Source organism: Ixodes scapularis, unplaced genomic scaffold, assembly GCF_016920785.2.
Source record: "Ixodes scapularis isolate PalLabHiFi unplaced genomic scaffold, ASM1692078v2 PGA_scaffold5__190_contigs__length_132052651, whole genome shotgun sequence".
NCBI classification, from domain to species: domain Eukaryota; kingdom Metazoa; phylum Arthropoda; class Arachnida; order Ixodida; family Ixodidae; genus Ixodes; species Ixodes scapularis.
The window spans coordinates 24,733,511-24,805,223 of NW_024609880.1; the positions used below are offsets into that span (position 1 = coordinate 24,733,511).

Sequence of the window (71,713 nt, forward strand, 5' to 3'; positions counted from 1 at the left end):
CCAATAGGGGTTTACGATTCCAAAATACTCAGCGTATTATGGATATTGGAATCCAATATATTATACCGGCTACCAATAAAACTATATACGAGTTGGAATATCATGTTTATCGCAACATTTCTCTGCAACGCAGTCTCTTCTTGTGTGTATTTCTGAGTGATAAATTAAAAAAAAATGTTGCTGTTGTCAAATTGTGAATAAAGAAGCAAAACACTGAACTTATCCATACCAAATATATTTAACATATTCCTGAACTGGAGGATCTGGCATTTACTGCAAAAGAAAGTTAATTGTTTAGGACTCTCATTCAAAAACTTGATGTTTGAAAACAGAATGTGAAATCCTCACCTTAATGAAAACAGCACCTGCTAGCTGTAGCCATATAGAAACTGCAAAATAAAAATGTGTGATTAGTTTGCGACAAGTAGCAATCCTTCACCAAGCCGGATAGATTCAAAATTATGTCTGCGTTTGATTGTGGAAAAATAAGCTTCAATGCCACTGCCACAGGTCATTCTGAGCTCGGTCAATTAAATATTCGTATCCGCTCGTCTGGCTTCACTATTCCTGCTTCGCACCTAACTAGAGTATCTGGAATGCTCACCTTTGAGGAAAAACGAACTGGTGCTTGCTTTCTTGTAGGCCGTGGAAACTGGAAGAGAGATTTGCGGTTTGTTGCGTCCAAGTAGCAGTTACTTTGAGTAGCCACGTAAAGTACACCAAGTCTGAAAGATTCAAAATTACATGCGCGGGACATTGATATCCTCTTGCGACGTAACTGGGCACGTGTCAATGTCGCCCGCTTGTATTACAGAAAAATAAGCTTCAATGCAAGAGCTCCCAGTCGTTCTGAGCTCCGTCAATTAAAAATGCTGTACCGGTCGTATGGCTTCAGTATTCCTGCTTCGGGAATCTGGAATTCTCACCTTTAAAGAAAAGCAAACTGGGACCTGCTGGCTCTTAGGCTGTGGAAACTGCCAGAAAGATTTGCGATCAGCTGCGTCCAAGTATCAATTTCTTTGACCAGCCACCTACAGCACACTAAGCCGGATAAATTCAAAATTACATGTGCGTGACATAATATGCCTCTTGTGACAAAACTGGGCACACGTTTTGTCGCCTACAGCAACACTGAAGCCAGACAGACAAGCGGTACGGCACCTTTAATTGACGGAGCTCAGAACGAGTAGGGACGCTTTCACTGAAGCTTGTTTTGCTGCAATACACACGTGTATTGCAGCAAAACAAGCTTCAGTGAAAGCGTCCCCAGTCGTTCTGTCAATTAAATATGCCGTACCGCTTGTCTGGCTTCAGTATTGCTGCTTCAGAGCAATCTAGAAAATCTAGAATCCTCACCTTTGAACGAGAACGAACTGGCGCCGGCTGGCTTGTGGGCCATGGAAACTGCAAGAGAGATTTGCGATTAGTTACGTCCAAGTAACAATTTTTTTGGGTAGCCACCTACAGCACACTCAAAATTACATGCACGGGACACAGATGCCTCATGCGACGGAACTCCCTTCGTCCTTGTTTTCTGTTAACTCTGCTCACCTTCACCACTCGCCTCCAATGTCTGCGCTACTTCTTTAATCTCGATTCCCTGGTTCCCAAAGGCCATGCCATGGCTTGCGCCAGTCACGGATCTGTCAGCTCTGCGACTGGCGCTATTGTGACAAAGACGCCACAGCACCTGGCGCTTGATGTGCCCTTTCAATATTTTGAGCACGGCTCAAAACAGGTGGATGGGTGTCTGGTATGCCCTCTGCTTATTTACGGATCGTTCCGAATCAGAGGGTAGGCGCTTCTGCGACCTGGGCGCATGCTCGGTATTTTACAATAGTTGAAACCGAACTCTGCAGGAATCTTGAAACATAACAAACATAATGTGCACGCCAAAAGGCATAGCAAATGAAACACCCACCATCTATCTATTTTCGTTTCTTGTCCGCAAGAAGCTGTCGTATATGTAGCCTCCCTTGCTTAAGCCATTCCTCCCTAGTGTCCCGGTTGGCTCCCGTCCTGATGAATCGTCGGTGGAGACCTGAGGAGCGGTCAACATCAGATTAGACCCTTTTGAGACAGAACCATATACTTGCTGAGAGGAAGTACACCCAAACGAATCTCAGGCATGTCATTTATAGTGCGTTTCAAATTGAGACGCATGATGTAAAATGAGACGTCAATACTGACGCACCCCTTTTGCGAACCCAAAATTTTGAAGGCCTTGTTCCCCTCGCTAGGGGGACAAGGCACATGAATCCCGGCATGTGGATGAAATTTTTACCTTAACATCCCGACTCAATGCCCATCCCTGAATATTCGACCACCACACTTTTAGAAAAAAAATATTTTTTTTAGAAAACATTGAGTCATCTACCACCCCTACAAACGCCTGAACCAAGCATACTCGTACCGTGGCTTGTTTGCTCCGTGCCGGCCCCGAGTTAAATCAGGCTGACAATGTTTTTTTTTTTTTTCAAATGGAACCCACATTCTTAGTTTTGGTTTGTCTTGTAGAAGCAGGTGGATACTTTTATAAAGCTTCCTCCCTATGCGCTTCCGAGTCAACATTTTTGCAATGGCCAACCCCCGGGCTTTGATTTTGCGCTCCTTGATGAATGCTGAAACTCATATAGGCGGGCAATAGCTCGCCTTGAAAATACTTGCTTTTGGTGGCCGAGAACAAACTCGTGTTCCTGATTGGCAGCCACTTGCTGCCAAGAATTGCTGCACATATCCTAAAGATTAGTCTAACACAGATGCTTTGGCCGGACAGAGACACAAAAGCCTGAAACAAGACCACTATACAGACAGGAAATAGAGTGTCTGTGAGGAATGAAACAAACAACTCAGATAGACATCAATCACTCACCTTGAAAACACTTGCCATGCGCGGCAAAAAACAAACTTCTGGCCTTGATTGGCTGGTTCTTGCCACCAAGACCTGCATGTATAAGAAAGAACCCGGTCTTAATTAAACTTGGGTGCTTTTGCAGAAGAGAGACAACAAAATACTAGTGCAAGACCACTACACATAGGAAATGACATCCAAAAGGAATGAAACACAAAACTGATATAGGTGGGCAATAGCTCACCTTGAAAATACTTGCTCTTAGTGGCCGAGAACAAACACGTGTTCCTGATTGGCAGCCATTTGCTGCAAAAAATACCTGCAGATATCCTAAAGAACCGAGTCTTAGTCTAACACAGATGCTTTGACCGGACAGAGACACAAAAGCCTGACACAAAACCACTATAAAGACAGGACATAGAGTGTCTGTGAGGAATGAAACGCACAACTCAGATAGGCGTCAATCACTCACCTTGAAAACACTTGCCATGAGCGGCAAAGAGCAAACTTCTGGCCTTGATTGGCTGGTGCTTGCCACCAAGACCTGCATGTACAAGAAAGAACCCGGTCTTAGTCAAACTTGGGTGTTTTTGCAGAAGAGAGACAACAAAATACTAATGCAAGACCACTACACATAGGTTATGGTATTCAAGAGGAATGAAATACAAAACTCATATAGGCGGGCAATAGCTCACCTTGAAAATACTTGCTCTCGGTGGCCGAGAACAAACTCGTATTCCTGATTGGAAGCCATTTGCTGCGAAGAATACCTGTAGATATCCTAAAGAACCCGGACTTAGTGTAACACAGATGCTTTGGCCGGACAGAATACAAAAGTCTGAAACAAACCACAAAAAGCAGGAAATAGTGTCTGCGATAGATGAAAAAAGACCCAAGTGGAGAGGCTCGTTCTGTTTCACGTTAGTCAAATAGTGTAGCTCATTTTGCTAAAACAATGCATATTTGCTAAAAAAAGTATCTATATTTTGCCCCATTTAGCAGAGTTTACTGCCAAGGGTACCTGCACACCAGAATAAGTCAGAATTAGTCAGTTTTTTTTTTCTTCTTTTGATGAGCGACAACAGAATCCTAAACAGGTGATGAAACAAAATATGAACCCAGCAAGACAGGCTAGTTTGCTTGATGCAAGCACAGTGCCTCAGCCAACCAAATGAGGTTCTATTCTTTATCACTTGTCATATTTGGTGGGAATAGTAAAGTAAATGAAAATAAGGCAATCTCTCTTGCAGCCGACAGCTGCAAACAAAATTCATATACCTCGATGAACGACCTGGAAATAAGATTGGGTGATGGCCAAGTGGTTTAAGGTGTCAAATTTCAAACTTACAGACTGTAGTTTTGGTTTAAGTCCTCCTGGTGTATAGTTTTATCCTTATAACTATATTTACATTGTTCTTTTGTATTTTTGAGGCACAAGTACTTAATTTATATGCTAATTCACCTTTAGAAGCGTTTTAATTACACTCCATGCCTTTCTAGTGCTCGTAATTGATTCTTGGTGAAAGCGGTCTTAAATTTTTCTTTTCTTGCTGTCGCTGCTGCTTGCGTTCTCACCTTTAGAATGCTGACAACTCGACACAAAAGTAATAAAAAATGTGTTTAAAATGTCATGAAGATCAGCACTTCTAAGCTGTACCCCTGCTTCATGCCCCGACCATGCCACCATACCATAGCTGAGTGCAGTGACAAATGGTCCCAGGTTTGTCACCTGACCGTATATGGGCTTACGGTGTGGCGCGACTCATGCAGCACCTATGCTTCGCGATGGAGCCAGTGAGCGAGGTGTGACACACGAGAGCTGTGCAAGCCACAGCTTTACAGCCTGCAAAGCGTGGGAAGATCCCTCTCCCTTTGCAGAGCTGGCATCAGCTCACCGAGAAGCTGTTGCAAGCACTAGAAAGCCACAGAGTGTGAATAAAAGCGCTTCTGAAAATGAATTAGTGTGTAAATTATGCATCTATATGTTAAAACTTAAAAAAAGTATATATGTATATATATATATATATATATATTTAAATACTAAAAAAGACAAAAAAGAAAAAAAAAATGTTTCCAGGTGGGCTTGCACCCGAAGCTCCACGGCCCTTGAATTCAGTTCCCTAAAGCCCGCTTCAGACGGAACAATTTCGCCCAGCAACTTCATGTCGCAACACCAGCAACACGGGCCGCCCGCGTTCACATGCAGCAACCGAATTGCTACAACTTGCCATCATCATCATGAAATTTTATTTTTCTTACAGTATTTAGACGCACAGTTATATCCTAAAAACATGTTTTTATATCTTTAAATTGCGCTGAGAATACTAACTCATCTTTTTGAAACAGTTTATTTTCAAAAATGATCCATTTGAACCCAGAACTAAGTCCTCAGTTCTCATCATCACGACCACAGGGGTGTCACGTGAAAATATTGCATTCCTGATTGGCTGCTGCCGCTTCAAACATCTCCGAGTAGTCAGAGTTGCTCGTCCGCTTCGAGCCGGACTCGATATCAGCAATTCATGTCGATCTAGGGAAACTAGGAAACAACCCACCAGCAGCCCCGAAATTGCTGGAAAGGTTGCCCCGTCTGAAGCGATCCTATACTCTGTTTCATACATAGAGTGCAACGCAGTCAAAGCTAGCGCACCGGTTTGCATTGCTGACCGTGCCTACGTTCGCCCCATAAGATAGTGCGTCCCCTGCAAAAACTTTTTTAAAAGTCGAAAAATGTGCCTCCTCGGGGCTAGCAACTGATAGTGGCGTTATGATTTCAACGGAGCACAAATGTTTTTCAAGAAAAAGGAAAAGATAACGTAAACCACCTTAAATTGTTTTCGTGTTCATCCGTGTGGCAGCCGCTATGGGTTTTCAGGTTGTGTGGCACTGGCTGGTTTTGAGAAGATGGCGTCTTACGCAGCAAGCTCAAGTACCTCTCCCGCTCGGATGTTTTCGAAGATTCGTTGTGCGAAAATCTTGAAAGAGTGCAAGCAGATGGTCGCCAATGTGTACGGGAGTATAAGAACACATTCCCCGGAGAATTCGGTCATGAAGTCCTGGAGACGGCCAGTAACGACACTGGAGTGTGCCCTGTACTGTCGCGAAGTGCAATTCGCAGTGCCTATCTGGCAAGGTGGCGTCCCCGAAGCAAAGACCTCGCAACGTGTAAGTTTCGAGCACGGGGACCGTTAAGCATGACGAGTTCAGACAGAACGCCATTCACCTGAAGGTGCATCGCAGGTGCTCCGAGAGGGAGATTCCTACCCTTGACAGCTATTTCAAAATAAACTGCACAGGCCACAACTATTGTCGATTAACGTCTTATTATAAGTTTTGGGACAAGGCCGCTATCAGGGCGATTCCTCATTCCACGCTGCACGAAAGAAAAATATAACTCGGTGCTGGAGGCAAATAGCACTTGCATAGCGGCAGACCAGATGGTAGAAATCTGGCCTCTCGGCGACTTATAAATAAAAATCAAGGAGGAGGAACTGAAATATGCACATCGTCAATGCGCACAATCTTGCACGAAAAGTATGTCTAAAAAAGAAAAAAAAAAAAAAAACTTTGCGCTTAAAATGGGTTTAAACCACGGCCACCGAGACGTCACTATCACCAGAGCAGCGCCTTCTACCACTCGTCCACGAAACGCGCGGAGTAACACTTTTTCTATTTTTTCATGTGCACCACATTAGTACCTTTGACAGCGTTGCACGCTAAGTATGAAACAGAGTATAAGACACCCTATTGTCTGGTACAGAGACCATTTATGAACGCTTGGGTGTTTAAACGATGTACTACATATTTTACAAAAAGAAAAAAAAAAAAACATTGGGTGTTTAAACGTTGTACTACCCTTTTTTCAATAGAAAAAAGCAACAATAAAAAAAACACATTTCAGAAGAAAAAGTTAAGGAAAGGGAATGTACCATTATGTTCAGTGAAGTTTGGTGACAAGACTCGGGACTCGAGCAGGAATGCAGTTATCCTTGGTGTGACCCCATGAGACTGTCTTGCTGCCTTTGCTGGGGTTTATCTAACTGAAGTACCTGTACGAAAAGTAGAACACATGTGCATAACACTCATTATTCACAAGAAAATTTGTCAATGTCCAAAATGACCCATGAAGAAAATTATGCGAGGAATTTTCAGGCTGCGTTGGCCGAGTCACCTCTCATGGCCAATGTTTCATAGCAACTTTAATTGTAGTGAACAGTTATAGGCTATATTACGAACAAAGTGGAATTTGGTTTTGTAGGAAACTATAACACACAAAACGACACTTGAATACAGTATGTTGAGGTACCTCTAAACAAACTCCAGGGTTTCATGGCGCCTCCTTCAGATACCTGATGTTGAACATGAAATATGTGCACCAAGGAGTGAGCAAACAGCGACTTCAGATTTGTCTCTAACACCAGCGACATGTCGACAAGGAGTGCAACGTGTAGAAGGTCGTCTAGAAGTGTGCCAAGATGAAAAAGCAAGATGTAACGATATCAGAATAAGATCACACCAACGGGCACCATTGTGGTGAGACAATCTACGATGTAGAGACAGTAATCGTGAGTCAACCGATGTACGGCCGCGATTTACTTTGCGGCGACTGAAATAAAACATGGCAAAAAAAAAAAAATTGAAAAATATAAAACGCTTTTTTTTTTCTATTATTTGTTGAGCGCAGCCGGTAGCAGAGCAGTTGGGCGGCGTCACGAAAATCTGACAGACTCGCTAGCTTTTCTCAACTTCGTACGGCGCCAGTCGGCACCACAGATGAATGGTCGGCACTCTTAGTCTACCAGGGAAGAAAAAAGTACGAGCTCAGAGCCCAGCGTCGATCGCGACTTTCGTAAAGAGAAGCTCCGGTAACACTTCGGCGACTCGTGAGCGTTAAACAACGCCTCTTCGAACGAGCCCAAGAAATCCAACACGTCGAACGGTTTGTGCCGGTAAGCACGCTGGGAGCCAGGGGGCTGGAGGTTGAATATCCGAAAGAGACGAGGCGCTGGTTTCTACGTCTATTTCGCACATGAGATAACAAGATAGCGAAGCTAGCCGAGTGTAAACACTGACTGACGTTACATCAGAGTACACGCAGTCGAAATGACGTCTGCAACAGAGCACAGCCAGACGCTTTCAGCAGGGGACGCATGCGTTCAAATAAGCTGCGATTTCAAAACATCATGTCTCCCTTCTGTCCTTCAGTGTTCACTTTGATCTGTGTATACCAAAGCACTCAATGCTGCAAGTAATAAAGTCGTCTATACGTACCTTTCGAAGCGATTGAAAGTGCGTTGGTTTCACTTGGAACCCACAAGCAAAGTGCGCGACGAACTTGACGAGCTGTCATCCGTCGGCCCCGCCATCGCCGCCGTGTCGCCGGGTTGGCGCGGTCGCGGTCGCTGCGCAATGGCGCAATCGCGCAATCTCGGCGGCTGGGCTAGGCTTGGCTGGATCGGCGGATTCGGCCACTCGGCGGCTCGCTCAGGCTCGCTCATCAGCCGCCCGTCTGGCTCGATCTCGCTCGGCTCGCCTCCTGGCCTCCCGGCCTCCCTTCGGAGTTCGAACTGCCTCCGAAGCTCGAGCGCTCGAGCTTTCGCGCGCGCGAGTTGACGATGGAAATTCTTCTCATAAAACGAGTCTGTAACGTATCGTTTGATGGCGCAAATGCACGTATTTTTCCCGTCGTTTTTTTACAGTGCGTGAATCTTGCGAAACAGGCGACGAAGAGTGTTGGGTGAAATGTGCTCGTGTGTGGTTGTGGATTTTGTGTACGACGTAGGATTACCCAGAAAGGTGGGTCAATATCGATAAATGTGCGGGTAAGAAGCACGTGACCTGTCAAGCCCATTAATCCTAATTATTTTATCGTGCGACTGACATTGTCACGTATCGCGTTCGATTTGGGTTCCAACATCGGTAACCTAACTTTTGTTGCATTAAAACTGCAATAAACATTTGTTTGAAAACGATCACTCCAATGAGCACGTCGTTATTGGGCTTTCTCATTGAAAGGTAGGTCGCGGGTGTCCTAGCTATTTATTCTGAATGGTTTGGTGGTTGTCTAGCATACCAAGCGCTCGAGGCTGTGTGTACTGTGTGCCGTACGTACACTTCGATCAATGTGAATGTGTTCGCAACGCGGAACGTTTTTGTTCTATGTGTATCCACCTCCAATATCGTTCTCTCTCGTATTGCCGTATGGTAACTCCTGCTGTTCTACGATATCATTCACGCGATGTCGTATATGTGGGCGTACCGATATCCACATGTTGCTTCACGGGCGATCAATACTGTGTTACGTATCCTCTTAGTCCGCGGTATATGCCGACGTAATTCATGTTGGTAACTTGGAATTCGTTCTGAGATTTATCCACGCGATATTGTACTCTCCTTTGGGCCCGTGATCGACGACCGATATTTATATATCGTGTGGCCGCACAGTATGTCCATGTCGGTCACCAATATGCACGCGGTGTCATATTCTATTCCAATAACCGTAAGTTCTGTCGGGATATTGTGCTTCGATATCGTGTTGTATACCAATAACCGCAAGTTATATCGGGATATTGTGCTCCAATATCCTGTTGTATACCAATAACCGTATACTATATCGCGATATTGTGCTCCGATATGAATTCCCGTCGTGCGTATTGGGTTAATCGGATAACAATAAGTTTTTATTGGTTTCCATCAACTTTATTGGAATACAATATTTCCAATAAGCCGAGTTCATATTGGCCTTTTTCAATAGGGTTGTCAAGTGAATTTTTTTAGATTGGACGTTATTATTCCGTGAGCAGCTTTATGGTGATGTTTTCAATCTTAAAACTGTGTAGACGAAACCAAAAACTAGACAATATATAATTTTCATAGTATAAATACCGGTTTACAACATTTTTTTTAACTTCATTACGATAAAAAAAAACGGTCGCGAAAAAGAAAAGTTTAAAGATTATCGTTTACGCCGCGTCTGTACTGAAGGTCTTTCCGGAGACATGGACCTTTCCAGCGCATCAAAACCCAGGGGAAAGATGAGTAGTGACTGGACTTGCGCAATGTGCCCTTAGGAAAGAAGGCCAGTACATTACGCCATCGTTGGTGGACCCCCAACCCACCCGAAACGACAAACGTGCGTGTGCGTATTGGCGGCACCGCGTGCAGGCGTTGCGCTGGTGGCGGTGCTGACGCTTTCCTTCAGTTTCACTGCGCGTTTGTACGTAAGCGATCCTTGATTTGCATCGTCTTTGGTGTTAGTAAAACGCTGGAGCGAGAGGACGATTACATTAATGCACGAGGATAAAACCCAGGACCATGCGGTTCACAGCCAGACACTATGTACCGACTGAGCGAAGCACAGCTTGCGCATGGAGAAATCTAAATTTTAACTTAGAAAACAAACCTACACGATATAATGTCATAGATAGCCTCTCCTGACGTCAATCTGCTTGATGTATGACACAATACCCGTTGAAGTCGAGGCGATCTCTTCCATCGGGTACGCCCGGAGCAGGTTCGCCTTGATTCGGGTCATTGTCATGGTGCCATCGCAGACTGCCGAGCGCAAGCAAAGCATATCCCCAGCTTATAAAGGAGTGGAGGCAACACCGGGAAGACAGGGAGCCCGCTTCCACCCCAGACTCGTAAACCACCGCGGAACGCCCCAGTGTGTACCGTTTAGTGCTTAACATAGTTTGTGCCTTCCCGTATTTGTCAGGATGACAAATACCGTATCTTAACCTCAAATAACTAGACAGGTACGTGTATAAAATGGTATACAAAACGACGTACCTTAATGTTCTCGACAAGCTGGATTGTCGCAGTTGATCACGACGCGAAAGAACTCGTCCGATCTGGAAATCACCCCCACCGCGGTTTCGGCACATGGAAACAAATAAGACGAAAGGAGACGAAAGATGCACCGACATTCATTCCGGAAGGGGATTTCCAACCGGAAGTAGCGTTGCATCATGGTCTCGCGCAAGCACCCTGTTGTGTACCAGCACACCGCTCTGTCGTCACGGCGCTGAGGTGGCGCTGCTGTGGGCGCAGCGCATGCAGAAACGCTTCCCTTCGCGAGGTTGTGGTTTCTCTGCATGCGCGAAGCCCACATCTTATGTGGGTAAACGCAGAGATGCTTGTAAACAAAGACGCCGATGAAGCAGCTTCCTCTAGAGCTCTCACGCTGCGTTGGCCGTATTACGCGAAGTCGCGTAAAAGACCCCGAGCTGGTGAATCGAAACTTGAGTTGGTGGAGGGCACGCTGTCATAGCGGCGTCTCTCATACTTAATGACGAATTTGATTCTTCTCATCTTACGCAGAGCAAGCGCTTGAATCCCCTTTTTCATTAGAAAGAGTATAAGTTCCATGCTAAAAGACAATACATGTTTATAGAAAGAAAACTGTGCTGTGCTAGAACTAAGTAAAACGTAAGGAAAAGTTAAAAAAAAAAAAGAAAAAAAAAGAAACTGATACACGCGGTTTAGGCCACGTCGATCTACTTTGCTTTTTGGGGAGGTAATTGAAAAAAATATATTATAGAAGAGAACCTACGTTAAGGGTTTAAAAAGAAAAATGGGAGGCACCTTCATCTCCAAAGTCCTTCTATCCACAGAATGTTGTATTTAAGGAACAATTGTTTCACTTAGTTTAGAAGATAATAAGTAGTCATTTCGGGAATGAAGAATCGTTTTTTTTTGTTGTTTTTTAAAGTACAAAAACTATATTGAAGGATGTCGTGTCTACAAGACTTGATATGTATAATATTAATGCAGTTTATTTTTGCAATTCTCTTCTCGTCGGCAATGTTTTGCGACTATCTATTGTTTGGTGTTATCAACTATTTAACATTCACTCCTTCTGTTGTCAAAATTAATAGAGAACGTATTTCGAACCATCGCTTTAGTATGTCTCTTTCTAGCACGTCTTCAATTTATGTTTCTTTTCTCGATTACTGTAATGAATGTTAATTTTGTTTTTGGAAGTACAGTTGCTGAAGTGCAACAGACAGAAAGTACTGGTCAGGCAGAAATGCTTGTTTCTCCTCCTCCCTGCAGGCCTTGGCAGGCAGAATCAAAAGAAATACAATACGATGCCAAACAATCGATTTACCAATATACCCCTTAAATTTCATACAGAGACTAAATTATGATATTGTTCACGTGACGTCCATGTCTCTCTAAATATAACGCCAAAACTGAGTGTGTAGGTGTAGAGACCACGTGACGCCAAGTCACGTAAGGTAAATTTTCTCGCTAAAAGTACGGAGTAAAGGTACGGATGGACACACGAACGGGCAAAAGTTTGGGAGAAGGGGGGGGGGGGGGGAGGGGTTCAGTTGAGAAGCATTTCATGCTTTAAAATAAAAACCGACAAAGATGCACAATCTAGCCGAACAGAACGATAGGGCAAATGTAAGCCGGTGTATACTAATCATTTTGAAGAAACTCCAGACTAAGAAAACACGGAAGTTGACACCAAAAGAAGAGAAGGAAAACGTCTCAAATACAGCTAAGATTTTTTTTTGGGGGGGGGGGGAGGGGGGGGGGCAGAATTGTTTATATAAGGGTTTATATAAGGAAAGTGGAAAAGTGGAAGACCATTCTCCATTCACACCACTCTCGTTTGACACGTAGGAATGAAACGACATCGGACCCTCCACAATGAGGCTCCCTTAGAGGACTGTAACAAAGAGCACATTGAGAGAGAAAGCGAACAAGGCCTGCGGGGGCAGATTTGTTATGAAAATACGCCGTGTCATCACCCATCTAAATCCTCAAGTCATTATGTAAAAAAACGCACACACAGCACAGACAATCAGAATTATAGATTAAAAAAAAAACTTCCATTCCGCTTCGAAATAAAATGGCGGCTTATTTACAGCTTGGAATGAAGAGCGTGCTGGTAGGAGTAAAATATAAATATAAATTAGGGAAGGACATAGAAATACTTGACATCCTTCAAGTTGTCCTCGGCAACTGAGGCTTTTCTCTCACAAGGACCAAAGTTTTCGCCGCTGCTTTCAATGTCAAGAGTGGACCACCTGGCTGCTGTTCATGAGGTCGCAGCGCAGGATCCCGAGGCCCGTCGCTAAGAGTTTATCGGTGTCGGTTCAATATCTGTGCATTTTCATGGTAGAAGCTCGACTGGAAGGAATGATGTGCGCAATGCTGTTCAGGAGCTTCCCTACGCAGATTTGAGAGTCCTCGAGGCGGACAAGTCAGGACAGTTCATGATTCTCGACGAACAGCTACTGGATGAGAAGGTATCAGCTACCCTCAACAAGAACTTCCTCGCGGTTGGCAGGCGACCTTCAGGGTCCCTTCCCACGGAGGCAAAACGTGTTTGAGATGCCCTAAACCTTACTTCCCTAAAAAACTCCATTGGGTTTTCCTCTCTACAGTATTTTTCTATATTGTTTTTTTGCAAAAACACATAAACCTAGCATCCTGATTCGCAGCATCATCTCCGAACGCGGTTGCTGGCAAAAACACTTGGCCCTATACCAACAGAAAAGCCTCGCAGTATTAGACCTACCTTATCCCTTCCGAATTCAGAACTCTCTCGACCTGCTAAAAGCTCTTGAACCCTTTCATTCCACATCCGAGGCAATCGGAATTTTCTCTTAGATGCAGAGGATCCGTATTACAGTCTCGACGTTACCAACTTACTTAGGTTCGTATCTGAGGCAGTTCACCTTCACGGAGTATTAAAATTTCAGAACTCGTCCGGAATTCTTCAGTCGGGATTCACGACTTAATGGAGCTGTACCTTGTGGGATTTCCCTTGCTGCTACCCGTCTCGGAGAATGACACAGCACACCGGTTCAACAACACGTAAACATTTAATGACCGCTATCGCCTGCGCCGCGATTACAACAGCCCCCGCGCATCCGCTGCGACGGCCTTTTATCAGCGGCGGAGCGCCGCTCGCGTGGCCAGTTGCCCTTGGCCCCCTCGTGGCCAAGATGACCACTTATGATTGTCGGAGGGGCAGCCTGGGCCAACCGCTTGGAATCGCCAGGTTGCCCACAACCTTCGATCAGCTGTTGTAGAGCCCGAGGGAAAAGTGTTTAAGCAAAAGTCAGGCATATGCATAGGTTCTTGCCTCGCTCTCGCCCTGAGCGAGATATACCTATTTTTCGTCGACCAAGCTATTCCCACGACCCTCTCCCCGAAGACATCAGTTTATCGGTATGTGGACGACTACCTGATCATTCACACCTCGGATCTCACAAAAAATCGAGCAGGCGTTCTCGAACAATTCGTTCGGCCTCAAATTCACGAAAGACGACCCAACCTCTGAGGAACTCTAATTTCTGGACCAGCTTCGGCCTACAGGATCCGGCCTTTGCTGGTCGTTTCAGCAGAAGTCGTGCAAGCCCCTGCTCAAGTTTAATAGCAACCACTCCAAAACCGTAAAAAATGGGATACTAGAGGCCCTTTCGACGTCCTCTAGGACAAAGTTCTGCCTCCATTGGGTAGCTAAAAGTTGCTCTTTGCAAAGCTCTCGCTTGATCAAGGCGGTTACCCCCAGGATCTGCTGGAAATGACACTAAAGCTCATAATGATTGGACAGGCACCAATTGAAAGAGGGCAGGGTTCACCTGCGTCATCGCAGTACGCGTGCATGCGATACGTCCACAACACGGGACACCGCCTCCAGTCGTTGGCTGCGGGGTTTGGCACGAAATTGTTACTTTCTTGCCGCTTCAGGCTATCGTCCATAAGCCGAACAGTCAATTCTTACGACCCCCAAACGCCTGCTCAAAAAAACAAACAAAGCCACAGTCTATTTCCCGTGCAAGAAACATAGTGTTTACTCAATCCCCCTCAGCTGCGGCTCCGAATACATCGGCCAGTCCGGCCGATGTATTCGCGAGATGGGCACCAATGTGCCGTGTACCGAACCGACCGTGTCGAGTGGGACTGCCATCCAATCTAAAGAATCTGTGAAGGGAAAGCGATCCGCTCGTACGATGCTCACGACGCTCTCAGATGGCTAAACCACCGAGAATACGGAAAAAAAAAGGACAAGACGGCTGCCTTGCAGCAAAAACTCAGACAGGAAGGGTGTGGTCACCATCGACAAGATCGTTATCCGGGTCTGGGATTGATGTCGCCTTCAAAATTCTAGGGGTCATTTTTTTCGGATAATGTGTCCTATGATCACCATGTTAACTACCTTATAACGAAGTTGGCTCGACTTGTTGATAGGTCCAACCGTTATCATTATACTTTACCGTCAAGCGTCAAGTTACTAATTTATAATTCCTTGTTCTACTTTCACTTAAAATATTGTCACGTAGTTTTGGGTATTAACATTTTGAAAAATCTTAAAAAGATACATATGTAAAAAAAAAAAAAAAAAAAACTAAGGGCCATAGCCGATGTTCCTTCTCAGTCGTATACATACGACATACTAAAAAAAAAACACGCTGCATTATCAATGTTCACACTTTGCATCCTTCGAGACTGAGCCCCAGCCTTAAGATAGAGCTAATGAGGAACGCAAGATTTCTATTAACCCTTGGTTGCCTTTCAAAATATAATAATGTGTATGCTCCTCTTGGCGCTGAATATTGGGGGTTCTCACGCCACGAACAAATTATGCCACTCAAATGATGATGCACAATATTCCTGATTTACTAAAATCCTTACAAATGCAAAAACTTGGGCTGGTATGAGATGTCAATATGTCAAATCCAATCATTATATTTTAGGGGTGGTTATGATAACTAGTTACAACCTCCGTCTTCGTATTTGATTATATTGCTTTATTATCCGTGGTGAAGTTTCTGTGTTGCGTCTTCTGTTATCTTTTTTTTTAATTTTTCTCCTTTTATTTTTGCTGTGTCCCGGTACCACGCACTGTAGGCGGTGAAGGAGGCGTCAGGTTGCGCATCCACTTTTTTAACCTCGAATACCAATATCTAGTCTCATGAAAAAAAAAAAAAAATTACAGTAAGGTTAACTCGGAATACCGCGGAAGGCAGGTAGCAACGCCAATTTAGATTTTTTCTTTCAGTTTCTTTTTATCTGTTTTTACCGGGCATGTGCTGCGAACAGAGATCATCAATAATAGTAATAAAACTTGGTGGAGTCTTAAGCTTCGCCTTTAAGAGTTGAACGCGATAGCGTAATCGTGCCCCGTTCGCATCGCATCGCATCGCGTGTCTGGCTCACAGACGAAGGGTCGTGGTTTCGAATATCGCCTAAAATAATTTTATATTTTTTTCGAGGCCAATCTATTACTTAATAAAGTGAAATCATTTGAGACATGTTGCGGCCTTCAATTCGCGTTACATGACATGCTTTTTAACCGCTTTCATTCCACGCGTGACGTTACGTTTCACGTGAGCGTTGTGGGTTGCTTGAAATTCCCGCGCGAGGACAGGTGGCTGTGACGTCGTAACCCCATCAACCAATCGGGATTTTTCTGTCACAACGCCAGCGACCCCAACGCCGGCTTTTCTGCGACACGAGCTCCCTAACACTCCGGCGTTAAAAATGATTGTGACTGTAAGCTTGAAAGTCCAAGTGGCTGTGACTCGCATGGCAAAACTCCATTTCACATTAAGCCCGAACGCAGCCTACGCTGCGCTTTAAAGGAGCATATCAAGCAACACCGAAAGCGCATCGTGGGCCACGGCCTCGTCGATTTTGCGTGTTTGCAATCACCAACTACACTAATCACGTAATCCCGAGAATAATTTATGCTCGTTTTAGCTTCTCTGGTGATAGGGCACCAACAATGACAACCAGAGCCGTGACGATGCTGTCTTGGAGCTGATCGAATAAAGGCATCGGATTGTTACGTAGGTCGCTGTCAGATTCAAAGTGAAACAAAATATACAGGATAAGTCGACGACGCCTAGTCTGCCGGATAATTTTTTTTTTCTTGAGGTACGTACCATCCAGCAACATCCACAAGCTCGGGTACGCGCTCGCCTCATTTCATCGGGGTTTATGAGGCTGGCACACTTTTGGTTCGGGGTTTCTTCGGTCTTCGGAGCACCAGCTCAAGCCATGATAAAAAAGTAAGCGAAGGTAGCACGCAACAAGATTCCAAATAAAACGCGCCTTATGAGAAGCACAAAGCAGGATTGGGTAGTTTCTTCTTAAACAACAGACGCACCGGCGTGCGCTCTTTAGCCACTACGGGTTTTCAAACCGAAAACCCAGATATTCCCCAGAGTGAGCTTAGGAGTTTTCCAGAGTTCCCAAAGTTCTTAAACCGTCTCTCCCACCTGGTCAAGCATTTTTGAGGTTGCACTAGTATAGCACATCTCATCCACCCAGTAATGCATAACTATAGGCCAAACACTCTGCACTATAACCCTACTTTATTTAACCACTTATCTTATATCGCCCCTTTACGTCTTCTTGGCCTTCAGTGTTGTCTTAAGGTTAAAATTCCTACCGCCAGTTTCTTATTTTATGCATTCTGGACCGGTAAAAACGCCTTCTAAGCTTTGTTTTATCCGGATATTTACCAAACATAAGAGTACATGGCTTCTCTCTCAGCCCGTTTATTTGAAACATGTAAACAAAATTTATTTTAAAAGGTTTAAGATTCCGGTTTGAGGTATGGTGACTTCCATCTTGGTGTATAAGGTTTCAGGTCTCTTCACAACTTTATTGCATTAATGTAACGGCTTGCTTGGATTTCGTGGCTGCAGTTCAGGAGATAGAGGCGTTCACCGAGATAAAAACATTTGATAACACGTGCAGTAGTGCTTTGACTTAACGTTTTTGGAACTCAATCCGCTGAATGAAGAAATTTGGAAAAACTATTGAAATGTAAAAAATAAATCTATTCAATAACAAAAAATGAAAAAAAAAAAAAACTTTGTTCTGAATATTTACAAATTAAGAGCCGTAGATTTGCGGTAATTCGACATGCAGTCGAGGCTGATGCCTACGAATGTGTTGCAGTCGGCATTCTCGGGTGCCTCTGCATCTTCGCCTCTTTGTACGGCAGCTTACCGTGTAAATTGTGATTAGGGGCCTATCGGTCCGAAGATACATTCAATTTCGCCATGGCGTATGAAGTCGTTCTTGATCGGGACGCCACCCAGCTCTTGATCTCGGGATTGGAGACGTATTTGAGTGATGCACCGCAGAACCCGTCGTTTCCGTTGGCCTGGTGCTGCCTTGGGACGTCACCACCGTAAATCCAGCCATCCCAGGACCCAGCCGAATGTGTTAACGGGTGACTGCGACCGTAAGTTCAGAAAACCGTCGAACCCGTAGCTGGGTCTCGTCAGGTGCTGCTCGAGACTTCGGCGAACGCATGTTTGGTAGTGTTGAGGTATACTAAACTGGTATTCAAGATGGTTTTCGTTAGTTGCGTTTAGAAATTAAGCAAAGGATACTTGCGTTGAGGACTTTTGTGTCGCGTGGCTAAGTTGGAGTCCATTGGGGCCAATGGAAAGATACACATTTTGTTAACTTTTCGGATAAGTAACTGAAAGTTTCATATCTTTGTTTTAATTTTTCTTTAAATTCTTGGGAGTTTAATATTGTTGTAAAATTGTTGCTCGACCTGATTGTATTCTAGCCGCGATGTGAACTTCAATAAAATATACGTGCATTAGGGCGAGAAACGAAGCGCGCAAAGAGTGTCCGGGACGTTGATTCGGCAGCTCTGCCCTTGTGTGCCTACTGCACTATATGCTACTGTGTGCTTGCTCGCGTCGCCTGCAACTGCAGTGAGAACAGACGGGTTGCGGAGCCGGCGCAGGGTGGAGGGTTACGACGTCACGGGCAATCTTTGCTTGCTTAGTTTCGGTTCGGAGCTGTGTACAGGGTGAAATTTCTTGCCCCGTAGCGCGCACTAAAATATTTAGGAGAACTGAAGAGCTGACGCTCTTTCATATTGAGGTATAAGATTAATACTCCATTACCCCCCCCCCCTTTTCCCAGCAAAAGAACAAAACACAAATTCAAATAAGAAAGCAATTAAAAACCTTTTAGGAAATTAGGAAGCTGACTAATTAGCAAAATAATTATCTTAACTCGCCTTTTTTATAGTTGTCATCGCGGTCATTAATGTATTCCCAAGGCTAAAATTACTAGAGCAACTTAATTAATTTTAAGCATTTGGGACACATAAGCTTGGAAATATTTGATACGGTGCTTCATTCCGAGGTGTACCAGGGCTTCTTTCACAACGCGTTTAGCTGCAACACTTAAAAAAATAATAAAAGCGTGCGATTCTTCCTTGAGGCTTGGATGCTTTATCTACGGGTAGTTTGCACCAAGGGGCAACGAATGTGCGTTTCCCAGGTTTCAAAAGCGCCCTACATGCAAACTCAATGCCGCTCCTTCGAAACCCACTTACGGGAATGATAGTTTGATTTGTTTTATGCTTGTATTTTGTGTTACGGGTTCCAGAGATTTTGAGAATGGCGTTACGCGGGCACTTTAGGGAGTACACTCGAAGGAATCGCGTCCGGTTCGCTTAGCTTCTCCGCGTTTTCGCCCCGTTCGAGGCAAATCGAATGAGCGCCTCTGGAAGCCTAATTTATTTATTGCGTCGTAGTTTTAATCCGCCGCTTTGTTTTTGTGTTGTTTCCCCTTTGTTTCCCTTCGTAGGCGTCTACACTTCGTTATATCTTACGATGAACTGCGATGGCTACTACGAGCCATCCCAGCCAATTCCAGCTTTGTGCTCAGATCACGTGACTCTGCGTTCTGTGCGTCGCTGCGTCCCTCCAGGAGGTCATGTGACGCTCATAGGCTATTTAATTGGATGCAGTGACGGGTACCGTCTGCCGTGGTCCACCGTGAGGTGAAACTGAATTGAGGCGCAGTCGTGCCAGGATTCCGAGGACCCGGATGGAGTGCGGAATTTTAAAGTATGATGTTTTGGTTCCGCGCACAAATGGGGCATTGTCAACACGCACACCCGTCGGGAGTTAGACTAAAAATGGCGAAAATTCGATCGTAGCCATTCTGCCACTTTAAATACGCGTTGCATCAAATGTAGAGTTTCTAGAATCCCTTGTACTTGGCAATGCAAATTTCAGCGACAATTCATTACGGAATCTCTTACTCCCTTCAATATCACAGTAGGATCGAAGGCGGGACTACGCGGCCAAGCTCACAGCTTTAGTCGACATCCTTGTTTGTGCAGTTCAGGCGCATTCCCGGCAAAAATATTTGTTTCGAAACCATCAAACATATGAGGGATTATTCGAGTCATAATAAGAATACACCCAGGTAGCACGCCAGAGGAATGCCCAACTTGGGCAAAGCTCTGGCAATCATAAGGGCCCAACTTTGGCTCAGTTAGGTTTTTGCACCATGGCACTCATCAGTGCCAAAGTACGGTGCCTAACTATTGCCAAAGTTGGGCGATCCTACGGCATGCCAAAGTTTGGCTCTTCTCTGGTACGCCAGAGGAGTGCCAAAGCTGGTGCCATACTTCAGCCATATCTGCCATAGTAAATCCTAATCTCGGAATTCGGGGCATGCCGAGGTTTGGCGTTTCTCTGGTCCGCCAGAGGAGCGCCAAATTTGGTGCCATACTTCAGCCATAACTGCCAGAGCAACGCCTAATTTCGGTATTTGGGACGGGCCAAAGTTTGCGCGGCATGCCAAAGTTTGGCTCTTCTCTGGTACGCCAGAGGAGTGCCAAAGCTGGTGCCATACTTCAGCCATACCTACCATAGTAAATCCTAATCTGGGAATTCGGGGCATGCCAAGGTTTGGCGTTTCTCTGGTCCGCCAGAGTAGCGCCAAATTTGGTGCCATACTTCAGCCATAACTGCCAGAGCAGCGCCAAATTTGGTGCCATACTTCAGCCATAACTGCCAGAGCAGCGCCAAATTTGGTGCCATACTTCAGCCATAACTGCCAGAGGAGCGCCAAATTTGGTGCCATACTTCAGCCATAACTGCCAGAGCAACGCCTAATTTCGGTATTTGGGACGGGCCAAAGTTTGACTTTTCTCTGGTCTGCCACAGAAGTGCCGAAGTAGTGCGATACTTGAGCCATAACTGCCAGATCAACGCCTAATTTGGGTATTTTGGACATGCCAATGTTTGGCTTTTCTCTGGTCCGCCAAAGTAGTCAATTGGCGAGGAGATCGAACGATCGAACTATAGGGTGCGCTGCGTTCACCAAAACAAACACATCTCCGATGTTCCAGTGTGCTGCCGTTGGCTGCCGTGTTGTTTCCGCGTTCCCTGCGGGTTTGTTAGAATATGGTACACGCTTGGGTTGCGTACCGGAGTGCTCAGCGCATGCTTTAAAGTCTGGAGGTAGCTTTCATAGCTTTCCTGCCGAAAAAGAAACTGAAATCGCAGTGGAAAGGTTAAGAGTAGAGAAGAAGTTGACTGCGCACGACGTGTATTCTCACGCGATGCCTTCCAAGCAAACTACGCTACTGGACGAGGTATGTACGCGCGTAAATCACGCTTCCATCGACATCCGTTCAAACCGTACATTGTATTTCATAGGTAGTGGATATTCTTCCGGCAGCCGGTAGAACTAACCGGGTGAAAAACAACAAAGCTGCTGATAGTTGTTGCCATTGGGTTTCGTATAAAAGGAATAGTCAAAGCGTGCATTTGAAGGTGCGTGAGTAGCTCAGTGGAAAGTTGTCCGCGTCATATGCGTTGGGTCGCGGGTTCAAATCCCCAGGAAACCAAACTTTTTTTTTTTTTTTTTTTTTTTTTAAACGTTTGGCAATATTTTTTTTTTTTTTTTTTACAATAATTATTGCCCTTTGAAACTCTCGGCAGTTCTTTTCCCGAGTGTTGTGCCCGGCTGCCGGCACAACCACTTTCATAACAGGGCCCAAGAGGAGGTTCTTGAAAACGCCGTTCCGTCGGAGAACCTTCCGAAGGGATCACACGACAGGGTCGTGAGGCTTCGGAAGCCACCGAGAGGTACTGCTATCATTTCATCTCTATTTTATTCCAGGCTAGCTTTGCAAATGAGCGTATGACTAAGGCCTCATCGTGCAGAACGCATTGATATTTCATTGTGAACCTTCGAATAACCGATAAATTTAACTGAAAAAGACAACTTGTACGTTTAATGCCAATATGCAGTCTAATTAGCAACATTCTACATTATAACGCTCGCCGTCGTGTTCTGTATTTTGGCATTTCAAGGAAAACATAATGTAATGACTATTTTGGTTGATGTTTTGGTGAAACTTCCACAGGTAACAGGGCAGCATCCGACACGAGCTGCTTGCCTCCTGGTGCTGCAGCATCAACACAGCACCTCCTGACTGCTTTCGAGAATGTGCAACAGACTGTGAGTTTATTACTAGGTCACCTCCTCACACTCAATGACGGCTTGCCAAGTTACTGTCTCTTTGTATGTCAGAGGCTGTTCTTGTGTAATACAGAAGTGTTGGAAAGCTAGGCTAAATGCCACCTTGCCCATTTGAATGGGTTGAATCTGAGAATAACAACCTGCATTTTTATCTGGTACATTCCTTGTTTGAGATAGTGTAGTAGTTTTGTAACTATCCCTTGCAAATTACACTAGGTGAGAGCGATGAGACCGTTTCCTGTGATGGGGACAGCGAGGCCACTCTCACCTGTGACGAGCACTGCGCGGAGACCAGCAGTCACTGCAGTGACAGTGAAATACAATGCAAGTTTTGTGACCACCGCATGCCAATTTATTGTGATTTCGGCATTACAAAACATTTCATTTCCAGCGACTGCCTGAAAAAAAGATTGGTTATACTTGCGGTGTCCAACTCCTAAATTTCCTTCGAAGTATGCTCCTCGCGCATTTGAACACTTAACCCAGCAGTCTTCCATTGCTGGAAACATTTATGGAAGTTATGCTTTGGTATAGTTGCCACCTATGCTGTTGTATTCATTTTGTGCGTGTTCTGCCGTTTTCACCTTTAGGGTCATAACATTTTGGCGGAACTTGATGAAAAAGCAGTGTTGGTCAAGCAGAAAGATTCACACTTGGGCAGGAGGACAAATCTTTATTAAAATAAAGAGCCCCTTACTCGAGAGCCAGGTGAAAAAATAAGTGTTAGGCGTCTGGAGAAGCTTGGTGAATATCGGCCATGGGGGCCTAGCACCATGGTACCGCATCAGCGGCGTCCGGGGGGGGAGGGGCGAGCCTCTCCTGAGGTGAACAAAGAGGGCTGATAATTAGGACTGAAGGCATCAAGGTGATGGTGAGATGCGAGGGCGTGTGGAAAATTCCTGAGCATCTGAGGGCTGTCAGTGTACTCCGAGCAGTTATCGGATCGGGGACGATGCGGGGAATCGGATGGGGTAGAGGAGGACGGGGAGCATGGGATAGTTTCAGCTTTCCAAAAAAGAAATTCTACAGTTTCCGGGATAGTGGCAAATACTTTGGTTGCACTGTGGGCCGCAAAAAGCTGCTTACAGGCACCATATGACACGGCTGTATTTTGTGTAGCCTCGCTGCAGTCATGGTACATATGAAGGTGAACATAAGACCATCAATCACTCCGCACCTGCAGCATCATGAAGCGATGGCCATGGTAGCTTGTTCGCCTTTTGACGCTTCTGGAACTGAGCTGCAGGGCACTATGGCCACTGCTCCATGGCACTGCCAGTACGGAGTGGTTGGTGATCCGACGTTCACATCCATGTGGGTCATGACTGCACACACACTGTAAGGAAATGCTGAAAATGTAAATTTCTGTTACATTCTTTTTTTTTTTTTTTTTGTAGGGCCCCACGACTCCCTTTCGAACATCCAAAAGGAATTGCCTGCCCAGGATGCCTGCGTTCAAGTAGACAGCATGTTGCAGGCGAAGCTAGGGCCCCACGTTCGCTTGGCGAAAGCTAAAAGTGACAGCGAGCTTGCCTCACTAACTGGGGTTGGATCTCTACAACTAATGAGAAACATTGTAACAGAGTTCGATAGTGTGCGAGCAAAGCTTTCTTCGAGGAGCTTCCTGCTTTCTTCAGGTGACACTGTGCTCATCACATTGATGAAGCTCTATCATGATGTCATTATCAGTTTCCTAGCGTTCCTTTTCAGGATACATAGAACAACGGCGTCTGAGAACGTGAAGATGTCCCTTTGTGTCCTGAGTTCGGTTTTAGGGTCAGCCCTGTATGTTCCCTGCGACCAGTCTATTGAGAACAACCTCACAGTTTACTTTAAAAGTTTCCTCGCACGAAAGTTATTCTGGACTGCACTGAGATCCCCATCCAGCGACCACTTGACCTTGCATCCAGGATACTGATGTACAGTCATTATAAGAAAACCTACACCCTAAAAGTGCTGATTGGGTACGCACCAACTGGCATGTTTACGTTCGTGAGCCGTGCTTTTGGGGGACGGACTTCGCATTCTTTTATCACAAAGGAATCGAGTTCTGGAGAGGTGCTCACCGTACGAGCAGGTAATGGTCGACAAGGGCTTCCTTATTGACAAGTTTTGCGACGAGGCTCTTGTCGAGCTTGTGCAGCCTCCATTTCTGAGGAACAAGCAACAGATGACTCAACATGACGCACTCGGGAACCAAGATATCGCACTTGCACGTGTCCACGTGGAACGTGCCATTCAACGACTAAAAGTGTTCAAGATTCTGCAGCATCATTTTCCTAAGCACCTGCTTCCTGTTTGACGATGTAATGCAGCTCCTTGCAGGTATCGTAAACCTTTCACTGCCAATTTTTGCAGAAGATAAGTTTCTGTAGCTGGCAAGGAAGCCACATGTAAATAGAGTAAATATGCGTATTAGCGGCTTGTATCATCATTTATGCGGGTTCAAACATCGGGAAAAGTGCTCGCAATGTGATGAAGGCTTTGTGCGGAAAAGGTGCTAGTCTATAAAATGTGTAACAGAAAACTCGGTATGCTGGATGGGATCAGTGCAACTTCAGACCAGTTTTGTGCGAGGCTTATGAAATTTTTCTAAAAGCCGGTTAACTTTAACCGCAGTAAAAATTTAATCGCATTTCCTTACGAGGGGAAATTTTGGGTCACGTGACTGGAAGATTAAGGCAGCAGGGAAACATGGCGGTGCCTTTGTGAGCGAGCACTGCTCGCTTTGGAACTAATATGTCATGTAGCTGCAATATTGGGCACGGTAGTCAGCAGTGAATATTGCAGGAGGCTTTTGCTTGGCCTTACGTCATTTACGCGCTGTCATCAAGAGATGAAAATGATGGGACAGTATCTCAACTAGATTGCACGTATGCTAAATAAATGAGTAAATAGTTAAAAAAATAAGCCTCTAGTTATTATGAATTGGCTCACGACAAATACACTTGACATCAGTGCGCCTAGTCTTGATGGGTGCATGGGTAGTCTTGATGACGGCGTGTCAGTTATGATGCGAAGCTATATCCATGCTAAGCGTGTGCTAAAAAATGAGAAATAAAGAAGTTCATTTCAATTGTGCCTCATTGTTTCTATGCCTGATTTGCCCAAGAGGGTTGCACAGTAGTCGTTTTGCACGGCTTCCATAGCGCACAGTACTGCAGCACACCTTGGATAAAAACAAAAAAGGAAGCTAGTTAAATGCCCCCCTTAGCTCAGCGAAAAGATAGTCCACATATATTGACCGTACAGCATGCACACATTCCTCGAAGTGAGCATGATCATACTTCACTTCAACTAGCTTGTAGTCTGTTTCTGAGACAAGCAAAAAAGTCGCAACTTGCGAGTGCAGTGATACCCATGCAAACCTGCATCTGCATGTAGTAGACGGACTGGGGCTCTCTAGTTTTTTTACAGAACGAATTCTAGACGACCTCTGGGCATTCGACTTCCAGAAGCACCCGCTTTCCCTGACAACATTCACACTCAAACACCACGATCCCATCGGGCGAACTCTCCATAATGGGCATTTGGCCCCATATTATCAGCCCTCCGTTCTCAATCCTAGGACAATGTCCTTCCTTCACCAGCTTTGATAGGTATTTCTCTTTCGCAGTTCCCTCCTTCTGCTGTCCCCTCTTCATTGACGCTGACTGAAATGTGCTGACTTGCAACACTTTGTCAAGGAGACCTCTCAAGTTGTGCGGCCGTGGTTGAGCCTTTAGTGACAGCGCGGGTAAAGAACCCACGGCATATGGATGCAGTGGCCATACCCCTCCTGTACAGCATCCAATCAGATGATGAGGCCTGTGCCCTTGTCATGCGCTCAACTTCCGCAATAGCCTCTCGTGTCATTATGCGCTTGAGTTGCTCCAGCAGGTTTTCGGTCTCCTCCTCAGGCAGGTCCTGAAGCGCTTCAAGCAGGCTTCAGGGTCGAGGCACAGCTGCTGAAGTGCTGGCTCCACCTGTCTCTGAAATAGGGGACGTAACTTATGGCACAGGAGTTATAATAGTATACTGGTGGGCATTAGCCTACCTCAGAGCCGTATATGTAGAGAGTTTGGCCATTTGTTGGGAAGTATAGGAGACCAATGAGGAGGCGCCATTGGCCGAAAGCGGGCTGGGCGTGTTCCAGGGCGTCTTCAGAAATTCGAATGTGACCAACCAAAAGCCGGAAATAATACCCTGGCGGTGGTCGCGGGAACAAACCTGATAACTGCATTGGAGTAACTCTGGATGGCTGAAAATATGGTACACGTGATGTACCAATCACGCTCATCAAAAATGATGGTGGAAGAGTGCAAGTAGCGGAACGATCGACATAATCCGTACGTCAAACGCCAAGGGCCGAGAATCTGCCATTTGAGCGGTCACACACTGTCCGCGCAAAACAGAGTTGAGCGGCGCATTCGTTTCTTACATCGTTCTCGATAATCATGATCAAAACAACACGTGAGCCTATTTTCAACCACCAAGAGTTACTACACTTCACTCTTACGCACTTATTAAAACCATATACGAACACAGACTTTCGATCAGAACTGTTTCTCGCTATCACCGCTAGGGGATTCTTTTCGGCTTCTGGTTGGTGAAGAGAGCATGGCAAGCCCTCTTTCCGAGTCTGCCGCACGCCCTGGCTCTGCCTGCGCCTCCCATTGACCAAACTCTCTACATATACGGCTCTGGCCTACCTTAGCCCCATTGTGGAACAGTGCCTAGAGTCACAAGATCACAACTGGGATAACTTTCACATGTTACGGCATTGCACTTTACTAGTTTCGCCATAGAAAAAGGCATGACTGCACCTTGTAATGAGTTAGGTATGTTTAAACAAGAGATTGGGAGAAAAGTCTTTGCAAAAAAAAACGAGATTTACCTTTTCGTGTTCTCTTCCTTTTGTGAATAGCGACAGGACAGATGTGCGGAAGGCCTTCCATAAGTCTGTCCACGACACAACGCTCGACGGCTGGCAAGGCAGGTCGCTTGAACTGTAATAGTTTGCAGGTACATTCAATTAAATGTGTTGTTCACCTTCGTGACTCTTGAGATCCAGAGAACAATTAGTAATTCACCAAGTCTTAGATAGAGCATCATGTTTTAATTTCCACGAGCCACAAACACCCCTTATCTAGGTTAATGTTAAACTCATATAGCTGATGGCATCAAAGATTGTGATTGGTCAGAGATGTAGGAAATCTCTTTTAAAAACAAAAAAAACAATGGCAACGCTTTGTCGCCATGACTGCCACTCAGCAGCGGAATACACTGTAGAGGCGCAGGGCGCAGTGGCTAGCAGACGACAGCCGCTTGCGGCCACAGTTTAAGGGTAAACATGTAGCCAATTGGCCAGCCACTTTTCTACCACCAATTGGCCACGCCAAGCTGGCATCTTTCATCAGGAAGGGATCCTGTTTGCTTGGTTTAGTAAATTTCATTACGCCGAACAATTTGTTTCCAAGCAATGCACGTTTCAAGAAACTTTTTTTGCTATGTTTCGCTACGTTCACCGCAGTTGAAGCTCAGCACAAAAATTTAAACCAGTCTAAACATAATTGGCACGAAAATATTTAAAACAGACTATCCACTAATACCCTAATGCGCCTGGCTATCTGTGATGTGTCTGTATGGAACACTGAGAGACCAGCAGCCAGGACAAGGCTCTTGGAGAGAGGCCCATACCAGAACTGGGCACCGGCTTCCAAGACAACGGAAGTTGCTCACCAGTGTTTCTGGAGACAAGTCAATGGTGTCCAAAGGGGTCTTTGTTTGGTTAGGGTACCTAGAGGCGTCTCTGAGCAACCGCACCCCACATTCTACCCTCAACTTAAATGCGGCTTGGACACAACCACCCTGGCTGGAATAACGGTCAGGGTAGCTGCCTGGTTCATTATTCGGAGTCGGACTGGCATTGTTGCCTTTGTCTAGCCCTGATGTTGTCCGAGACAGGCTTGCAATAAAGGTAGACAATGGAGTATCGGGAAGCGATCTGCAGGGCCATTTTTCTGCCTTTAGTATGGTTGGAGGTCCCTTTTGTTGTGAGCGACTTGTCTCCAGCTACTCGAGCATTTTCCAGGAACTTCAGCAGCTAGCTCCAGCTGTTTGCATATTCTTTAACATGGCAGCCAAGTTCTAGTTTCAGGCGTACTTTCCAAGTGCCAGCCCAGGCTGTCGCCAGCTGGCTGGGCGCATTCTGGCCCCGAGCTAAACGTAACTGAACTCTGCACGGCGATCATGCGCTGTCAATCCGACCAGCAATGCACTTGTTATAAAAGCATGCATACACTATTGAAGGCTACCATTATTTTTAAACAAGCATTATATCTACCTACATGCAGGGTACAGATGTTATAAATCTGCACTGGCATTTCAAGATAGCGGGACTTCAAAAAAAATATGCACATATTCGCTGTGCACAGCACTCACCTTTGGGCAGAAGGGGATCTCCATGAGAGACCTCACTGCATACTTGGTCTTGACGACATCCTTCGCATGCTGGCCCCAAGCCTGCGGCAAGTCTGTGCTTGACAACTGGAAGCTCTTGCATCCTGTTGGTTTTCAGCAGGACAGCAGTGCAGTGCTTGCATTCGCTTGACTTTCTGGGGGCAGCACAAACACACATCTGTTATATCTCTTGCATTCTACACCACTTCTACAACACCTCGTAGATTTCCTCACTTAAATCAGTTCTTAACTACGGAATGCCTAGGCAGTGCAACATTTCATAACAAAACTACCTTGCAGATTAAGAGAACGATGAAGGAACTGATGTCGTCTAATAAAACGTGGTTTATCGCCTAACCCCTCTCGTTAAAAAAAAACGCAGTGGAAACGTGCATTCTTGCCCTGCAGGGCACGTGCAGCACAGAGAGACAATCTCCCCTTTGTTCAGAGTGAGATGCACTGTATGCGGATCGCTGTGCAGAGCGCAGGACTGGAGGACGTATCCGACGATGCGGACGCTGTCAGCCGTCAGCTCCGGGGCGACGCTGCACTCTATCACATGATCGGACTTCGATACGTCTTCGCCTTCAACGAGGCATCTCTTGCTCTCGCCGATATGGCTGATTGTTGTTGCAAGTGACAAGGACACTGAAAAGCAATGCGCGAGTTCCGCGAGTACGGTTTCTCCAACCTAGGAAGCGCACAAACATCGCCACACCGCGTCAATCACGCACGACCTGGCACGCGCAGCCGGAGCGACGCGGCCAATCGCTAGCGGCTAGACGTGGGTTGGTTTTTGCTTCGAACGAGATAGCGGCGACATTTAAAGCAAAGCGAGACAAGCAGGGACTAATGCTACCCCCCCTGCAGATGCTTTTCGAGCAGATAACTATTCCACATACCTTTCACGAGCCTCAAGTCTTCGTCCTCCATGGCTGAACGAATACTAGCGGCGGAATTGTTATTCCCGCAAAATAGTTGCGACGGCGGCCGCTAGCCAGCGCCACCATTCGATCTCCTCCCCAATACTTGAGCCATAGCTGCCAGAGCAACTCCTAATTTGGGTATTTCAGACACGCCAAAGTTTGGCGTTTCTCTGGTTCGCCACAGGAGTGCCGAAGTAGTGCTATACTTAGGCCAGAACTGCCAGAGCAACGCCCATTTTGGGTATTTCGGACATGCCAAAGTTCGGTGTTGCTCTGGTTCGCCAAAGGAGCGCAAAAGTTGGTGCCATACTTCAGCCATAACTACCATAGTAAATTCTAATTTGGGAATTCGGGGCATACAAAAGTTTGGCATTGCTCTGGTCCGGCAGAGGAGCGCAAAAGTTGGTGCCATACTTTATCCACAATTGCCATAGTAAATTTTAATTTGGGAATTCGGGGCATATCAAAGTTTAGCATTGCTGGTCCGGCAGAAGAACACCAAAGTTGGTGCCATACTTGAGCCATTATAAATCCCAATTTGGGAATTCGGGGACAAAAAGTAGGCTTCTCTCTGGTCCGCCATAAAGTGCCAAAGCAAGCCCAGAGGCATGCCAAAGTTTGGTATTTCTACGGTTTGCCCCAGGAGTGCCAAAAGAGCCATACCTGAGCCAAAGCTGCCAGTCAATCCTAATTTGGGGGTTCAGGAGCATAAGAGTTAGCTCCTCTCTGGCTCCCCACTGGATTGTCTAACATGTGCCAAAAATGCCACAGAAAGCCCAGAGGCATGCCAAAGTTTTGTTTTTCTCTGTTTAGCCACTGGAGTGCATAAAAAAGTGACATGGATGAGCCAAGGCAAGATTGCTGAAAATGCCAGACTTCTGCCGCATAAACCTGAAATAGCACCCACACACCATACCAAAATATGATTTTTGGAATACTAGACCCAAGCCAAAGTTGGTAAAGTAGGCATCTCTGAAAATTACTTAAAACTACCAATTTATGCCAATTTAACAATTTTGGCTGCATCAATTGGATTGTTATTACATATAGACTGTTTCACCTTACAATAATGTGAAGTTGATGGACTGCATTGACATGGGTGTGGGGGGGAGGGGGGCATAATCATGCAATAACTTCACCATGCTGGTCTGCCTGGGATAGCTCACAGCATCCACTGCAGATCATTGTAAAGTTAGAAGGAGTATAGCTTTTATTCCTGCATTAAACGATACATCACCACTAGTTAAAACCCATTGAAATAAGAACACCTCCACCAGTGGTGCTAAAAAAGGGCAAAAACGAAAGACTGTGGTCACGGGTTTTATTCTTAGAAATCTTCGTCGCTCCAGCCACCGGATGCGGCAACCTCGAAGAGGTCCACAACATCGAACGAGGCTGCAGCTTCGCCCGAGGCTACAGCGTTGTTCGAAGCTGGAGCCTCGCTCAATGCTGCAATCCTCCTCGAAGCTGCAGCATCTACAGCTTCCAAAAAGCGGGAACGCCGCCCGCCCTCCCGGTCCTTCACACCGTAGAGGTACACCCGGATGGCCGCCTCTACCTCCGTGTCAGCCGCCTTCGTTTTTTTTTGGACAGCAGCTAGAACACCAAATACAAAACACAGTAATACACAAGTTAGACTAAAATTGTTGTCTCCACCATTACGCCATCCCATTAACAAAATATGCTGTATGTTATCTGACAAAATGATGTAATAATGTGCTTGAATAACTGGAAGATGGTTTCGTACAAAATATGTTTGTGCTATTATTTTCTATCTGTGACAGCTATATTCAGACAATTATAGACACGCTTCGTCCAAGGACGTGCAATCACGAGGATTACAGCAAAACAAAAGATGCTCATACACACTGTACTGCAATGCTTTTGCTTGCTTTTGTGCACTGCAATTTGCTTTGCTATATGAATGCCTCATAAATGTTTGTGCTAGTAAAAAAATTAATTGTGCATTTTTACCCATTTTTTTACACAATTTTTAGTTAAACACAAGATTAGCCATCTATAAACAAAAGCTATTGAGTGCATTTTAACACATAAAATATTAGATTTGTTTCTGAGCTTACCAAAGGGCTTGCATTTGTATCATAAAAAATGTACATGAACAAAAATGATATGGAGTAAAAGCTGTGGGTATTCCTGTGATCTCTCTTCCCCGATGGCTCTGATAATAGCCGCGGGTCGGAATGCTCGACCTTCTTCACCATGACCTCCCAACTCGTTCGTGAAACAGAGGGTCCCCTGTCTTGGAGGGCCCTCCCCTCACTCTCTCCCGGTGGTTCCCCTTTCCTTTCCCCCGCTCAGATGCAAACCACTGCTGACAGGCAAGGAGGTTTTGCCTCCTCTTTTCCCACTTTCACGAAGGTGACTCGTCCGGTGACCGCGAAATAGAAGGATATGTCGGTGACTTCTCAGATGCTTCCCCAATGTTGGCTCTCCGGAACCCTGCATCTCAGGTAAGGACCTTTTCTTACATTGCAGGCAAGGGGGGGGGGGGGGGGGGGGGGGGGGGCATTTTGGATGGGAACATAGTAGTTTGTACAGGAGAGTATTCTAACAAATACTCTTGGACTCCATCCTTACTCTGGTTTGTGTGTCCGCTATATTCGACAATCAAACAAAGATTCAATCATTAGCACAGACAGAAGAAATTTATTGAACCAATCCTCAGCAATGATGTGGGACCGTGCTACTAAGCTTGGTGTCTCCTTCGAGATTGCCGCCGCTGTTGAAACGGCCCTCTGGTTACTCTATCGGTACTTCTGCTCGAGATAACCAAAGGGTTATCTTAACAGTGGTGGCGATCTCAATGGAGATGTCAACCTAGTAGCACAGTCCCACACCTCTGCGGCAATGTAGACAACATTTAAGGCCACGTTACATTGGGTCGGTTTGATAAGTTATTTCTGCCGTCGGTGCCTATGATTGACTATTTTGTCTCACTCTCTTGAATATAGCGGAAAAGAAGACACTCATACCAGAGTAAGGACAGTGTCCAAGAGAATTTATGAAAACACTCTCCTATACGATCTACTATGTCCCCACCTGGAATGCTTCCCACGCCGGCAAAATAAGAAAAGGTCCTTACCTGCCATACGCGGGGTTCTAGAGAACCAAGATCTAAGAAGCATCAAAGAAGGAGCTGAGACATGTCCTATTTCTTTTGCGAACACTGGGCAAGTCCCCGTTTTCGAAAGCGGAAAAAGGAGGCGAAACCTCGCTTGTCTTTCGTGAGCCGCATTCGAGCGTGGGGCCAGGAAGAGGTCCACCCGGGGGAGTGAGAGGAGCGTCCACCAAGACCAAGGACCTTCCGCTTCACGAGCAGGCCAGGGCTCACGGCGAAAGAGGCCGAGCGTTCCAACCTGCGGCCAGTATCACAGCCATCAAGGAAAGGAGACCACAGGAATCCCCACAAAGCCCATAGAGAGACATGCTTTCCTACCTTTACCAACCCACTCCTTGTTCTTTTACCAATTTCGATCAATTAATAAGAAGTATAAAAAGTAACACTGTTGATACTGTAACTTTTTTTTATTTGTTATGCCAAGCAATTAAGATAACTTACCATTTTACTCTACTAATTGATTTTTTTAATTCTTATTATTTATTTTATTTGACAATAGTATTAGTCCTTACAATGGGGACCGTAATAGGGGTGAGCAACATAAGTGAACATAAAATAGTTACCCAGAACATGGTGTAAAACGTAACATTACCAGCATACTTTATGGTTATATTATCAGACACAATGGAAACACACTCAAGAAAGAAATACACAAAGCACTGTGAGCAACAGATTTAGATACATAATTTTTACAATAACTTCTGCAGACCTTAGTTCTTAGTTTTTCCTCAAACAATTATAAAATTCAATGGAATTTCTTATGACAGTATTAACCACTATTCTGTAAGTGCATTTGTTTAAATTTTGTGCTCTAAATGGGTAACTCATATTTTGATGCTTTGACTTGTAATACTTAGCCTTGCCACGACCCCGCAGATAAGATCAGTGTTGTTTGTAAATAAAAAAATACTAGATCAGCAAAGAAATAAACAAAATATCCAACTCTATGCCTACGGACCTTGAGTACTCAAGCTGAAGCTAAAGATTAAGCAATTACAGATCCAAATACATCCTTGGCACAATATGGCCTAAGTTGCTCTTGCGCCATAAAACCCCAAACCATCATCATCATCCAAATACATCCCCGAGACCAAAGTATGGTGCAAAATAAAAGCATTTTTTTACATGAAAAAATGGGGCACACTCTGCATGTTTTCAAGTAGAAGCTTCTTCTAAATGTTTGCTTTGTGTCGAAACATCAAGTTCATTGGGTATTTAAAAAATTACTAGATATCCATGTTCAATAAATAAAGCTGTAAATGACAGAAGTCATACCCTTGATGACGGAAAACAGCTTCGTTCCTTTAAATGGCTGCTTCCCCTGCCGCCCCACGAAAGTAAAATGTGCCTGAACTTCTTTCTTCAGGGTTCGCTCCATGATGCAGCGAACCGCATCCTTCACACTTGTTCCACCCATTAGAACAAACCGAGCTCTCTGCAATACGAACAAAACACAAAATTAGTCATGAGTGCTATATTTTCTATATCAGTTTAGGGAGCTTCACGTGCACAGTATAGCAGTAGCGTAATGTAAAATCTTGCTAACAGAGTCCTAGACAAATACCGTATTCACTCGAATGTAACGCAAGTTTTTTTTTCAAAATTTCCCTCACCTAATTTGGGGGTTCGCGTTATAATCGAAATGCTTCAAAATTCGCCTTGGCAGTGTCGCAGCACAGGCTCTTTAAAATAGCTACGAAAAATCTCGCAATCTTTCACTCTTGTGCTGGCAACATATACACGCTGGCAACCAACCGCCAATCCAAGTCTATTCTTGTTTGCGACTCGTTGCGCCCATGTTAGGGTTACCTTACCCATGTGCCCGTGTTTCGCGGGCTGCTGCTTCGTGCTTCCGCAACTGGACCCGAGGAAATGGCAACGCGACGAGCTCAGTACGACATTCACTTTAAAAGAAGTGAAATTTTGATGGCTGAGGAAATCGGAAACTCTGCCGCGGCTCGGCGGCTAGATGTGACAAAAGTCGACTATCTGTGGGTGCAGGCTCCAGCATGAAGCGCTCTTCAAGTGTGAGCCCAGCCAAAAAGGCTTCTGCGGACCTCATTGTCTCAGGGGGAACACTTGATTACCAATGGCAAAAGGGATGAGTGAGCAAACTCATTTTATTTTTAGAAACTGGCAGGTGTTGGCCACTATGTGCAACAAATAAATCACTTTTTTCCCCTCATTTTACTCGCGTTACATTTGTGTTCTTTTATTTTTTTGCGCTGTGAAGTCATCCTTTGCGTTACAATCATGGTTGCGTTACATTTGAGTGATTACGGTATACAGATAGATTATGTTTTGTTTTTCACACTGAATTTGAGCACGTTAATTATCCTGAGCTAGTACACTAAAGGTGTTTTATGAACACTCACATTATATGTGAGCCAGTGATGTGATTGGCCTAAGCCATTTTGGAGCACCTTTTGGAGCAGCCAAAACAGTGTTTTACAGCAACAAATGTGGCCTTTGGAGCAACCCAAACAGTGTTTTGGAGTACCAAAAGTGGCTTCTGGAACAGCGAAGATAGTGTTTCGGAGCAGCAAAAGTGGCTTTTGGAGAAGATATTCTTAGAAAAATAAAATTATTTGTTTTAGGTGCTGTAGAAACGAAGGCCATTTTGTGTTATGTTGTGTTGTGATGTGACGTTTTGAGACGGAACTCGCTGCTTGTGTTCTTACTGCTGAGACATCCCACAAGTGTACAGTGCTGTAGGCAATGCCGAGCAATTCCGAAAAACCGTTTGCCTGCGTTTTACTGGTTCCCGACGAGATAGATTTTCGTCAAAAGTAAGCAAACGTAAAACAATGGATTGCAAGTGTCTCGGCTGGTGCCTCTGTCATGCAATCATGTTCGCATGCACGTGAGGACAACTACGACAGGCATGCAGTTGTGCGTGCCTCGTCGCGCGAGCGCAGACAACGGCCTCGCCGCTGGAGTTCATGGCTGCATCTCCATTTACCCATGAACTCCAGCGGCCTCCACCTTCTCACTTTGACATTTTATAATGTGTTATACTCTTGAAACTGCTAACATACAATCTTCCAAGCTAATTTCATCTTATTCCAACTGCCAGCATTATGCTGGATAGTCTGGAAACTCTAGAATGTAGTTCATTATGCAGTGCGCAGAAACTATTTGCTCTTCTCAGAAATACTTTGTGGAAATAGGGCAAACATGGTTGTTAGTCCCCTTTTGCCAGATCATTTGCCATGATTTGACAGACTCCCTTAATCTGGGAAAGGGTGGAAGTAGAGGAGTTTTATACCACAATCAACATTTTTCATGTTTCGTGTGGTTTAGGAATGCACAGGCATACACTATAAAGCATACAATACCTCCACTAAAAGAATAACTTGAAAAGGAATGTTCACGCTGGTGCACACAACAAGCATCACGGAGCAAGTTAAAATTTCATGTCTTACTGCACGATACAACACATCCCATGCACCATACCAAAGCTTTTCTTGAGGCACCATCTTGGAGGACCTCCTCCGCGGCCTGGAAATCCTCCAGGGAGAACAGAGGCAGCTGAATTGCCTCTCCAGCTGGCTCAGTCCTCCTCGGAAGTTGGCCCTCCAGCTGGGCCAGCCGCAGGCACAGCTCCTCCTGGGTTTCCTTGAGGGCTGTGTTCTGTTGCGACAGCTCACGGAGCTGCTGGCGCTGCTCCAAGAGCAGCTTTAGTACCTGTGACTCAAAGCCTGATACAAAAAAGAGAAATATTTAAAAATGTACAAGGAAGGAATGACACTGCATTGTACTTCTCGAGCGCCGGAGTAAATAAGACAGGAACTGGATAGTTCAGGTTACATACAACCAAAGCCATAATTGAACTAGGCATCTACGGCTCAGATACAAAGTATATGCATGCTGAAAAACTTCGTAGAAGTGCAACAATTTTCTTGTGGAAAAGGCCATCCACGACATTAATAAGCACATCCATGGGTTGCAGAGGACTTTACTTGGCAGGAGGGAAAGGGCCACAGAAACTTCATGACACCACTACATAATATAAGAAGCCCAACTTTTCTTACTATTGCTCTTGGGTGAAAATGAATACAGTATAGACCGCTTACAACGTAATCGCTTATAGTGCAGGACCGGGTATAACGTGGCTTTTTTAAACCACCGGTTCGCCTCCCATAGAACTCCACGTAATTACACACCACCTAAAATGCAGGCGCGCGAAGGGAAATACCGGTTATAGTGCAGTTTCTGGAACAGCCTGCTGACCGCACGCTTCTCTGCGCGACACTAGATAACGGCGCTAGCCACGAGCTGCACTCGGCGGGGCAAGGAGGTTGCTCGAAGAAGCGGGGAGAAGCGAAGAGGGAGGCTTCAGTTGCCATAGCAACTGAGGGAGGCATGGACGTGTCGTAAACGTGCGTGCGTCCCTCCGCTGCATTGGAAACAACCGCAACGACAGACCAATCGCAGGTCGAGGAGAAGTGTTCGCGCGCATTGCATGCCGGTCACGGGCCGGCTGCTTCTATCCGCAAACATGGCGTCGGTTGTGATCGTCGCTCATCGTTCCGCGTAAAAGCGCTATCCTTGACAGTGAATTTTCGTTGTGTGTCGCTATGATAACCTAGCACGTACTAGAAGGGAAGATCCACCTACTCGTGCGGCGATGTTGTGGCGGCACTCTCAAAACGGCAGAAACGCCCGTGTTGTCGTGTTTGTTACTTCGACTACAGTGGTCCTTTCTAAGCATTTGTGTTTTCAAACATCACCCGGATTTCTTATTTGGAGCATTTCGTGCCTGTGCTCAAGTTGAAGGTATTACTGGCGCGTACCGTATAAAGGATGCGAATTTTCACGTATTTTCATCGCCGGAGAAAAGTGATTAGGGTTAGCAATTCTGACGTTAGCAACGTCCGTCCGCAACCCGCGACGCCGTTAAAAGGCTGTGCCAGGCGAAAGTCGCTCATTTCTTTCAAAATGTGTGACACACTTGAGAGAGAAGTATGGTGAAATAAAGACTTTCCTCAAACTAAGCTTTATTTTTCATCTAACATAAAATAAATTGTTTTACAAAGGTAAGTTGTCTGATGGCATGTATTTTGGCCTGAAAAATTGATGTTTTGGTTATAGCGCGGTACCGCTTATAGTGCAGATTTTCGCGACTCCCGCGACATACGTTATATGCGGTTTACACTGTACATCAGATTTCTTGTTTAAAAACAATTCTGGTTCTGCTATAGAACCGATTCTGTAAATGTCATGACACCAAAACACCTGGACTTCTTTAACATAATAAATGAGCATTATTGGCCTGCTTGTATGATTGCAGCATTAGGAACTAATTTGGAAGTTCAGAATTGGCTAAACAACCTGTGAGTGCAGGAACTGTTGCTGGAGGGGGTGGTTGGCAGTCTGAAGCGCAGCTTGCCGGCCTTCCCGCATCATTGGTAGGTGGAGCTGAAATGCAGACAAATATATATTGTTACCTGGTATATTATACAGGATAAGGAATGTACAATGAGCAATACAGTTAATATGAACATGACAAAGGTGATAATGCAATTAATGTAAAGGAGCAAGCCAGGTGGACAAGAATAACACTAATAATCCCCGGAGAAGAAGAACAAGGAGGACAAACACAAATCTCCAAACACAGCTACCATAAAATACCAGTGGAGTGCCCACCTCACTTTCACTGAAAACTGGGTTAATCTAGACAATGGCACTTGTCAATGGTCAAATCGGGCGCTGAACGTACAAATTGCAGAATTTCCAAGTTTGGAAAGTGTTAATAATGGGTGCTTGAACGAAGTGGGTGCTTTCCGCGTTAGTTTATAGTTTGCAACTGGTGTGCAAATCAAACAAATTGGGCCTCTTTTGAAACGTTTCCCTCACACAGGGGTTCTCAAACTTTTTGGTCTCACGGAACCCCAGGAAGCCTCAAAAACTGCCACGGAACACTGCTCCCCTCCGTCCTCTATATTTGCCGACCGAGAAGCAACAGATGCACAATTGTTGGCAATTCTGCTTGTGTTGCTTCCCATATATCCCCACCATATCAATTGCGATGTCAGTACAAAGTGAGATGAAGGCGCTTTGCATGGTCCTGCCGTGCAGCCTGCAGCGGGGGAGGGGGGATTGGGGGGAGGGGGGGGATGGCAATTTGGGTGTTCGCTGAACCCATGAGACCAGCTCGTGAAACCAGTGTTCCCCAGAACCCAGTTTGAGAACCCCTGCCCTAACAGAACATTTGCTGATGCATGACAGTGGCACTTTTTTCAGTTTGCTCCTCAAATAACAAGGACAAACCCAATCTGATATCGTCCAAATTGGTGCTTCCAATAACATTCCCACCACACAAGTTGTGTTAAGGCCCGAGTGCATTTGACTTCTCTTTATTCCATACTATCTTACAGCACTTCTTCAAAATTCTTGCCAGCCTCGTATTGGTGGGAATCACGTAGCAGTGACTGATTGCTTTAGTTTAATTATTAAATGCTCTAATGTTCACTGATGAAACAAAACATGAATACTTCTGATTAGCAAAGATATTTTTTTATTACTTTGATAAACTAGATTTTTAGAAATTTCCTGCTGGTGGGCTGCAACGTTTACAGGGCTTGGCTGGAGCTATGGGGACAACTAGAAAAGAGATGAAACGGAATAATTAGCTAGCTGACTAAAAGGTTTCTGCAAACTTTTTGAAGTTTAAATAATATCTTCCGTCATAACGAAGTTGGACATTGACACTCAACTTCATTCTAGTTTAACCCAGCGGCACAAAAAGCCGGGGTTGAGAGGTGACGTCTGGGGGGGAGGCCTCAGAAAGCTGAGCTGTTGATTGCTTTGATACTGCTCTAAAGCGGGGAAGGGGACGGGAGGGGGGGGGGGGGGGGGGGGGGGGTAGGGTAGGGTAGGTAATCGGACGGCGTTATTTTAGAGGTCGCGGGTCTACAAAGTTTGCGTAACTCTGGTCTTAACCAACCATGATGTGAAATGTCAATCCTTGTACACACCTCGTAACTGAAACTGAGCAGGCAAAGAGCAATGGTGATGGTGATTTCTTCGCTCTGTACTGGCTCCACAACCCAAAAGTTCATGCCGCAGGTGACGAAAGGCAGTGCGATGATGGCACAAAGCACAGGGATCGACGTCATGGGCATGTTCTGCTGGCTCAATTTTTGTTTGAATCCATGTACTAAGATGACATTTCTTGCCGCGTAGTACCCACTAATTATTTAATCAAAATTTCATGTCACAGCTACATAATGAGGTCGAGCATAGATTCTCCAATTACATTTTGTCCCAAAAAGTTGGTTAAGATTTAGATAGAAAATTAAATCTTAGCTAGTTAGGTAACTAATGAATCAATTGAGCCTCTTTTCTAGTTGCTGCTATAGACCTTTGCAAAAACAACTCGCTGGCTGCCGCCATTTTGCGACTCAAGCGACCCCTATCAGCCAAAAATTTCTGCCACCCCCCCGCGCTGTGGAAACCCGGTTAGCGCGACTCCCCACCTGCATTGCGTGTTTGAAGTTCGCCGGCTTTCCTTGAAAGTGTTTACTCTATTTGCCTGTTCAGGATGCTTGCGTGTTTTTGTAATCTTCCACTGTGAGAACCAGGGAATACCAGAGCTCGTAGCCTACTCGACCTTCGCAGGAAACGAACGAAGAGAGCGAACGTCAAGCAGCCCGCGACGCGGGCCGTTCGACGTTCTTCGAGGACTATTTCTGTTGAGATAATCTCCGAAAAGCCTTTCCGGCTATGTTCCGGGTCTTCGCGAAAAATAGCTGATAGGGTCGGGACCTAGGTGTGTGGAAGGAATAGACACGTTCGTTTATTTGCTTTAGTGCTGTGTAAAAAAACATCAGTCTTCAAAACGTACCCCAAGACAAGCCGGATTCCGTCCAATCGTCGTGAAGTGACTGTAGTCGACACTGTATATTGGATATGCTGTGTTACTTGAGACCTTTCTCAAATCCTGTTCGGATAACTCGGCACCGTGGGGTACGTACAATATATGTTGTTCGATTGATGAGATTCGTTGAATTTCATATAGTGAGCAGGCAATATCCATGCAGTTCGGTTATCCTCTGGTGTGGTCAAATATGTTAGGCAGTTAAGATCTTTGTAGTTTGACACGGCTGAGTGTATGGTGCCGTAAAAATATACGCATAAAATGAAACAAACATTCCAGTAGCATTTGTTCTATCGCGCACGGACTCACCGAAAATAGCTTTCATTTGTTTGTTTCTGTTCCCAAAAATAGTTCAATGCTCTCTTAAAAACTTCGAGAAATTCTCTTCGCCATAGAACACCAAAAAAAAAAATAAAGCGAGGCGATTTTTCTGTTACCAGCGTTCAAAATTGCTCCTACGCAGGCTTCCACAGCTTATTGACGAGAAAACCCACAGCTCAGCGCAGTCGGGCAACACTGATGTACAATCTCAAAACCAGGGACGCGCGCTGGAAATCGCTTCGTTCGAGACTGCCGCTGGAAAGGTCTATAGGCACCAACTTGCCCCCAGGACTAAAGAAAACCTGCAAGTTCTTTCTTTTTTTTAAAATCCTGGTCCTAATAAAAAACACTTTGTATATATCTATCACAATAACACCTAGCCTACTCCTTTATCAAAAGAACTTTGCATTATTTGCTTGTTTGTATGAGTCCAGTATTAGCAATCAATTTGGAACTTTCAAATCAGCTAAACAACCTGTGATCATAGAAGTCGTTGCAGGCAGTTGGTGGTCAAAAACCAAGCTTGACCTTGCGGCGTCAGTGGCAACTGGCGATGAAGCTGAATTGCAGGAAAATATACATTGTTACCTGCTAAAATATACACAATAAGGAATGTACACTGAGCAATAAAATTAATATGAACATGACACAGCTGCTCATTCTTATAGTTTTCTCTGACAGAACATTTGTTAATGCACAACAGTGGCCTTTTTTGCAGTTTACTCTTAAAAGAACAAGGACTACCACAATCTGGTATCGTCCAAGTTTGTGATTTCATTGACATTTCCACTACACAAGTGGCGTTGAAGGCCTGAGTGCATGCGACTCCTCTTTATTTGGTGCTTTCTCACATAACTTCTAGGAAAATTTTGCCAGCCTCGTGCTGGTTGGAATGTCGTAGCAGTGACCAATTGCTTTAGTTTAATTATTGAATGCTCTAATGTTCACTAATGAAACAAAACATAAATACATCTGATTGGCAACAATATTTTCTTATAACTTCTGATAAGATGTGGGTAGAAAATTTATGCTTTTGTGCCATAATGTTTTCAGAGTTTAGTTACTTGTAAATTTGAATGCAATCCTAAACTCCTATTAAGCCATAATCAGCTAGCAGAAACCTCACAAACTGCAAGGTTGCAAAAGACAGGACAATGCCAACACAGACCATTAGTAACTATGGTGGAGGTTGATCAAGTATTCCCATGCATTAAAACTAATATGCAGTGAGTTGTGACCCTCTGACACAAAGACATAAGTACTAACTGTAAACGCGGCTTGTCCACAGCTTAACAGTCACTATGCGGAGGTCACCTTTAGAATACTGGTGGCCAGGCACGATGCAAACACAACGATATCTTGATCACCCTCACATTTTCTTGCCACACACAACGACAGGGTCAGTCTTTTTAAATGCGCTCGTACTCCACAAAGCTTCAAAAGTTCTGTGAGGTCTCTGCAACTTTTAAAAATTAACCTGCTTGTTTTCCTAATATATATCAACAGCTCCGTCACCTGCGATATGCTCCTGCTCTGACCGCTTTGCGTTTGTAGCCGAATAAATTACTTTAAGCATGCTGACCTGCATCAGCGAGCAGGTGCATGGAAAATCCTGCAATATCGAACCCCATCTCTCCCGTTGTCTTAGAACTACCACCCCGCCATCTACAGGCCATTGGGATTGTAAATATACCGTAACAAAATAATCACAATTGAAAGCTTCGCATAGTAATTCATACTGTTTAAACTAGCAAATATCTTACCTCTTGGGCCAAATACCCCACAGGCAAGACCAGGAGCTGAAAGTAGTGGTTTAAAATTGAACTGGTACAAATGACAGAAATTTTAACGACAATAGTCCCTCGCTCGCATCTTTTTATTTTCATTGGTAATATCAAAAATTTGTTTGTCAGCTGTAGATGATAAAGGATAGTATGCATCACAAAATTGCAACTTGGTAGGTTATCGTTAATGTCAACTCACTCAAGAAGTGCACCAAACAAATGGGGGAAAGCTAATCATACATATACATTAAGGTATATCAGCCCATGTGCAGTGCTGCCAATTTCCCGGTTTTCTAAACGTTTCGCTCAGTTGACTAGAGCAAGAAGTTGCCGCTTTGTGGGCAGTGGGATTTTCAGCAGTTCTTAAGTCATGCTAGCATTTTCCCTGGCAGCCTAAAGTGTTCTCGAATTTAAATTTATCACTCGTAAATAGGTTAATTCCTGAGGTAAGTTATGATAGTGATTTAAAAATAAACTCTACAGCACCCTAAATGTAGAACTTACCTTAATCAAACAATTCTCCAGACCCAAGCCTGTCATGTAGTATTAAATAGCTGAAGCTTTGACTGATTTGCAAATTATTTGTCATCATCCACTATCATCTATTCAACAAAATCAGTTCACGCATATGCTTAATGTCATCGAAAATTGGGTTGTGTGTATGTTTATACAGTCTAGAACTTAGTCTGCCTCAATGTGCGACGAACCTCCCAGCTGTAGATAAGACATTTAGCCAGTGCAGTAGAACCGCTAGCCTGGGGTCTTTAACGTGCACCACGCAGTAGTGATACACGACCGCACGCCGGTACGATGCTCATCCAGATCGAAACGGGCAGCAGTGGGGATTGAACCCAGGATCCTGGTTTCCGCAGCGCGAGCCTTAACGTCGTCATTAGTCATGGACACGGACAGGTATCTGGCTGCTTCATTATAGCTGACACTTGCATGGTTGTCCTTGAACTTCTGAATCATTTCAAACACACTTCTTTGTGACAAAATACTTGACACTAAGCACACCCACAGACCACAAAAACAATGGACCTATCCCACTCATGCAAATCATAAGTGAAGCAGCCATTGTTTCTCGCATCTCAGTCACAAATTAATTTAACACATTCAAACCTGCACAGCAACGACTGGAAACGGCGACCTCCAAGGAAACACTGATAAGACTGTGCCACCAACAGAAGTTTTTAAGGTAACACTGTGGTAATAGTTTCTGCACCACCCTTGTTGATACATAGGGTTGACACCTTTGCTTTACTCTCAGCAAAATCATTGCGCGAGGGCAATGATTGCAACATTGAACTATGCCCTGTAATTCAGAAAACATGAAGGCTATAGGGTTCTAGACTTTGGGACTGGTTACTGAAAGTTCCAAAAGATGTTAGACGAGTCAGGTACCTCTAAAAAAAGGTTAGTTTTTGCAAAGCATGTCAATTCGGCCACTTAAGCCTTAAAGTGCCACCAAATATTGCACTAAGATCCGAATGATGGAAGCGTATATCGGCTGCATGTATGGCAAGACAACACACGTGGTAACACCTGGTAAATACATTAAAGGGAAGCTGAGGCGGTTTTGTATTTGAGAAAACCCACTTATATAATTTTCATTTGACCTCCAAGATCTCGAATATCTAAATTATTTTTTTTATTTGGGGCACGCAGGCCACTGAAGGCCCTCCTTGCCAGGGCGTAACATCACAAAAGTAGTGAAAGTAAACATCTTTGACAGAAATCTGTCTGGTTTAAAAAAATAATAAAAAAAAAAAAATCTCAAACCAAAAGCTCAGAAACTAACAGTTGCCACAGTTTCGAGGTCTACTTGACTCCTTCTTCAGGGGGTGACTAAATGGAATGGAACAGTAAGAGCTTCGACCTCTTCTTCCTCTTTTACCAAGTCTATGTTTTGTTAAAGTTATGCAGGCCCTGGACGTGAACAGATTGTAAGGCCCCGAGGGACCTGTTAATGTTCCCCGACGTAATACCCAAATATAATGATTAATCTAAGAATGACAAGCATGAGCGGGACTTTGAGTGATTGGTAACAAGAACACCGAAATAATAAGACACCCTAGGAATTTTAGCCATCTTGTTCAGTAACCCTCAGATGAGTATTCATGATACAAGGAACACATTATGCTGTGGAACAAAGAAAATAATGTGCTGCACTAATGAATCATTTCGTAAATCGGTGCATGCCCTTTCATGACATGAGAAAGGGAGCACCGAAACCTGGAGATCTGTGCTGCTTCATCGTCTAAAGAAAGTGGGCTTCGACAGAAAATTTAAATGATTTATCTTTCATAACTAGTTTGTAGAACAATAATACCTCAAGAAAAAAGTGTGCTGTATTAATTGTAGCTATTCATGTGAACAGTCGTCTTGCACATTTTTTTAGAAACCTTCAGTGCAGCAAAACACAACAGTGTTTGCTGCGTACCATATGTCGTCTGCTCAGTAATATGTTTTTTTTTTATTAAAAATTAAGATTTTTTGAGTGTAAGAAGCTTAACACATGAAAGTGTTTATCATGCATGTCTTAGATGTTTAAAGCAGTTATTATACAGTACACTGTCCATTCTTTGAACAAACAAAATGCTTCTTTTTTCATTTTCTTAGCATTCTTGAGTGAAGATGGCTGGGTGCACAGACGGTTCACATAATTTTTTTTTTGGCACACACTGGCAGTGCTAGCATTTGTAAAATCATTTATGTATTTAATTATTCAAGCAATTTGTAAAATTATTTACGTGGTGCAGGCAGCGACGTCGCCTGTTGGGTGGAAAGTGGCCGCCTGTGGAAGTGACGGTCACCTACGAAAATTGACATTGGAAATTAGGTGACATGACTGGGGTTCACCACTCTAGTGCTCTTGCCATTTTAATTGTTATTACCAATGTGAGCCATATTACCTGGTGATCCACGCTCCACTCCACCATCCGTGGTGTCCAGTGCCTGGTCTTCTTCTGCCCTTTTCAGCACCCTCAGGGCCTTGTCATATGTTGCTTTCAAGAAAAAAGAAAATATTAACGCCAGTCTTTTTTTTCCATATAGCCCTTCATGATGACTTTTACCTTCAAAATAAAGCAATACATGGCTTATATAAGATTATTGTCAGACATTTGATAAAAAACAAATTGGATCAGAAATTCTTGGCGGTTTGTGTCTAAAATCAATGAAGGTCAGCATGCCCAACAAAAGGACACATTAAAAAGTTTTACCAACATCAGGTATTTAACCCCTTAATCATTTAGGACAAGCTTAGCTTGTCCACCTAGAGCTGTCTCCGAACCGTACAGGATGAATATAGCTTTACCGCAAACTCTCGCTCGCCCCTTGACTGTTTTGGACAACCCAGGCATGTCGAGAGCTTAGTTTGCAGCGCTGCCAAAATATGGCAACACATTTTTTTTTACACATTTTTAAACATAGTGATTTGTGGTGGAGACACGTGTGGCTTGTACCGCACCTTTCTCCACCACATACAATAAATAAAAAAAAGAATAGCTTAAGAATTGCGAAAAATAAAAAAATGGATAAGGAGTTAGCATATAACTAAAAAAAAAACTGATCCAGGTACCCAACTTGTAAAATTTTGAAATGTAACTTAGAGACATGCTAAAAGCAGCAACAGCTCAGACCTAGCATTGTACCTACAAGTTGAAAATCTTCGCCACATATACTCCATGCGAGATGATACTGGTATGTCTCCATATAGCCAGCTGGAACTTTTGTCCAAGTTCAGTAATATGTTTGATAGTAAATCACAAAACAAGCTCCGGCATGTGTTTATCGCCTTCCATTGCGCATTGGCTGCACGCAAACGCTGAAAGCTCACAAGATGCGAAAGAGTTATCGAAGGGAGGCGACTGTCACTGGATCTGGGACCACGTACTGAAGGACCTCCCTTTTGTTTGTCCTGTCAGTGACAATACATTTTAATATTGAAAGGCATGGCAGCACTCCTGTGAAAATCTAAACATCCCGAACCGTTTAAAATGCAGATTCGGATACCGATGAACGAGTCGAGCTGAGTCAGCTAGGTTTGGTTTATTGCAGCCGAAAGGTGAGCGACACATGTGCGGAAGGTTCGCACAATCGCATTATGCTTCCGATTTATTTTAGTTGGTTTTAACCTAATTGCAAAATATTAATGCATGGAAGTGCAAATGCACAAGATATTTGGCTTTGTTAAAAAGCAATTTTCCTTGTAATTATATTGTTCATATACATGGTTAAGTCCAGTTACTTGGTATTAGTATATCTTATTTAACTCTGCGAGTTAGGTCATTACATAAGTCTGCAGGGCCATACCCATATGTATGTGATGCCTTCTAATTGCCAATGGATATACATACATACTTGTATGTATGTATAGACATTTATGTATATAAACATACATACTTGGTGAAATTACATAAAGAGCAACACATGCAAGTCGGCTGTCTGCACAACATAACAACCTTGGACAATACTTAATTGAGTCTTTACGTTTTGTGCCCAATAAAAGCAACCACATAGTTCTTCTCTTTTACGGCATTCAATGTATATGTCGGGTAACTTGGTCACCCCTCCCCAATTCATATTTGGAATAAGATGCTTGCACGCTTGACTCATGTTGACAACCCTCGCTCACTCTATCATGAAGACTTCTCGCAAACATGAAGCTGGTCATAGTAACAGGGGATCACTGCATTCACATATTCAGAAGTGTCTAGAGGCAGCATAAGCCAATGTACTTCAAAAGAAAAAAATGAAAAAATTACTTACAGCACTCCTTTAGCACCACAACTCCATGGATGTACCAGTTTTCATCCGGCTCCACTCCTTTGCGTACAAGTCTTTTAAAATTATGATGCCGGCCTTTTGGCCAACAACAGGCCAGCTTTCCCTCAAGCATCCAGCACCTCGGGACAACCGCCAGACTGTCCTCGAAGTGGGGGAACATCACGACAAAAAAGCACGCCCCTCCACTGCAACAAAACTTTATGTTAGAAAAATACTTGTAGCCTATTCATTAAGAAAGTTATTGCATACAGCAACTCTGTTATGGTTTCAAGAGTACAGTGCCTGGGATCATGACTAGTGCCCCTCGATAGTTCTCACATCACCAGCGATTGAGCTCATAGCCCTCCAAAATTTAGAAGTGCTCAAGTTCAAGGAAGGGGGGGAGGAAAAGAGAAAGAGAGAGAGAGCCCAAACCACGCTAAAGGACGCGTTATCAAGGCACGTAACACCGCGGCTGTAGTGATGCGGAAGCTCCGGTCGCGTTACCCTGTAAGCGCTGGTTGCGCAAGCTTCGTTCGCTTAAGCCAAGGTCGTGTAAGCTCATAAGCGCCGGTAGCTGAAGCTGACATGACCTGACGTCCTTGACATCCTCCTCATTGTCGTCCTAGAGGTCGTCCGAGAGATCAGTCGTTTTTCACATTGTATTTGAAATTGTCCTAGACACTGTTCTTGACGTCGTCCTCGATGTGTGTACAGTGTATTACAACCATTTCATCACCGTATGATTTCCTAATTGTTTTCACTAACAATGTCCCTGTAAAGGTGCCGGCTTTCATCACGTTTGGTCGAATTAACAAAGCTGCATCAATTTTTTAGTTTGTTTATGGGTTCCTCAGATGGTGTTTGTTCAAGACTGTCACAAAAACTGTCTGCCCACGAACACACAAACATCCAATAGTTGATGTAAGTGAGCGCACGTTTTACTTTAAGAACGTTAAATACCATATTTTCCAGGCTATAATCTGCACCCGGTGTTAGTCTGCAAAGGCAAGTTTAAGGTCAAAAATAAATTTTTTTGCATAGTCTCCACGCCGTGCATAGTCCGTACCGGTGCTTAGTCGATATAAAAATATTCTCATGCACAGCACACCTTGACAAATGTCTGCTTTCTTAGCTCACAAAGAAGCTTGTATTATACATAAATCATACATATTTTTTAATTCACAAAATCCGTTACGTCTCGTATAATGAACAATCTAGACAAACAAAATTCCTGTATAGTCCGCAGGCGTAGATAGTCTGCACAGCCTAAAATTCCAACTTTTAAACATGTATAGTCCACAGACTATAGCCCAGACAATATGGTAATATTACTACTAATAATGAGCATCACTCATGTTACTCCTAATGGACGATAAAGCCTGACCACAATTGTGACTCGCAAATCAGTTTCAGCGCTTGTTTTAGCACGCTCCCTGGTAAATGGCAAAACCACACCAGTTGCTCTATTTACCTTTAATAGTTTGTTTGTTTGTTTTGCTGTCTGACAGCTCCAGTGAGCCAAGAAAAAAAAGAATCAGTCGCTTGTGAGCGTTCACGTTAATACAACATGGCTTTGGTGCGGATGTCCGCTTTAGCTGACAAAGAGATACAAAGCCTTCCTTTTTTAAAGGGATTAAGGCTCAGGCACATGTGACGATAAATCCTCCTGCCTTTAAATATTCAGGAATCTGACGACAGTTTGATGGACAGTTACGGGAGTGATGAAAACAATGTGAATCCTGCAAGAATTTCATTAATTTAGGCGTCCGCACATAAGTGGGACTCTGACCTGAAGTCCTGATTTAGTGCAAGATATTATGCCTGGAAGTCAAAGAAATGTTCTTGCCTTATTTTAACGCAAATTGCAAGTTTGAATTAAAAAATTACTGTATGTTCCGTGCAGAAAAAATAAGAAAACAAGGGGTTGGATATTCATTACAGTACCAAGTTGGTTTGTGTTAGAAAAAACGAATATTTAAATCGAGCCGGCATCTCTATGGCACCATGGTTGTCTAAATTGTTAGTTTAGTTATATTTTTAGATGCCCGAGTCTCCTAAAGTGGCAAATAATTACTCTTTCAATAAATGTATCTAGCTAGTCTCTTAAATCTCCAGAAGAGTTGGATGCATACATTTTTATCTAAAAGGAAAAAAAATTCTAGGATTCCTATCCTTAAAGGGGCGGTACAATGATTTTCGAACTTTGGACAATTAACTGCACGTGACACCTCTGTGGTGGTGATGATGACAGCTAAAGACTTAGTTCTGGTTTGAAATGGATCGTTTTCGGAAATAAACAGTTTCAGAAAAATGAATTAGTATTCTCAACGCCGTTTAAAGATATAGGAACGCGTTTTTAGCGCGTAGCTGGGCGTCTAAATAGTGAAAGAAAAATCAAATTTAATTATGATGATGAAAAGTTGGAGCAATTCGGTTGCTGCGTGTGAACGCGGGCGGCCCGTGTTGCTGGTGTTGCGACGTCAAGTTGCTAGGCGAAATAGGCCCACCGATCCGCGGTGGGCCTATTTTTTTCTTTTTCAAACATTTCGTTTTCTCGAGGCATTAACAATATTTACGTTTTTTTTTTTGTTTTTGTTTTTTGTCGACGAAATTTTGCAGAACTAAATGGTATGGGTTTTCCTTTCCGGAGCTGCGATCGGGGACAGCCGCGATCGGCGTGTACTGGTTAACTTGGGTTGCCAGCTGTCTGTCTATGCTAGATCGCAAACTCAACGATGAAGTTAACTCAATCGGTCGCTGATTGGCTGCCCTTTTGGTCACGTGATGTGACGTTGCGATTGAGTTTTTCCCTACGGATTCCGATGGAGTTCGAGCTATGCTGGTGAAATAATGAAGTTCGCGGTGACGTCAAAATGTCGTCACGATTGAGTTTGGCGATGGAGATAACTTTGTAGTAGTCGTGGTAGTCGGGCAGCAAAAGTTGCCAAAGTCAATGAAGATGGCGACGTTCAAGCTCGCGGACGGGGCGGACCAAAGCGGACTATCGCTACGTTTTTATGTGTTCGCCGTTCAAGGTTCGTCAGGGACGTAATCGGGGAATACTGCCCGACACTCGCTGGTGCTGACATTTGCCGTGGAAGCTTTGGCGGCGTCGCGAGGGGCCCCATATGGTGACCGCCGAGCAGCAAGTGCTCTCTTTGAGCGTTGCTGGCGGCACATTTTGCTGCGACGAAGACGTCACCGTGCGTCGGTGTGCTGCGAGTCGCATTCTTTGGATGCTACAGAGGCGATAATCGATAACCCGGGGCTGAAGGTGGGTGGGCTTCGCGCGCCAAGTGAAGACGGAAAGACGACGACCAAGAAGTTCAGCGATGCGAATTCAGCGGTGTTGTCGGTAAGTGCTCAATACGCATTTTCTTAATGCGCTTGCACGAGAGCTCTCGGTAGAAAACGGGTGCCTCGTTCGCCGTGATGAGTGTCGTGTGAGATAGTCGCACGGATTCAAGCTTACTCGTGATTGCATGTGTATCATCCAAATGTCTCGGGCCTCAACATCTGGAAATTGTTCTGCTGCAGCACGTTGTGTACGTTTTCATTTTACGATTGCACGTTCAAACTGGTACAGTATCTTGTTCTTTGCTTGTGTTGTCTGAAACGTTTCTGCTGCTTTTCTGCCACACCGGGTAGGGCGCCTCGTCAAGCTGCAAGCCATGCAGCTTGACGTTTGACATTATATGCCCCATCTCCCACCTTTGTATATAAAGGAAAATAAAGAGATTATAAACTCAATTGACACCTCTTTGCTCTGAAGGCATAATTTTGGGTATTGTGCAAGACAAGTGGAATATCTCCACTTTTTTTCCAACTTTTTTGTTATTACATTTTCAGCCTTTTTGGGATGCTATGCAACTACTATCTCCAAGTAGAGGCTGCATTAGCATATAGAATTTCTATCTAGTCTTGATGTGCTTTTGGACAACTGAAAAGGTTATGAAACATTCATGTCAGATACCGCCTCACTGTTGTGTGCAGGTGACAGCGACAAAACCCTGAAGCCATGCTTGCACACCAATTCCTCGCAACCCCAATGGATGCTCTGCTGTTCTGAGGCCAAGCTTAACAAAAAGCATTGCTTAGGATTCTATCGTAGAGCAGTGAATAGGATGCTGAAAAGCAGGTTCCGGTGGTTGCAAAGGTGCTAGGCACAACAACATCATTTGACTTTCTGCACAATGCGGGCTTGTATAGCTCTATTTTGGGGCCTCTCCCTTGAGCCCCAAGAGTCCGATCTCGAGGACGGTGTAAGCTTTGACAGCAGAGGACACGCTGTGCAGTGCTGAAAATCTGAGAGGTGGCCACCTCTGCAAGTATGTGCTGCCTACCAGGGTCTCCCTGCTCAAACTTGAAGCCTGGCAGCTGTTGAGGCTACTACGAGCTTTGTCTCTCGTCACATCTGCGAAATATACTTGTGTGTATCCGTTTGCAATGTTTTGTCATACTCTGTAACTTGCCAAATCAAGTAGACACGGTAAGTCCCTTTGGCTGCAGAGTGGTTTACCTAAAAGACAGTTCAAGCACCTAAAAATGGAAGTTTGTAATAAGTTGATGTTTCTGAAAAAGCTTTTTAACACAATGTTTTTGGCAGGGTAACCTTGCAAAAATGCAAACCGCACAAGCGAAACGTCGAGGCATTATAATAGAGAATAAAAGAGGGCCTCCTCATGGGTGGCATCGTTTCCCATTGACTGCATAAGCATTCTGGCTAACAGTATATTGTTCCAAGCATAGAGGAAGAAAAGGTGAAGAATTAACTGTGGTTGCTGGTATCTGGACGATGGAACTTGCACCGCCGTGTCACCGTTAATTGTGAAATTTCTAGTTCCCTGTATATGAAATATACATCGACATCTGCAGTCGAGATACGAGTCCCGGTACATAAACAATTGCACCGAGATTTCCTGACCCAAAATTTGTATTCGATGTATGACAATTTTGTCGGGTATGACCAAGGTAGTGCTGCAAACCTTTTTTCCATGCTATACTGAAATCATGACAGACGCAAAATGGTGCCTAGGGAGCATGTTTTATTGTGCATGGAAATTCTGCACCCCCATGAGGGGCAGCACGAGTGTGGTCAGTGCAGATGACTGCTGGCTGTCTGCAGCTGCTTGTCCCTCCACAGCCTGCAAACAAAGTACACGAAAAGGGTGAATGTTTATAAAAACAAGCATTTTTAAAGACTATGTTACAGAAATTGCATAGAACAAGAGAATCCCAGGGGTGTGGTGAGCAGTAGTGTATGGCATACCACTGCTTTTATCTTCTTTTAGAACTCTTATGCAGTGCTGTAAATATCAAGAATGCGAGACTCCTGTAAGGCATTTTGTTTATGCGGGCACCTCCCTAACCAAGGAACTGCTCAGACCAGCAAGCTCATGCTGTGGGTCTTCCAGTACAACACGCAACCTATGAAGCAAGCAGCCTTGAGCAATGTGCACCTAGCATGATCCAATTACTTTGCAACAGACAGGCTTGCTCTGTCCATCACATGAAAAATGGAAAGCGAAAAGTTGGAAATCACTCACTTCGAAACACAACACAAGGTCCGAAAATGAAAAGGAGCGAAAACAGAAGAGTCCTGCATTCACTTTCCTTTATGCTATAACTGTCTGTCATAACTGATTCCCAATGGCAAGTTAACTGTTGTTCCCGTCAATGTTTTTGGTGCTGTGGAAGTCCAGCTCTTCCGCATTGCATTGAGCAAACAACACAGACTGTGAGCCCAAGCTGCTCTAGGTGTAACTCAATAAAGCAAGGACGAAGAAACTTGGCCTGGAATAATTCATTAGTGCCATATGACACAGGTTTTCTTTCGACGGTTCTCCAAACAATGCTTGCCACCACCGTGTGTCGCGATTTTACTGCTCCGGTCGTTGGTCGCTTGTGCTTATCTTTTTCCGCTGCAGCTCTACCTGATGACTGGTGCACAGCTGACATGACACAGTTTCAGTAGCATGCATACATGGTTTGCAGGTAATGTCATGTGAGTATAAAAGACAAGACCTTTGGGTACTTCCAAGGGCACCGTGTTGGTGACCACCACTTGGTACATGTCAGATATGGTTAATGGCAGAGGCTGCTCATATTGCCATGCACGTCTCCCAGCAAGCTTGCCCGTGGCCGAATGGTTATTGTGCTTAGCTTGCACACAAAGGGCTGAGGCATGATGCCTGGCCGCACATGCACTTTTTTGTTATTTCTGTAAATGTTGCATTCTGGTTTAATTCAAGAATCCCATTGCTTGTTCAAAGTCAGAATGTTCTATGCACCAAACTTTCTATGCCGATTGTTCCAGAAGTCCACGCATATACATGAGGGGCTCTGCGTGGCGATAGAGAGAGTCTCACTCTTGCGCTCGATCGTGCCACTCCGCCGTACTTCGATGCCTGTGATGCTACCTCTTTGTATTTTTGTTTTCGGCACAAGTTTGCCAAATTAAACGTTTAGTTTCTGTTCATTCGTCACCTGACCATCTGTCATTCGTGAAATTTTGGTGGATGTGCGGGACATTAACAAAAAGGTGCATGCGCGGCCAGAAATCGAACCTTGGCCCTTTGTGTGGGAACCAAGTACGAGAACCATTCGGCCACGGGCGCGCTTGCTCGGAGACGTGCGGGGAAATATGTGCTAGTGCAGGCACTTGGGCTAAGCCTAGGCAGAAGTTTAAACCGTCAAGTGATGATGACAAAGTTTGTCCGTGTTTGTCCAGTTCAGTACGCAGAAAATATTGCTCTGTGTAGTGGTGAGAACCATCTGCTACTTACTCTCAACTGTGACAGATTGTGATATCTAGCGAAAGGTGGAGGACGTGAATAACTGAGTGCAAAAAATGAAGAGAAGTATACAAAAATGCACGCCGATGATTCTGCTGAGTTCGACAGGCAATGCCCAGCCAGGTGCGTCCTGCTTCCACAGCCCTTTGCTGCAAATATTTTTAGAAGTGGACCTTTTATATAAATAGCAGACACCGGTTTTGGAATTCGTGAGCCAGTTTTGTCTTAGTGTCATTCCCTTGTCAATTTCAGGGCAGTGGGTAAATGTGGTGCTGCCGGGAATGTTTAATGGAAGCAGGTTGCTGTTGGGACACAGGACCGGAGGCACCGTCTTTTTCCTGACACAGTCTCATTAATTGGATCTGTGTTTTGTCCGACACAAAACTCAAGTAACCATGTGTGGATTGTCTCTGCACCATGTGTACACTTAAGTTTTTGTAAGTCTTGCTGAGGTGTCACCTTGCTAGAAACATCAACACGGCTGGACCTACAGTCACCTTGGGAGCTACCGACCAGGCACAATATGTTAATGACAGCATCTTCTACATAGTTGTGCACAGTGCAGGTCATGTTCACGTTTTTGTGCAATCACTGAGATGGGTACAAAAGCTGTCACTTTGGGCCACTGGAGCCAGCGCAGTTCACCATGATCACAGTGTAGCAAAGCTGCAACCCCACAACATCAATGGCCACCAGCATGAGGCTACCGACGGCACTCATGCATAATACATGTCCTGACACAGGCGCAAACCACGTATTACGGAGATGAACCCAGACTGTTTTTTGTACCTACCATTTGGTGGTGGTGGAGCTGCCATCTGTGCTGGGTCCTCACTAGCACCTTTGGCCACAGCAGATGAGTCCTGCATCATTCAATCAAACACAAGTTAACGCACAACAAATTGGCAGCCTTTCTGGTTCCGCGTTGATGTAATGCCCATTGCCTACACTTTAGAATTCAGGTATCGGAGTGCCTCATGAACAGCTCTAGAGAAATTAACTCGTCAGCTTGAGCGCTACGATCCCAGCTTTCAAAGAAACATCACGAGACAGCACACTCGTGCAAAGTCAATAAGACCAAAAACAACACAGTGTCTGTTTACTACAAGTAGCAAGTTTTAGGAGACCGTTACCGTGTTCTGCGGTGGCCACGGTGCAGCTGGCTGGTAAGGCTTTAAGAGCGCTGAAAAGCATGCTTCGAAATTACAGCGCGAGCTCCCTGTAGCAATTTCGCTGCGCACGGCAACGGTACGCTAAAACCGCCCATTGAGATGCCATGCACTTACTTACCGACACTGCAGCCGAGATGCCGTGTGGCGACGGACGAGGCGCATCCGCCCTCGAAATCATGCGCCTTCTTCCGTGTCTTAGCGAGGAACCATTCTCATATGGGCCAAGATTCTGTCCTCCTCCTCGAGTTCAGCGAGGACACTTGGTTCACGTCCCCCACCAGACTGCCGAGTGGTAATCGCGACGTGAAAAAGCCCGACTTGACAGCAAAAATTCCAAAAGTGAGGCAAATCTTCGTACAGACACACGAGCACTTTACGTTCGCCATCCACCGTCGGCCATGACGATTCATCACGATCGCGATGCAGCTCACGCATTGCGATCATCTAAATTGTTTCACTTACGTAAAAAGACATGATTCATGCGACCTAGACTTGACACCGGTAATTATATTTAGATTGTACCGCATTATACATTTTCAGAAGTTAAAAATATTGCTTTCACAAGACCCTTCGATGCGGCGTTGCGCATTTCCCTCTAGGGACATATTTTGGGGACAAATCCCGATGAAGTTTCAACTCAATCGCCACTCTCCGTCGACGTCATCAACGCGCCGCGATGAAGTTCCCTGCCAGTTGAGTTCGCCGCCGATTGAGATTAGGCTCCTCCCACCGGCGACGTCACGATGAAGTTTCTTCATCGCTTTTTCCAGCATAGACAGACTGGACGCCGCGAAGCGGCGTGTACTGGTCAACTGTAATTAGCAGCCGATACTGTCGCCGCGAAGCGGCGTGAACGCAGGCGAGGGGCTGTGTTGCGAACATATTTTCCGCCACGGCAGAACTCTATCTAGTGTGGTCTTCAGGATGCGAGACGCGTCTTCCCGCGATCGGCGTGCCACGCGCGCTTTCTCGCTAGTGTGGGCGGCCCTTTAAAGGGACACTGACACCCCCAAAAAATGTTTTTCCATTTTTTGTCAGGCGCTTCATTATGTGTCAGAGGACTACCCAATTAATATTTTGCAACAGAGCAGCGTATTTTTTTAATAAAGCCAAAAGACGCAACTGCTCGAAACCGAAACCGAAACCCGACGGAGGTCGGAGAAGTGGAGAGAAGAGAGTGAGTGGCGGAAGTCACGTGACTACACTCAACCGTGCGTTCTTTTTTTTTTTTTTTTTTTCTCCTCTCCGTAGCAGACGACACGACATGCGGCGTACGGGAACTGTTCACCGTGCGATCCTTTTGCAGTTATAACTTATATTTGTTCCGCTCGCTGTTCTGTACTCCAAGATGAGTTGTTTTGTACATTGAGGAGTTGGAGATGAGTAGTGAGTGCCCGTGGTGAATTTCCATGATCGGCTCCGAAAATAATACACCCAAGATGTTGCGTGAAGAGCTGGCTCACATGTCCTGCGTCCGAAAAAAAAAAAAAAAGGGGGGGCATTGTGCGACAGAGTTTCCGAAAGATCAACGAAATCGGGACCAATGGATGGCTGCAATTCAACATGTACGGGCACCTCGGAAAGCACAGGCTTCCTTACTTATATGCTCCTTACATTTTGTGGAAAGTGATTACATTGAGTTCGCAAGTGTCAAAAAGGAAATTCCATACCATTTAACTCATCGAAGTGTTGTCCACAACATTTGTTTGTTATTTTTTTTTTTTTTGTTTCTTCAGTGATAATTGTAAAAAAAGAAAAAAAAATGTAAACATCGGAAAATGTTTGAAAAAAAAAAAAAAAAGTTTCGCGGGGGATCGATCCCGGTCCTACCGAGTATGAAGCGGACGTCTTTCCCACTAAGCTACCGGGGCACCTCCTACTTGTAGATCTCTCTCCTTAGTAATGATCGGTAAACTGTAAGGGCTCATTCACACTGGAAGCGGATCCGCGTTCGCAAAGCGGCTGCGAACGCGGTTGTATAAGGATTCAGTACAATTGCACGCGCACACGATGACATCAAATGCGCGTGCATTTGTACTGGATCTTTATACAACCGCGTTCCCAACCGCTTCGCGACCGCGGATCCGCTTCCAGTGTGAATGGGGGGTAAGTCCGAAAGTTAGCTGCCGATTTTCCTCTAGCAAAAGCACTCCCGGGTCGAAGTCGGGAAGCACCACGTATTGGCGACATTCACACCTAGTAAAGAAATCGTACGCGTGCATGTTCAACTCGAAGTAGACACGTCGTGCTTGACGTTTGCGCGAGCGATGTCTTCAGCCACGAGAAGGGAGCGACGGCTCGGCGACGTCTTCGTGCAAATCGGCTTGGTGGTCGGGCGTGTCGTACGGGATGAATACCAATTCTTTTGATCAGTCCCGAATTTCTCTTTTAAAGGTAGACAGAATTCGCCGGTACCGCGAACAACAGTTCTGAAATAAAGGTCCCACGCCGGTCGTCCGCTGCCATCGCCGAACGACGAACGCACAGAATGCTTCCGGTTGTCTGTGGAACTTTTTTTTTTCAATCAACGTATTTGCAGCTTTTTAGAAGCCACAAAAAATGGGTTTCATATTTTTTCTATTTTTAATGCTGAGTGTGTGCCTTCAGTGACCCACGACTTTGATTAAATTTGGTGTTCTGTTCTGGGTAGTTCAGCTCTCATATGTCACGCACAACTAAAAGCCTCGGCGAGCATAAATACCTTGTCAGTGTCCCTTTAACGTGCCCATCAGTGATTCATATCACATGAGCGAATGACATTTTAGCGAACAGCGACATTTGAGCGAATCGACGTTTTAGCGAATAACGGGGGCGCGCGTCAATCCATCCGCCGCGCTGCGCTCCGCCAGCGGCGACAGTCTGCGGCGGCTCATTTCAAAAATGTGAACCCATTTGGCCCACCCGAAAACGCCGCTTCGCGGCGTCCTACTATTCGCTAAAGTGTCGTTCGGTGAAACGTGGGCGTTCGCTAAAACGTCATTCGATCAAGTGAGTGGAAAGGGTCCATATCACAAGAGCGAATGACATTTTAGCGAACGGCGACATTTGAGCGAATGGTCGTTTTAGCGAATAACGGGGGCGCGCGTTAACCCATCCGTCGCGCTGCGCTTTACGCCGCTTCGCGGCGACAGTTTGCGGCAACTCCCCGTGGCCTGCACAGCCTGCACGCGCAGAGCTCCAGCGAGGTGCTTGCACGCACAGAAAGACTAAAGTTCCCCCGATGCATTGCGGCAGCGGTGGCGTAGTCAAACTGGCTGGTGAGATCGGTCTATTGTCGGCGAGCGGCTGATGGAACATATGTCAGAATAAGCGTGATTTGTGCTTCACACTTTCGGACGGCACTGGAAGGCGCGAGTGGAGTGAACAACAGTCTAAACACAACAAGAAAAAGAAAACTGCCAAAAATGACAATGAAGCTTTACTTTAGCCTTGCCAGTGGTCTCCCGGCGGCCTAAACTAGTCGAAGTTCATATGCTAGTGCTTCCTAAATCTATGCAAACTATTTCATGCACGCTAGAACAAAATCTACAAAGGAAACACCAAATACACTTAGCTTCGCACGCCTTCGGAAGAGCTGCCGCAAACACGCCTGCTTCGCTCGACAGCCAGGACAGCTGCCAGCGACAAGTTCTTTTGCGTCACGACCGCCACGGAGCAAGCAGCCAGGAGCACAAAGAGCCGACCATCAAGGCCGAACGGCCGAGCGAGGCGCGGGAAGAACTTGGAAGACCGAAAGGAGGAGTAGAAAGGAAAGGAAGGAGTACAGCAGAGGAAACGAGCTGGCAAGGAGGATAAATTCCTCTCCGAGAGATGTTTCTTGTTGGGACCCATGTTGGGACCGTTCGCCGCACTTCAAGAAGGACGATCACTGATCTCCTCCCGAGATCCCGAAGCGCGCCCGCATTCGCTCACTTCGGGAACTCGGAGGACATGTTTGGTGGATCGCGCTTCCCCGCTTGGTCGCTGCAGGCACGACCAACTCTGCTGCAGGCGCTGCAGCGCGAGCACTATGAGCGCGAGTGCGGCCACCGGGCGGCCCTCTTGCATGCAACAAAATCGCATTCTCGCTAGCGTTGCAGAGGCTTGCGGCTGCGTCGTGAAGACACTACTCGTTCGTCGTCATTCGCCGAAGAAGTTTTTCTAAAACTCTAGCGGTGAGACTTGGCATTGAGAACACAGATATTTCTACGAAAGCGCAGTGGAGTAGGTAAAAGACACAACTCGTCGAAAGCAAGTTCCCCCGGTCCGCGGCGTGATCAAAGCCTTCTCGGCACGCCGAACTGCTGCGTCTCTGTGCCTTTGCGCGCATGGATACCGATCCAGAACTGACGCCGTGTTGATGTTTTTAGCTTATACATGGTAAATAAAGCTATTTATAATATTATTATTATTATCATCATCATTATTTTTATTATTACTTTACGGTGTCGCCGGACACAAGTCGCTGTGCTAGCACTATCTTCGTCTCATCACATACCAGAACTACGAGCGAATAAGAGTAAACAAAAAACGAGCGCAACGCTTTGAAATTGACTGCTATGAACTTGACGCACAATGGTGAAGTGACAGCGTCGTGCAAAACAACACGCTCGGGCTGGTAGCATCGGCGCCGGTCACACTTACGATGCAAAATGGTAATGAAAAACATATTTCAAAACATGAGGCACATGCTATACTCGTTCTCGATTGTCGCTTTCGCTATGGGATGAAACAAAAATCACTTTGGGTACTTACTCTTCAGGCTGCAACCGCTTGGGTGGCATACTGCAAGAAATCTCTAGAGGACGCTATACTCCGTACAGCCAAGCTACTGGGAAGAGAGCGCGTATGCCAACCTGTTCAAGAGGAGAAACGGGAGAAAAGTGATGTGGACTCCCCCGTTCCTCCTTTCCCTCTTCGTGAGCAGGTCGGGATACACTCTCTCTGCTGTAGCATTAGCAGGCGGCTCATTAGGATACAAGGCCTCCGCACCGCTGAGACGCGCTAAGCGTTGCGGTCCTTCCAAATCCGCTTCCCCAGGCAGTTTACGAATGCACCGCACAGGCTGCACATTTGCTCGAAGTTGAGGCTTGCGACATAGAGACCGGCGTCGTTGGCCACAACATCGCTCTCGCCTAGGGCGGAAGTTGCTTGCCTGGCGTGAATGTGCCGACTCTTTTGGATGCCTTGATGGCACACTTGAAGGTGTAGGTCAATTATCATTCTTGATAAAAGCGTCACGCGACAGCTTGGCTATTGAACTAATTTTTGACAGTCTATATACGTAAAGCAACTTTTAGACTCATGTGCTGAACGCAATAATATCAACATTACTCACTTCAGCGATTAAGGAAGTCAACTAAGTACGCTTAATTGGTTTCCCCAGGAATGAAATTTGCGCGGGGGGGGGGGGGGAGGGGGGGAGGGGGGGAGGGGGGAGGGGGAGGCATTGAGAATAGAGGAGTCGTTGCGAATTAAAGGAGTCATGAAACGCTTTTCCAACTTTTTCCAGTTTCGCTTTCCTCCTCAACTCATAAATCGCGCATTCTACCAAACAGTTCAAGAAGACGGAAAAGGGGGTCTCGTTTCTGCAACGGAATCTCGTTTCTGCAGCCGGACACAACCATTGCCCCCCTAGAAGATCATCCCGTCGCTCGAAATTCAGACAAAAGTTGCTTTCCCCACCCCGTTCACCCCGAAGCCGACAGTCCGGTGGAAGCTACGTGCTCGTTGGGCCAGCCACACATTTTCCACGTGATCACGCTCTCTCGCGCATAACGACGCGCAGAGAATAAAGTCAGGTGATGAGAGGGAGGTGGCTGATTGGTTCGGCAAGCGCGTAGCTTCCACCACAATGTCAGCTTAGGGGTGAAGGGATTGAGTGAGGTCCGGTGCCGCGTGACGTGCGTTTGGGCCCGATGAAGCGCTGCGGGTGCCCGGTGACGCGCTGCGGGGTCCGCGGATGTATTACAGTGAAAAGGCAGAGAGCTTACGAAGGGAAGGAGGTACAAAATAGTCCGATGTGTTTTCAAAATTTTCGTACCGAAAGTCAGGCTTTTAGCTTTCTACTTTTTTTTCTTTTGGCCCACTGAACGATGTGCTATTAGTAAAATCCCAATATAAATTGATTTACTCCAGCCCGAAATTCGTTTCATAGGCCCTTTGAGGAGGTGCCTTCAGAATAACAAGGGGGGTGTACAGCCCCCTAGGGGGTGTGTAGGGAAATCACTGGTACGCTTTGAAACTAAGTGACTATGAGCACTTCAAAGTTGCTTCCACGGTGCATATGCTGTCGTTTTTCTCTCGCGCTTTTTTTTTAATATTTTCGTTGTTTTATTACTGAAAATAAAGGAGTGCAGATAAAAGGAGAAGAAGAAAAAAAAAAAGACGGGAGGGAAGAAAAGAAAAATGCGATTGTAAGCAGTGATAGAGTGCAGGCGAGCTGGTAGTTAATCAACATCTTGTAGACCCTGAAATGGGGAATGATAAAAAAAAAAATATGGATGAAGACAACAAAATCTCAAACGCAGCTGAAATTTATTGATATGAGCACACCAATAAATAGACTTTCGAGCACATGGAGAAAGGGAAAGAACGAACTCAAACGGGCATAAACAAGACGATCCACGAGTTCGCTCCAGACACCATAAGCTACCCCCCCCCCCCCCCCCCCCCCCCCCCCCTCCAACACTTTCGAAGAGGAAGCCGACCACTTGAACAACAACAACCCCAAGGTCAACTCACAAGGCGACCTCCAAACCGCTAAAGCCTAAGCTCCATTTTCTACTTCCAGCCATTGGCACTTGCGAGACCTTCGCTTACTAACACGGCTAAGCTTGGCGACAGTTCTTCAGAGAGCCGTATTTCTCACGCTGTCCACGGACAGTGTCGTCACCTTCGTTTTGCTTGGGAATGTTGTGGGCCCGGCCCTTCGCCGTAGTTATCGAACAGAAAGAGAAACACATGGGATTTTTAAATCCTTAACAAAACGAAAAGAAAAAAAGAACTGACATTGGAAAGCGGAAAGGGAGAAAGAGGAAAACCATGAAATTTCGGGGTGTGTTTTAACCCTTGAACCCTGGCTGCGCCACTGGTAAGCGGCGCCAGCAGAGTAATAGCTCACGTTTGAACAATGCAGCCGCCACACCCATGGCATACCCAATCTTTCTTGACTCAGTCGCTAGATGCTCCCGTCGCTCGGGTCTGGTCGGCTCAAACCAGTCTTGGCCAGTAACTAGTTACTAGTAACGCGTTACCGGTAACTAGTTACTTATTTTCAGTAACTTTTACCCGTTACGTGCACTCTTTAATGCTGGTAACTTGTAACTGTAACACTGTTACTTTTTGATTGGATGACTAACTGTTTAGGCCGTCAGTTACTTCTTTTTACTAAATAAATTGGACCCCGTTGCCGTGGACATGGTGAAATCGCCATCTTGAAGTATTTTTCTTAATACTCCTCGCTGACAAAAAAGAAAGAAAAAAAAAGAAAGAAAAAAAAGAGAGAAAGCGTGGCCACGCTTGAAACTAGCAGAAAATTGCCTGGTTCAGCCCACGACCGAGAATGGACGGCGGACGCGTCAGCACGAAACCGGGAGGTGAAGGAGGCCGGCGCCCGCGGTGGTAGGGGCGGCAAGGAATCTGTCTGTTTCACCGACTTCGGCTCACCCTTCTTATGGGGACCATCTGCGGGTGTTGGTGGTCCTGCGACATGTCTCCGAGTACTCCGTCCGAACTAATGGGCGCGTTAAGTCGGCGCTCCTTTACTCCTACTCCGACGCTCCGAGTTTCATACTCCGAGCGCAGCAACTAAACGGCGCATAGCGTACAGGAGAGCGACACACCGAGGCTGCGTTCCAAACCTACTCGAACGGATCCGAGTTACCCTGGCGTTTTATGTCACGTGACAACAAAAATAGAGAAACGCTGGACGCGGGTAGGTCTTCGATAACCACTTTTACCCTAGAGTTAGATTGAGTAAGTTTGGAACCATAGAGATGAGATCTTGGAACACGGCCAGAAACTATCGACGGGCCACGGCCCACACGAGCACCTTCCAACCGTGGATATGGGTGGCAGAAGCCGAAAATATTTCGAAGATAAATAATTAGGCCCGGGTGGAGCGGCAGAGTCTAAAGCAAAAGAGACGGCAATGTTATGAAGTTTGTACGAACGTTTTAATATTCCTGAAAGGTTTGAAGACTCGCTTCGTGCACAAATGTGGAAGGCACGGTTACAGTGTAGCACGGTGGTGGAAGGTTGCCTCAGTTGATCTATTTATTGACCGTGCATGCTGTTCCGGCACAACATTCTTACACCCGCTTGTCGACGCAGGAAAACCCTCAAATTTAGGGAGTTTTCGTAGATCGTTTTCGCCGTCCCGCAAGGCCCTCCGCAACCCGCTGCGATAGCGGGAACTCCACAGTCAAGGCTATCGGCGCGCAGGCGCAGTAGCGACTTCTTCGTTGCGGAACGCTTAGCGGAGGGGGCAGCGCGGTCTACGAAAACTCCCTTTTGTCAGAGATTCCCTGGTTCCGTCGGTTCCGCCTCGCAGCGAGGCGGAAGTTACGCCGATACCGGCACACCGTCGTTCGATTGCACGTCAATTCGTTTTTAGGCGGTATGCATGAACAAACATTGGCTTTCCAAACTAAGTATCTTTATTCGCTGCGGCCGGGCCGTGGGCCGGGCTAAGCATTCTAAGCAGGGCAGCGGGCAGCCGTCTGACTGTCTTTTCATAACTTTTATGTCGCCGAGCTATCGGCACGCTCGTTCGATAGAACAATTCGTTTTTAGGCAAGACGCACGAACAAACCTTTTCATCGACGCTCGCTGATGTTTCGGCTTTCAAATCGAACTATCTTTATTCGCTGGGCTAAGTATTATAAAAGAGACAGAGCGGTCCGAATATCTCCTCATCTTGACAACTTTTCTGTCGCAGTGCTATCGGCACGGTGCCTTTTGATAGATCAATTTCTTTTTTAGGCGAGAGCGAGATGAACGAACAAACCTTTTTCGGGACACTAATTTCTGTCTTGGCTTTCAAATCAAATCCTTTTTATCCGCTGGATTAAGCACTAATCAACTGAAAAGGGGCAGCGGTCCGCCTACGCCTTTTCGCCTCGACGGTCGCAAGAGCAGCGCAGCCATCTTGTTTGTTTACGTGACGTCACGGAGCGCGAAGAAGTCACTCGCGCTCCGAAAAATTCTCGGTGCACGAAGAGCGCGCTCGAGTGTCAGTCTCCGGTGGCACTCCTGACCGTTTAGTGAAAGGAGCGCCAAACTCTCGCTGCTCTCGCGCTCCGGAGCACGGACTTAACGCGCCCAATGTTGCGGCAATATGCCACAAAGTAAAAGTGGTGGCGCCTTAGTAAATAAAGAACAATAGATCGGGACTCAATGGGGTCAGAATCTCGGATGTTGATCATCTGACAGAAACAAGAAGGTTATAATGGGCAGGAGGTGTCCCACAAAACGTACCCTCATTCTCTCGGCTATTCAGACTATCCTTTTCCTATGCTACAGTTTCTGGTAATTTCCATTATTATTAGGAAACTCCGTTAGCGGACGTCGCCATGCAGTGGCGTAGCCAGGAATTATCTTCGGGGGAGGGCAGGGCGGTTGAGTTTTCCATGACCGGAGGTTGGGGGAGGGGGGGGGGGGCGCTTTAATTTCATTTTTGCGCGCAGTATTTGATGTACTGTACGATTCACGGGTACAGACACGACCGTCCCCAACCTACCGCGGTTGTCATTACATATTTTTGTTCCTTTACAAAAAAAAAAAAAAAAAAGTGATAGGGTTGGGGGGGGGGGGGGGGGGGGGGGGGGGGAGGGGGTGACTTCCCCAGCCCTCGCTAAACCCTTGCCTACGCCACTGCCGCCATAGAAATATTCGGCAAATAACCGCGTTATCATGGCCTTGCTGTGGCAAGGCGGTTGAGGCGTCGCCGCGAAGTCTACCTGTCGAAAACTGTTAAGGGGCGTCTCAAGAGCCGGGTCCTTGGAACGCCTGTTTGTTGGTGGTTATAAAGACGGTGTCCGCAAGATATACGGGCACCTTTTTGTTTGTTCCAAACTTATCGTTCTAGAATAAACTCCATATGAAGTTTCTCGAAAAGGTTTAAAATATTCATGTGTGAACCTTCTGTGTTGCTCGATTAGTCTTTGGCGACGCTTGCGTAACTTCCTGTCCACAATTGTCCTTGAAATACGCCAAGGGGGCTTCAGTACAAAAGAAAGCTCCATAACCCTCCTTCCATCAAACTTCAATTCGAAAAAAAAAAAAAAAAAACATTTAACAAGGGGCGTGGGGGGCCTTGTTACATTTTGTTCTTCTGGCACGCTCTTGTACAACGAGCTCACAAACACCAGCTTGTCTGGAGACGGGAACCTTACGGTATCCTTGTGTTCCTGTTGAAAAAAAAGAAAAAAGAGAACAAGAAGACCGTTGCACCAGACGACTTTCGGAGCGTTTCTTCTGCTCTCTGTCTGAGCTTTCTTAAATAAAAAAAACAATTAACATTTTCAAGTCTCCTGGGGTCAGCATAAGCCCCCTGACAGCCTGGGTCCCAGGGCTGCAGCCCTTTTAGCCCGTACCTTAATCCGGCCCTGTACGACACCGGACAGACGACGCAGCCCGCAAGCACGCAACAGACGACCTAGCAGCGAGCAGACAGGCGACGGGAGCTGCTCGTCGGTGGCGCAGCCGCGCAGGTGGCGTCGGTGCTTAAAGCAGTCTAAAGTCCCTTCATTAAATTCACGCTTTCGAGTACCGCCAACCATTGTTGTGGAAACGCGCAAGACACGTGCCACGAGCGGGTGCTCCGCAGCCATTCGCTTTCAAGGGCCGCTCATTTCATTGCTGCGCCGCCATCTGCTTCCAAGGGCCGCTCGAGACACGGGCCACGAGCACTGGCGCATTTGACGCTACTTGCAAGACAAGCGCAAGCACATCGAGGGGCTTTAAGGCCGTCTCCCAGCTGTAGATGAAAAATTTTGCACTGGCTAAATTTCTCATCTACAATTGGGAGACTCGTCGCCCGTTGAGGCAGACAGAGTTCTAGGCTGTATAAACATACAGACAACCCAATTTTATCAGATGATTAATCGACCACGCTTTAACCCGGTCTTGTATCTACTACGTAAGCAGTGAAAAGTCGAATGGGGCGACTAAGGAATACCAGGTTTTCTAGTGATTGCATAATTGAACAGGTTAAAAAGCTAGTTGCGGCAACTAGGGAAAGTCCGAGGAAACGGTGGGGTCGTCGGGCGGTCATCCTATACCACCAGGACATCTCACACAACATAAAGGCGCCCGCAAGGAAGTTTGGCGTCGACGTAGTGTTTGAGAGGGATTTTAAATTGGACCGGTTGACCCCTTTTTTGAAAACACCCAACCACGGTAAAAGGGCGCACAGGAAAAAAATCGACAGTATGCGAGTTCGGTGTGATGTACGAAATACCGATGGAGTGCGGTGTCTCTCATGTAGACCAAACCAAAAGTTCTTTGAACGATATATTAACGGACCATAAATGAATGTAAAAAGAAAGATCTAAATTCGGGTATAGCCAAACACCTCAATGAATGCGCAGACTGCTCTCCAGCCTGGGGAAACGTGAAGATTTTAGAAAGGGAAAGCAACGACACGAAGAGATTAGTGAAAGAAACGATCGGGATATAAGGAATTCTGGGCTGGGATAAATGATTTTAGATAGGGATTTTACTAATAGCGAGCGTATCATTTAGTGGGCCGAAAGAAAGAAGGTAGAAAGTCAAAAGCCTGATTTCCGGTACGAAAATTTGAAAATACAGCGGATATTTCGTACCTCATTCTCTTCGAAAGCTCTCTGCCTTTTTACTGTCATAGATCCGCAGTACCCGAAGCGTGTCACCCGGCTCAAACGCATGTCGTACGACGCCGAACCTCACTTATTCCCTTCACCCCTAAGCTGACAGTGCGGTCGAAGCTATGCGCTTGCCGGACCAATCATCCGCCTCCCTTTCCTCACCTGCAGACCTCACTCTCTGCGCTCGAGGGAGCGTGATCACGTGGAAAAAGCGTGGCTGGCCTAACGAGCACGTAGCTTCCACAGCACTGTCAGCTTAGGGGTGAATGGGGTGGAGAAAGCATTTTCTGTCCGAATTTTGAGCGACGGTCTAATGTTCTAGGGGGAGAGTGGCGGTGGCCCGGGTACACAAAGGAGGGTCCGAGCAAGAGGGGAGTCCCTCCATTCCGTCTTCTTGAACTCGTACTCTGCTATCTGCGCCTACAATCGTCAAAGCCCGTTTGCTCCGTTGGCTTTTGTGGCAGACGTTCGAAATGACAAATAATGAGGTGCAGCCAGCGATGCGTGGTTATTGCGATTTGCTGTTTTCAACGCAGGGATTGCCTGTGCACCAGATCCAGACCGTGCACCTTCCCCGGGAAGGTATACGCCTCGCAAGTGGGCTCATTTTCGTCTTCTGCACACGAGAAAGAAAGTAGTGGTGACGTCAGAACGCCGAGCCCTGATTGGCTGATCGCGACCCCCTATCTGAGCGTCGTCTGCTCCTTTGCAACGTCGTATGCGTCTGTCTTACCTTTCCTGCGACTTTCGGAAGTGCAGGTCTTTACGAGCGAGCTCGAATTCTTCGCCTTTCAGAGAGGGCAAACGAAATAACTCGAGCGGTACGTTGTTTTTGTCTAACAACTAGCAGACGCGCATCAAGGAGAGAAGTCAAAGGACTAACTGGCGAGGTGTCCCGAGGCGCCGAGGTTTGTTTGCTAAGAACCGAGAGTGAGCGTCCGCAAGTTCCATCCCAATATACTTTTTCCCTTCTTTCGCGTGCGGCGAGACTCCTCACTCTTTAGCGGCGTCGGCGGGACGTCGTCTGCTTTACGTCTGCTAGTCAAAGCGATGGCTGCTTTACCTTTCCTGCGTCTGTCGGAGATTCACCGCTTTTTCACCGGCCAGGGTCACCGCTGCCTCGGAAAACAAGGAGATGACAAGAGAAAGAGATTGACCTCTTAATCTAAAATTGAGGTCAGCGATCAAAATATAATACGGGAAGGGTTCACAAGGGTCGCGCGGGCATATTCCATTCAGCACGCCAGCCGGTCGTGGTCGGAGTGCCTGCTAGGCTTATCTGCCGAGCTCGCTTGGTCGGGGTCAGTGGAATTGTGGCCGTTGGAGCATTTCCCGGGTGTTGGTGGATCCAGCGTTCTTGTTCGTTGTGGCTTATTTCAAGTACTTTTTACTTTTTTTCTTGTTGATTGTAGTCGGGACGCGTGAGAAGAGCACGTACAAAAATAAACGTCCGTTGGTCGTCGCGACCAACGGACGCGGAGTGTTAAAGAAATGTGCGGCATTTACGGATGCCCTTTAATTTTATTGTTCAGTTCACGGTTAAACTCTTTTCTCTGAACAAAGAATTCGACACACAAATCCCTATCAGGTGAAAAACCCACATTTCGTCCAGAAGACCATTGCGTCAGTTCAACTTTTGTTGAAAGTTGAACCGATCTCGGAGACAGGCTAAAAACTGCGGAAGGAAGTGGTCATACGGTTAGTAATGAAGCACATTCCCCCACTCACACCTCCAAACGCCCTCGAAAATACTGACCTTTTTCAGTTAAAACCGAATTTTTAAAAAAGATTTTGTCGTACTTTTATTCGAATTTAAATTTATCACTCGTAAATGGGTTAATTCCTGAGGTAAATTATGATGGTGATTTAAAAATAAATTCTACAGCACCCTAAATGTAGAACTTACCTTAATTTATTGTTTTATTCCCCCGCCCACACCTCCAAACGCCCTCGAAAATACTGACCTTTTTCAGTTAAAACCGAATTTTTAAAAAAAGATTTTGTCGTACTTTTACTCGCTTTATTGGTTTCTACCGAAAACGCTGAACCCTAAATATAGCGATGGAGTCAAAAAATGCATGTTTCACAGTAAGCACTGTAAAAGAATGGAGGGTCTAGGCCAATTCCTCGAGAGTAATCTCGTCGACGGCCAATTTGTCGAATCCGTTCTCATGGGAGCAAGTTGGGAGTGGGGAGTATACTCGATGCGCGCATGAAGGCTCCCTGGGCAGTACCGAAGCCCCCGCTGTTGCGTATTCTGGCTATTTCTCGAGAAGTTCTGCTAATATTGACGCTCAAGTTTGCTGGTGATGTCGTCTACAATAAATGAATCAGTCGCACGACAATGTGCTGTTGTTAGTTGTTAAAAATAAAACAGAAAGTGTGTGCGGCAACGGTGTACTTACTTAGCCCACGCTGTGCGGCAACAGCACTGAGGTTATGGCATGTTTCTGCTTCACCGGTTTCCACTCGATCGAAGCCTTCGTCGGAAATAATCTGTGAATTTAACTCAAAACAACTTCTCGCCTGCAAGCTGCAGCCACGTGTTTCTGGGACATTTTATTCACGGCGAATGAACCCCGCAGAATCGTTGCCCATTGTACACCTTGTATTCGCTCGACATTAAAGTTACCTTACCTTCCCGGTTCTATCAAGGCATCTGTAATCGGCGCATCTCCTGCTTTTTTGGGGAGACGTTCTACGCTTGGGTGGTAATTACGAAACAACGAGTACTACGGAACCTCATCGGACCGCCGTAAACCAGACGGTTCATAACTTCAACTTATGGATTTCTTTTTCCCAATAAGTTTTCATCCTTCGTTAATTCTAAAAAAAAAAAAAAAATGACTAGACAATGCGCCCGACATCGACGTGAAGATATCACCTCTAACTACCCAATCTCTTCAGTGATCAGCGTAGTTAAGTAGTAACTATACTGCTAACTTCGTTTGTTTTTAGCAATAGCACAGCAGCACCAGTCGGGACACCGACTCAGCAATGAAATGGGCAATAAATTGCTTTATAACCTAGCGACAATATATGAATGTGTTAAGGAGGTTTGAAATTATTTGCGCAGAGAGAGGTGAAGAGCGCGCTCGAAGTTGCTACTTGCGTGCTGTTTTGTCGCTGTGCTGTTTTGCCGCCGCGCTGTTTTGGCACGTGCTCTTCTGTCGCTGTGCCGTTTTGACGTTGTGCTGTTTTGTCGCGTGCTATTTTGACGCCTGCTGTTTTGTCGCCGTGCTGTTTTGACGCTGTGCTGTTTTGACGCGTGCTGTTTTGATGCTGTTTTGTCGCGTGCTGTTCTGTCGCGTTCCCTGCTATCCGACTGAATGACTTATTTTTTCTTGTTCACCAAATCATATTATTGCACAAAGTCACAGCTGAATTGAGTATGCAGTTAAGAAGTAACATAATAAGTAATCAGCACGCGTCCACGTCTCTCACATGTTTAAAGATAATATTAATAATAATAGTTATTTGCACATAAAAACGACATCCTGGGCGGCGTGCAAGGCTGGACAGAAAGATGAAATCCCGCACGCAAGTGACCTGTCAGCCCGCTCTTGCGTCAACTCGAGTGTCCATGTCAGGTGTCAGCCACTGCTTATTCTTTGTTTCCCTTTTCCCAAAGTTTCCATCCAACTTCCCGCATGCACAGTCCGCTTACGAGAATCCCTCCCGGCCCCAACTGGAACTTCCTCCAACATTCTCGTTTTTAAGAATGCGGCTTGTAAGTCTCCCCTGCCTGCCCATTGTTTGACGTCGAAAGTGACGAGGGTTTTTGGCCGATCTCCGTTTAAACTGACAATTTTGCTGTTACAATAGGCTGCCGGTGTCAGAACACCGACTCATCTTCTGTTTACACGAACCCGCCGGTGGGAAGTCACGTGGCACAAAGCGCATAGCCGGTTAGACTGGAATATTTAGCTTTTACAACGTTCAGGCGTGAACATGGGGCCAGGCACCACGCTGTTCTTTGTGTGTTTGCGGGGTGGACGCGCTTAGGCGGAAACATCAATAAACGATCAAGCACAAAAACAAAACGCAGACAGCTGCTTATCATTTGAGCCGGTCCTTGTTTCGAGCTTCTCACAAGGTCCTTTTTCAAAGCGGCTTTCTCGCTTGGGCTTGCCGCCTTCGGTCCTTTCTCGTTACATCCTCTGCGTTTCATCCTCCAAGAAGAAAACAAATAAAATGGGGACACTTGGAGGTGGCGGTGTCATGGCTTGGTCACCGCATATGCCCGAAGAAGTTTCTTTGAGTCCGTCCTTTCCTCCTCCCAACTGGCCTACACGCATGCGCTCACATACACCCGCACACGCGCTTTGGTCCCCCGGTATGGCTAACAGTTCCTGGAATACGTCCGTTCTGCTCCTGGAACGTGCAGCGAAGGTCAGAACCCGCTCGTTTGTTTGTCCCGATGTGGTCGCAAGCACTGGGCAATAAAACACCCAAACTGCGTCTTTGTGTCAAAGCACGGCCGCGGGAGAGTGCACCCCCCTCCCC

At 45.6% G+C, this 71,713-nt stretch overlaps 2 protein-coding genes and 1 long non-coding RNA gene across 4 annotated transcripts; 1 reads left to right on the top strand and 2 right to left on the bottom strand.

Annotated features, from left to right (window-relative positions):
* Positions 1-20,963: 20,963 nt before the first annotated feature.
* Positions 20,964-25,218, top strand: LOC115325190. Its single transcript, XR_003919435.4, has 4 exons — positions 20,964-21,254; positions 21,656-21,750; positions 22,032-22,126; positions 23,545-25,218. It is a non-coding gene; the product is annotated as an uncharacterized LOC115325190 (long non-coding RNA).
* On the bottom strand, positions 22,638-29,618 carry LOC115325188. Of its 2 annotated transcripts, XR_005798332.2 has the most exons (4): positions 28,571-29,618; positions 27,024-27,135; positions 25,921-26,118; positions 22,638-22,966 (listed from the first exon to the last, which is right to left on the bottom strand). XR_005798332.2 is itself a non-coding variant. In XM_042293904.1 (3 exons), exons 1-3 carry the CDS (start codon positions 28,764-28,766, stop codon positions 26,064-26,066), a joined length of 363 nt encoding a protein of 120 aa, XP_042149838.1. In that variant the 5' UTR covers positions 28,767-29,618; the 3' UTR covers positions 25,482-26,063. The 2 variants fall into 2 exon arrangements, 1 of the variants encoding a protein (XP_042149838.1); XM_042293904.1 differs by lacking the exon at positions 22,638-22,966 and having other exon boundaries at positions 25,482-26,118.
* A 1,203-nt stretch (positions 29,619-30,821) lies between these two features.
* Positions 30,822-60,489, bottom strand: LOC115331115. Its single transcript, XM_029993152.3, has 10 exons — positions 60,114-60,489; positions 47,414-47,616; positions 45,556-45,648; positions 45,394-45,456; positions 42,620-42,655; positions 41,332-41,415; positions 37,988-38,074; positions 36,110-36,354; positions 33,929-34,088; positions 30,822-31,110 (listed from the first exon to the last, which is right to left on the bottom strand). The coding sequence occupies exons 1-10, from the start codon at positions 60,140-60,142 to the stop codon at positions 30,842-30,844; spliced, it is 1,269 nt and encodes a 422-aa protein (XP_029849012.1). The 5' UTR covers positions 60,143-60,489; the 3' UTR covers positions 30,822-30,841.
* Positions 60,490-71,713: the final 11,224 nt, after the last annotated feature.

Excerpts from the sequence above, each read along its gene's own strand:
- LOC115331115 (XM_029993152.3), bottom strand. The coding sequence starts at position 60,142 with ATGCCACCCAAGCGGTTGCAGCCTGAAGA. Across the intron at positions 45,457-45,555 it reads AGTGGAGCGTGGATCACCAG|GTGACCGTCACTTCCACAGG; the intron begins GTAATATGGCTC and ends CAATTTTCGTAG. Across the intron at positions 34,089-36,109 it reads GTGCCTCAAGAAAAGCTTTG|AGAGCTCGGTTTGTTCTAAT; the intron begins GTATGGTGCATG and ends TTCGTATTGCAG.
- LOC115325188 (XM_042293904.1), bottom strand. The coding sequence starts at position 28,766 with ATGTGTGTTTGTGCTGCCCCCAGAAAGTCAAGCGAATGCAAGCACTGC. Across the intron at positions 27,136-28,570 it reads AGATCCCCTTCTGCCCAAAG|TTCAAGCGACCTGCCTTGCC; the intron begins GTGAGTGCTGTG and ends AAACTATTACAG. Across the intron at positions 26,119-27,023 it reads AAGGAAGAGAACACGAAAAG|AGACAGGTGGAGCCAGCACT; the intron begins GTAAATCTCGTT and ends CCCCTATTTCAG.